Source organism: Aulostomus chinensis, chromosome 3 (assembly GCF_037954235.1).
Source record: "Aulostomus chinensis isolate RoL2024-O1b breed Wild chromosome 3, RoL_Achi_v1.0, whole genome shotgun sequence".
In the NCBI taxonomy this organism is placed as follows: Eukaryota; Metazoa; Chordata; class Actinopteri; order Syngnathiformes; family Aulostomidae; genus Aulostomus; species Aulostomus chinensis.
Genome location: NC_141322.1, coordinates 12,991,541 through 13,063,629, shown reverse-complemented (window position 1 = coordinate 13,063,629; position 72,089 = coordinate 12,991,541). Strand labels below are relative to the sequence as shown.

General features: G+C 42.7%; 2 long non-coding RNA genes and 4 pseudogenes across 2 annotated transcripts; 2 read left to right on the top strand and 4 right to left on the bottom strand.

Annotated features, from left to right (window-relative positions):
- Window positions 1-4,589: 4,589 nt before the first annotated feature.
- Window positions 4,590-6,274, bottom strand: LOC147267738 (uncharacterized). The gene is made up of 3 exons (XR_015112284.1): window positions 5,676-6,274; window positions 4,843-4,912; window positions 4,590-4,753 (listed from the first exon to the last, which is right to left on the bottom strand). It is a non-coding gene; the product is annotated as an uncharacterized LOC147267738 (long non-coding RNA).
- Window positions 6,275-15,205: 8,931 nt separating this feature from the next.
- Window positions 15,206-19,104, top strand: LOC147267737 (TRAF3-interacting protein 1 pseudogene; annotated as a pseudogene).
- Window positions 19,105-24,426: 5,322 nt separating this feature from the next.
- LOC147267736 (TRAF3-interacting protein 1 pseudogene) lies at window positions 24,427-28,247 on the top strand (annotated as a pseudogene).
- Window positions 28,248-36,739: 8,492 nt separating this feature from the next.
- LOC147267735 (uncharacterized) lies at window positions 36,740-37,664 on the bottom strand. Its single transcript, XR_015112282.1, has 3 exons — window positions 37,535-37,664; window positions 36,971-37,092; window positions 36,740-36,873 (listed from the first exon to the last, which is right to left on the bottom strand). It is a non-coding gene; the product is annotated as an uncharacterized LOC147267735 (long non-coding RNA).
- Window positions 37,665-41,960: 4,296 nt separating this feature from the next.
- Window positions 41,961-44,970, bottom strand: LOC147267734 (TRAF3-interacting protein 1 pseudogene; annotated as a pseudogene).
- A 4,759-nt stretch (window positions 44,971-49,729) lies between these two features.
- On the bottom strand, window positions 49,730-53,606 carry LOC147267733 (TRAF3-interacting protein 1 pseudogene; annotated as a pseudogene).
- Between the last annotated feature and the right edge of the window lie 18,483 nt (window positions 53,607-72,089).

The window sequence follows — 72,089 nt, the reverse complement described above, 5'->3', positions numbered from 1 at the left end:
CGAGTAGCGCGTCAAGAAATGAGTCACTTGTATCTAAGGTAATCTCTTTGAGCAAAAAACCCTCACGGGGCTTTTCACGGATGTCCTTATATGGTCATCTACTCTAGTGGGGCAACACACCTTCAAGTAAAGTGATGCTGCCCCTCAGCAGTCTTCTGGAAGATCAGAAGAAGATCGCCCTCAAAGAGACAACTTGAAAAATGATGAACCGAAGTGCTACATAAAGAATTAGCATAGTAAGGGTGTATGATTAGTACTTTTGGTTCGCTATTGTGTTTGCTGACAAAAGGATGATGCTATACCAGACATTTTATAGCATGGGCCGAGGAAGAATTGGTTCAAATTTTTGCTTCAATTCCATTTCACAAAAACAGTATATTTATGTTCGGCCATGATTTTTTATGTCCGGGACATAAAAAATCATGGCCAAATATTGTCCTCGACATATTGATAGCCAAAAAAAAAAAATTCTTTCCTCTAAGACGAGGAGAGAATGATATCGGTACAGTGGATTACCAGCTCCCAAGGCTGGATTTGCTTGCAACTTTTTGACCCAAGACGTATTGATACATGACCGTATACTTCAGTATAGAAGTGAACATAATCTCTTGTAAGATCAGAGTTACAATTTGATGAAGGTAAAATGGTCAAATGTGTCACAATATCTGAAAATCTGTCAAAATAATCACGATAGGTTTTATTTTTTTCAGCCCCACATCAGAGCAACAGCCCTTGAGTAATAAGAATTGAGTGAGGATGTGCCTGTTCTGGAATTATACCTACCAGCCTTAATGTTTGATTTAAATTAACAATGGTTCTGAGGGTCTTTTTAATGTATACTTTCATTCTTCTTCTTCTATTTTTTAAATTTCATACCTTGACACACTGGTGCTTATTTTGAAGCGCAAGCTGGAGATAGGTGAAGAACAAGCGCCATTGCTTGTTTCAAACCGGCGCACATGACTTTCACGCCAAGCGCCCTCGCCCTTTAACTAGCACATGACCATGTGCTCAGTCTGCACCAGCAGGTGCTTAAGTATGTTAATGAGGTGTAGTCTGGTGCAACCATGTGCACCAACACATTGCTGTTTAGGGACACAAGAAAACGTTTGGGCCATAGAGAAGGAGTGGCTGGTCTTTGGTCAGTGGCGTTATGTGTGAAGTGCTAGTTAAAGGACGCATCAATCATACGAGAAGATGCACAGCACTGCAACATGGTTCTATTGATGCCGATAATGTGGAAATATTAGCAGCCGCCACCTCCTCCCAGGCCTGTCCCACCTCCGATGGCTTAGGTGCATGATTGCTAAGACATGCTTGTGTACATTCAGCTGGTGAGTTTCTCCAGATGAGAAGCGCTCACTTTTCCTTAGCTGGAACGCGTCTGTCAGTGAAATAGCGACACGCCAAGTCCTGGTGCAACCTGGGCTTTATAGTGAACGACAGTTGACACTCTGATTGGTTGGAGTAATGTCACATTTGAAATACACCTATGAATAATTAGGGATCTAATGACCACCTCTTTGTTCTGCATGCGGTGGTTTGCACTCTGATTATGTGCCCTCTACATACCAAAATAAAGCTGAACACAACCCCTTAATACACAGTGCACACATAGCACCAACCGCCACCCGCCACCCGCCACCCGCCTGATGCCATAGATCACTTAAATAGGGCCTGCTGTCTCAGAAGGAGCACAAATTCAATCATAAGTGGTATGAGATATTTAGCGTTATAAGTAATATATTACTCTAGTGCTGTTCTGGTCTACTGACCACTCATTTTACAACACATTCACGCGCACATTTGTGACCGATAGCGAAAGCAGGAGACGCGGGGGTTTGTTGTCTCGCTACATGTCAGTGTCAATGTCAATGTCATCTTTGCTAAAAACAAATTGCAACAACACTGGTGATGTCACCTCATGTTACCAACCTTTAAAGCAACGTAGTCACTGTAATATGTTTCACATCATGTCAATAACACACATGGGCTTCATTTTAAGCCTCAGAGGTGTGTGAAGACCTTTATGAAGTGACATCCTTCTGCCCCTTGCATCAGATCTGAGGGTTTATGACTCAAATAGAAGAAAAGCAATAACATTCTCAGACTTGGATGTTCATGGGTCCCTCCATTAATGTCCACTGATCACATATTGAACTCATTCCAGGAAAAAAGTACCCCACACCTTCTCTTACATTGATTGTCAATTAAGACCCACTGTCCAGAGCAGAACTTCACATTACTTGCAGAATGAAAAAAAAAACCCCACCATGTCCATTAAGGCTTCCCTTTAAGCCACAATCCTCTCCCAAGGCTGCAGTGTGGGCTTAATAATAAAGTTAGCGGTTGTCATAATGTACCCCCTGTGGATCACAGTTCATTAACGCTGCTACGGCCTTACAAGAGTGTAGTGGCTGGGAGGTGACACAGTATTGATTACAAATCCACCACACCACACACACACACACACACAGCTACATGCACACACCATCACACCCCACACCTGACCCATGTTAGCCTTGTATATACTGTGGCCGGCTGTGATGATTCAGCACTTTTACTGCAGCAGCAGGGTTGAGTCTAATGCTGAAGAAGAGGAAAGCAGGATGAGGAGGAGGAGGAGGAGGAGGAGGAGGAAGGTGGTGGCAGCAGGCCAACCCATCAGAGTGGAGAATGTGAGGTGGGTGGAAGGGTAAGAGTTGCAGGATGGGGGTCGGTGGTGATGTCATCTGATGCTTGGAGTGATGGATAACCTTAGTGAGAACAGAGGAGCGTGCGTGCGCACACACACACACACACACACACACACACACACACACAAATACTCATTTCTACACAAACATGATGTACAGTACAGGCAAGCACACTCACGCAGAGTGAATGAATATTCAACATGGCAACATGCAAAAACTCTCACTGGAACTCATGTACACTCACAGAACAGCCAAACACACACACACACACACACACACACACACACACACACACACAGTGAAAGAAATGGAGGCATCCACCCACACACAGTCACAGAGTTTTCTCTTGGCATTAAAGCACTTCTTAGACTCTGATGTCTTGTCACTTATCTTAAGCAGTGGGAAGATGTGTGCAGCTGGGGGGGGGGGGGGGGGGGCAGCAAGATGACACACAAGCCAGCTCCATTCTGCTGACTGCTCAAATTTAAGCGTAGGCGAGAAGAGATTAACAATGACTGAATGTACTAACATCCATCCCAACGAAAGCGTGATTCATTTTCACTTTTTCTCCATTTAGATTCGGATTCAAAGTAATCTCAAGTTAACTACTGTGCATCTAACAAAGCCACATCAGGCCTCTGATGTCAGTGATTAATCATATTTGTAGTCTTACTCATCTGTTGTCTTGTACGAAATGATTTTTTTTGGGAAAAAAAAAAAACGACGCAAGGTGCTAATGATACAATCAGTGGGAGCATTTTTAAAAGTGACATTCTAGCAGAGCTACAGTGGATTACATAATCAGGATATTTTTGAAATGAGGGATATAAATTTTAAGGATTTGCTGATATGGCCCTGCAAGGCTGTCTAATGTGTAATCAGAATGCCTGTCAAAGCTGATTTATTCCTCAGTTGTAGATACACTTTGTTGCTTTTAAATCAAGTGAACAAGTAAAGGTTTGCAGCTTCCTGTCTGTCATCAGCCCTAAATCTCTGCTGCTGGCATCTGTCCCTATTTATTTTACTGGAACACTCATCTTGTTCCCTTCACTTGAAATATTAATTTCTTTCTCCATCTTTATTTCAAACTCTTAAAATGTGTGTGTTTCCTTAGAGTGCTACTTTGCTGCAAAGGTAGTTTCCCCCCCCCCCCACCACACACACACACCTTTGTCTTTCTCTGTCACACTCTCTCGATCCCTCATGTGCTTTCATTCTCTCTCACTCCTTTGTCAACCTCCTCTTGCAACAAGAGTGAATGTCTATTTTAAGCGATGTGCCATGCACCAACCACCCCCACCCTGTGCAGGCACAGCACACAGGAGACTGGCACAATTCAAGCATGTTGTGTGTGTGTGTGTACATGCGCACGTGTTTGTGTGTGCCGTACCCTAAACAGCATGACACACACCCTCCAACAAAACTTTCATTAGATCATCAAAAGTGTCAGCAGTTGTCATTTCATTGAAATGCAAAGTAAGATTGTTGTACATAATTGTGCGGTGATCTAGCTTCCTCATGCTACTGAATATTACAGCAAACATCTTTTAAAACTGAAAGGAGTAAATAAAGCTAAGGGCCGGGGCGGCATGGCTCGGAGGCAGAGTGGCCGCCTAGAAACCAAAGGGTTGCTGGTTCCATCCTCACTTCCCCGGGCGACCCTGTTGAAGTATCCTTGAGCAAGATACTGAGCCATTAATTGCTCCCCGTGACCCTGCGACGGAATGGCGACCTGTCCAGGGTGACGCCCAGTGTCAGCTGGGTGAGGCTTCAGCCCCTGTAATCCTGCTGTATGGATGGATGAAGAAAGCTTGAAGGGGTGGACTCAAGCAGGAAAAGGTTATAAGTTTTATAAGTTTCAGTTTAGTTTACATTGTGTGACTTCTGCAAGTCTTTGATCAAACAGGTCCCTCTTTACAGCTGCCATTAAAATTTGGTTTTTTGACCAGACTGTAGCCAGATAGTACCTGACGACATACATTCACTGCATATCTCCAGCGTCCACACTGAGATCTGATTGTGATCCAATCCGGCTCTTTCGGGCTTCTGATGAATGTCTGCAGAGGCATTTCCAGCAGCAGGCTGTTCAGTCACCTCAATGGAGCGCCGCTCAAACAACAACAGAGAATGAAAAAATGCTGCTCACCACTGATGAAGTTGGGCTTTTGTGTGGATTTTCCGCTTGCTTTTTGAGAAAGAGAAGATGATGACTTCAGCTATTGGAATACCAACGAGAAAAGGGGTGAACGCGATGTTATACAGCTGCTTTCACTTTAGCTATAGCAGCAGCATATATGCTCAGGGCCGCCGTCGTCCACAAGAGGATCTGGAGGCAAGAATCCAGTCGAAAATGGTGGAAGCGGGACAGGGACCTTCTCAGACCACAGCTGTTATGAATCTATTTATGAACCTTGTATTCCGTCTCAGTACCAGTGAACCCCCCATCCTTCCCCTCAAACCAACTTAAGGACTTGAGTAGTTCCCTCCATACTGATGACATTTCAGTAACTGTGTGAAATGGAGACGCATTTGACGTTACAATCGGATCACAATCCATCCTCAACTTCTCGGTTGCAGTTGCACCTGGACTATCATGGGATCTACTGCAACCCAACTGCAGTCTGATCACAAAAGAAATGCATTGTTAGGTCAGGTGTAAATGGAGGATATGTTGCTTTCCAGGCTGTCCTCATTAACTCTTTATAGTAATAAAACAAAGTATAAATAGCACCCTTATTAGTCTGTCAGTTTGGGGACATTTACATTCATATTTATATTCACTTGAAGAAATCGTGACCTTATCCACAGCGCTGTGTACTGTATCACTTTCATAGGATGTCAATGTTAAATGGGAATAAAATCAAGTTCAAGAGGTTCATCCTGGGTAACTCTACAAATGGCAATTTTTAATCTATAATCAATCAATAAAAAGTCTTTATTATCATTTTTGAGCTCTGCATGCATTGAAATTAAACTAACCTTTCAACAGAATTCAGGAACGCAGTGGAGGCAGAGGGACTCACTGCACAGGTTGCTGAGGTGGAAATTTACCCAACACCAAAGAACAAACCAAGAATCCAGAAACTAAACTAGAAGAATACATTTTAAAGGAAACAAGTGGTGAACAGAACAGCCAAATAGAATAGACCAAGGGCAGCCATGAGAAACAGAACTAAAATCCAAACTAATTATACAACAAGAAACAGGTTGGAGAACATGAGGTAGGTAGGAGCTGATTGGCTGAAATACAACAAGGACAGGGCTGCGGCTGACCAGGACTGATTAACAAACGAAACACAGGTGAGCACACAAAAAAGGTGGGAAAAGAGACAGACATGGGAAGTAAACACAAAGTAACAGAAGACATCTGAGGGGGAAGTAAATTTCAAGATAAAACAGGGACTTGGTACAAAATAAGGATAAACTACTAGGGAGAAACAAGTAGCAAAACTCAAGACAAAATAAGGAATGTGCAATGACAAAACTCAAGAGTTTAATAATAAAAAAAAAAGAACGAAAGCATCCAAAGGTACTAAAGTCCAAAAGGGGCTCTGACATCACTAACAGGGCATTTTGCCTGAAGAACTGAACAGTTAAGAGCAGGGGTGTCCAAACTGGTCCAGTAAGGGCCGGTGTGGCTGCAGGTTTTCATTCCACCCGAGCAAAAGCAGCACCTGATTCTACTTAAATCAACTAAGCTGTGTCCACACTGCTCACATTTGTTGGATCAAGTGTTGCTTTTGCTGAGTTGGAATGAAAACCTGCAGCCACACCGGCCCTTACTGGACCAGTTTGGACACCCCTGGTTAAGAGGCTAAACATCCACAGTGTTGTTGTTAGTCTTGTCATCTACACAGCAAGCCTTAAAAACAGCATCCACCCCCCAACCTCCCCCCCCCCCTTTTTTTTTTACACATTCTGCTTGCCTAGTGCTGATTGAACAAATTTGTCACATGTCGAGAAATTGATTGGCCATTGATTTTAAAGCTTAATGACAAAAGGTGTTGATGTTCAGGCATACATGGCTTTAAAAGAGTATTTATTCCGTACTTTAGTATGTAATTAACACAAGACAGGTAAGACAGTGATGAATGTAAGTACCCTAATGATTCTGAAGCAACACACTGTTGATGTTACACACACATATTCTACATCATGCACTCTTTCATCTGCAGCCAGTTGATGTGTATGTGAGGAAAGCTAAAGTGTGTAAAATACCTGTGAACACACATCTTCCAAACATGTGAACGTCCTGCTTCATATATTTCTAGTTCGTACCACTGTGTGCTCCCAGCCTCTTTGTCCCCCGTCTCTCAAACATCTCATCTCATTCGGCTCTTTCGCTCTCTCTCTTTCTCTCCTTCTCTGACTGCTAAGTGTGAGATGACTCACGGGACAAGGCGAAGCACCGGGCACACACAGCTCTCAGGTAATGAGAAATGATGTTGGTGTCAACGGTGGAATCGTCCAAATCATCCCTGAGCTGAGTTACATAATTCAAATATCATTCTTTTACTCCCCCTCCTCTTTAATCCGTTATCTCTTCCGTGTCCTCTGGCACTCTCTCCCTCGCTCAAGCTCAGTTCAAATAGATCTGATTTCTATTCTCCTATGTTCCAGTGACATCGCCGCTCTTCTGAGGGGTGTGTGCTGGGATTGGAATGGGGAGCAAGTCCCTCAGCACTGCAAAGCATGCTGGGAAAGGCTAGGCTAAGAAATGGACAAAGGAAGGAAAAAAAAGTGTATTTCTGTATTTTAATGGAGCTTTAGGTTTGTTTTTAAAATACTGCTGTTTGTGTCAGTGCTTAGTTTATTCTTCAGTTTTAGCATTTCTCTGTGTCTTGTTGTCTTTATCCTCTCTGTTTGAGATCTCAACGTGGCAAGTGGTTAAACAGAAAATAGTTTTTCCAATTAAATTTCAATCAAATTTCAAGCAGTGTCACAAAACGAGAAAATATGCATGCATAAGATGTGTTTACATCATCTGATAAAACAGGCTGCATAATGCTGACAGAAGATGGCATTATAGGCAGCGCTACATGTGGCTGAGTCGAGAAAGAGAAGACAATCCGTGAAAAAAAAAAAGACTTCTTGACAAATTACCTCCAGGTTGACAAGTTGTAACTGTTTTCAACAGTTCTGTTCAACGACGGTCAGTCGCGGGAGACATCAGAGTGGAACTGAAAAAGGTTGAAAGTTAAAAATATGTTGGTGGAAACCCGACTAGTGAGTGTAGCGTAGAGACGAGAAGAATTTGTAATTTGAAATAGAATGATCTTTTCCCACAACAGAATGCTCATGATTCCTTTCATCGGATGGGGACGAGTGCTTTCATAGTCAGCCCAGGCAGTGTGTAGATACAACACTCTGAACTCACCCGCATGTAAACGTCTCTCAGCTCTGAGGAGCGGAAATAGAGTTCTCCAGATTGGTTTTTGGAATCTGAGCAGGGAAACTTTCTGGGCTGAGTCTGTATTGGCCAGATTGAGGTGAGATAGAGTGGAGAATGTGAGTGGAGAGATGAAGTTGACCCCAACCTTTTCATTTCTGCCCCCTGCCCCCCTCCCCCGCCCTTCACTCTGTGCTCAGCCCAGAAGGCACTTCCGAGGCAAGGTGGACGAAAATATAACATTTACTGTGGGCAAGGAGTCACTTCAGCTACTATCTCTTTTTATTTTGACGCACTTGTCTTCCTTGTGATTCATTCTTCCCTTGCACTCACTGTCTACATTACGATGTTTGCACTTCCTGTCTCTTTGCACACATACCACCACTTGCTTGGGCACATGAACTTGAATTCTCAGACATTTTTCACTTTCATCCACTCTTCTCTTACTTTCCCCTCCACTCCCTCTTCTCCTCTCCAGCAGTGGTTCAATTCTTGGATGTATTGGCATGTCTCCTTTCATCACCCAACCATTTGTTAGGAGGATCGAGGAGAGTGTACAGACCTGGGAGAGTGTGTGTTGAGGCGTAAAGGACCCTCTCAGCCCTAAGCCAAGCCCTGTCCATCCAACAGGGAGCCCAGACGGCGTGATTCAGCCCTCCTGAAGCCTGGCCAACTCTTAGTCACACACACACATACAGATATGCACAGTCACAGAGGCTCTCTGTGACAAAGTCACAGACATCCTCTCTCTCTCTCGCCCTCACTCTCTCTCCCTCTCTCTCTCTCTCTCTCAAAAGTCACCACAGTGAAGCTACTGGAGAAGAGGTGCAGCTCAGTGGTTCTCAATCCTCAGGGCAAGGTCACCTTCGCCTGGCTAGAAGCATACAGAGGAGATATAGAGACCGAAGAGGGTGCAGGTTAAGTCTAACTTCTAACAAACCTCCCTCAAAACAGATTCAACTCCCCCCAGGGCAAACACATAAATTGATGTATGTGTATGAGGCAACTGGCGTGTTTTTAGACTTGCATGCATGATTTAGTGAGAGTGAGAAGGGTCATAAGCATGAATTTATATGTGGAGTTGGACTTAGTTTTTCTGAGCATTTGTATAATGGTGCCCACTTAAGGGTGTGGCACAAAATGTGTCCAGAATAATAGGAAATCTTATTAAAGTATTATGTTTCCCTATTTGTATGTGTGGGAATTATTTTGTTTTGCAATATGTATTTTTCTTATAGAAATTATTTTCTTGAACGCTTTAGGCAGTAAGAAATAAAATCCAACCAGAAAGCCCGCTATAAACAGGTGCCTGCACTTGCGCGCGTGGGGGCGTGTCGCAGCTTGGTGGACCACTCAGCTGATGAAACAAGGCAACATTTGGATTTTGGTTCATAATGATTTGGGGTTTCATCAAAATTTGCCACAACCTGCCACAACCGCATAATGAGACACAGCTTCTAAAGGTTTGCAATTTTGTATTACAAATGAGTCTTGAATACATTGTTTTACTTTTAAGAGAATCTGATAAAGGCCCAAGGAGTAGTTTGTTGAAGAACAGATCAAATTCATGTGGTTATGTCACACACAACTACAGTGTGCGGCTACCAGTTTTCGTGTGTGTGGACAAAACACATGTGCGGGGAGAATTTTTAAAAAATATTTCTAGAGGGTACCATCAAGGCATTTTGCTAACCTATGCACAAGACCCATGAAATATCCAATATATCAGCAAGCATGACGTGACTGAAATGCTTCATTGGGATATGACCATGTGGAGACAAATTATAATGGTTTCATTTTTCACGGTGAAACATCAGCATTCGCCGACCCACCATGACACGCACTGTAACGTAATTTTAAAAATTTGTGCAATTCTATATCACTTAGGTTTCGTGTATATGATGTAAAAATTGAAAATTCATTACAGAAGCTCGTCACCCTCGCGCACAGGAAAGCAAAGATGAATTGTGTTGACAATTTCCGGTTTTCCTTTGACCGTCTGTTTGTTGAAGTGTGGGGTGAATTTGAGGGAATCAAATGTAAAATCAGACCAGAAACTCTGACACAGCTAACCAAAGTTGTCTCTAGAGACCTGCTAGACATGCTGGGCTGTCCTGCACTAGGAGAACTCAGCAATAGATCAAGTCATTGTGAGCTCTCAAACAGGACACCTCAGTTCACCATTGAGAAATGTGGTGCAATCCAGAGATTATTCTGTTTGCTATAAGGCCATCGCCAGGCCCTTCAAATGGAGGAAGAGGAGCAGAGTAGCACCCCTCTGAAGATATGACCCTCTGAGAGGGGGCCGTCCGGGCTTTCAACCAACCTGTAAAAGCCCAGCAACTCACCTCCAACACAGCTTTCAACGTATAAACAAGTGTTTTCAAAGAAGCTACTGTGCAGCAGCAAAATCAGGATTTGATCACAGTGGTTGTAATGATCTGCTTCAGTTGAAGCAGGTGTACCACTGTGAAGAAGCAAAGGGCACAGTTATACAGACTGATGGTGGATTGGAACCCCACTTCAATTAGACCACTTTCCCTGGATCTCGATGGATGCTGCACAGTTGGGTTTTTGACGGGCTGGGTTTTACTCCGTTGTTATTGTCGTAGGTTAAAAGTCCTCTGTAAGTTTTCATGGTGGGTGGGGGTGCACAGATTGCCTTCACAGATGACATGATGGCATTTTTGGGGTAGTAGCTGGTCATTGGTATCTATGTTGAAGAGTAGGGGCCCAGTACGCTACCTTGTGTTAGGCTGTTCTTTTAGGCTTTCCATTTGCTCTTGTGGTTGTTCGGCTGGACGTAGAAGTGCCTATTTTTGAGGAGGTTTTTGATGACCTGGCACAGATCACCAGTCATTTGCTGTAGTTTCTTGATCATGGACAGGGTCATAGGCAGTGATGAGGTTTATCAAAGCTTCCCAGTTCCCTCAGCCCACTGATAGAGGGACCAAGATGAACTTTGACTGTGCAGCATCTAGGGTGTAGCCCTGTTGTGTGTTCTGCTGCTTAGAAAATACATGAGCTTAGATTGTCCAGGAATACACATATAGATCTAACTACAAACTGATCTGTGCACCTTTTTGTCCACATTTTTGCTCTCCTGACCAGCCGTCAAACCATATACTAGTTTTCACCTAATCTTGTTATATTGTAGTGTTATTTTTTCTTGAATAAAATATCCATTCCCAAACTGGCCATTCTTTATGTGTTGCTTTTCTAGAAGTGTGGTAAAAGTCAGAAATAACAGATAAAGTCAGCTTTTGCAAACAAAGTTTTCTAGATAAAAAAATATATATACTTATAGCAATCCCCCTGTGATTTCCAGACTGGAAGTTGTAGTGTTTTATCCTGATGAGCTTTACAAGGTGGTGGCAGGTTGTCATTTTTATGAAAAGTCATTTTTTTGTGAGCAAAATCAGAGGTTTATAAACAATTATCACAGTCCTTTTTCCTCTCAGCAAGTGTGTGTTTGGGTCATAGCTCCTACCCGCTGTTGTTGAGTTCAGTAAACACACGTCCCTCCTCCTCACCGTGTTGATCTGAAGGAAAACATACAGCAGAAATCAGCTACATGTCTGGTTTTTCTCCCTCCTGCTGCTGAAACACACACACACACACACACACACACACACACATATCCAAAAAATCGAATGAAGAAAAACCCCTTTAATTCATTCCAGCAGCAACATATTGTCATATGATTATTATGATAAAGATGCTGCCCATGGCCAAGCTGGGTTCTTTAGCGAAACTAAGCAAAAAAAAAAAAAGAAAAAAAAAAAGAAATGGATTTTAACATCAAATGAATAAGTAAATTTAAAATAGATACATTTTTTTACTTTTAACAAAAATGTTATCAATTAACAACCAAATTCATCAAGAAATGATGTTTTCCTTGTAGGTAATTTCACCCTGAATTAGAAGAGAACCAAGCAATCAGACCTTAATGGCTTTCAACAAAAGAAACTTTAACCTGAAATGAATACACAAATAAATCATCTCTACACTCTCTACACACACAGGGGTTTGTCACAGGTTGGTAGATCATTCATAAAGGAGCAGACAGTTAGTGTTTATAACAGTTAATGATGTCATGGAGAATCATTTAACTTTGCCAGCCTGCTACAACCACATAGTTTGACATGGCTGAAAAAGCTTTGAATTGGTACATTGCCAGTGGGTCTTGAATACATGTTTTAACTTTGAACAGAATCTGATGAACTCCCCAGGAAGAGTTTGTTGAAGTACTAATAAATAATAAACTTGCTGGGTTGAAGTCGGGGCAGTGGTTAGCACTGTCGCCTCACAGCGAGAAGGTTCCGGTTTCAAGTCCTGGCTCCAGCACAGGATCTTTCTGTGTGAGTCTGCATGTTCTCCCTGTTCCTGTGTGGGTTCTCTCTGGTACTCCAGCTTCCTCCCACAGTCCAAAGACATCAAGAGAGGACGAGGCTGATTGATACTCTAAATTGACTGTAGGTGTGACTGTGAGTGTGAATGGTTGTCTGTCTCTATGTGTTGGTCCTGTGATGGACTGGTGACCTGTCCAGGGTGAACCCTCACTCCCTAAGGCTGCTAAGATAGCCCCCCCCCCCCCCAACTGGATAAGCGGTAGAAAATGGATGGATGGGTTGAAGTCATGGCATCGATGGGCTTTTTTGTAAATCCTGTCATGTAACACATGCCTGCTTTGTGTATGTTGCTGAAACTCACAGGCAGGGAGAAGTTTTTTATTAAATCTGGGGGGCGCCATCAAGTTATTTTGCAAACCTATGCACAGGACCAATGAAATACGCAATATATCAGCAGGCATGTTGTGAGTGAAACTTTTCTCAAGCATTGACCATTTTGAGTTAAGTTGTCATGGTTTCATTAATCCCAGCCCGCCATCAAATATACTGTAAAGTAAAGTATAAAGTTTTACAAATCTCCCTCATTCAGGTCACTCGTATATGGTGAAACAATTAGAGAGAATCAGATGAAGCCCCAAGGAGGAGTTTGTGAAAATACAAGTAAGTAGACCAAGTGCCTGGCCCAATGCATGTTTAAAATTTCATGAAAATACGAGATCTAGTTTGTAGAACTAATAATTTCAACAGGGCTCTTCCTCTCTTCAGTGCTCAGGCACTAACACTGAGATATTTTAACCTCAGAATCAGACACTTAGCTGGAACTACTTCCCTGACTATAATTCAAGCAAAAAAACCCAAAACAAAAACCTTTTTTTGATGATCAGAAATAAACATATGAGCCCATACATTTTTCCCTGGTCTAGATAGTCGTTCTCAACTGCTCAGTTGAAGCTCATTCACAAAATATAAAATAAATATCTCCATGCCTGGAAAAGGTTTTTGAAATTTTCCTGCTTATCAGAGTATATGTGGCGCTGAGAAAAATCTCTTTTGTGTTAATATTGATTCACAGTAATATATATGTTTTTGTTGTTTTGAACTACAAAGCTTAACATGAATTTAAAGTTAAATTTAATATTCACTACTTAGTCTTGAGGCAGATTTCTCGGTCAAATTTCCATGTGTAAATAGATGTTTAAGAGAATGACCCTGTCACTGGTAAAGGTATAGAAAGGAATTTGAATTACATCATGTCTCATTGTAAATATTTAGCCAGCTCCAGTGTTACCGAATTGGTGGCTTTCTTGCTAAATCTGGCGACTTTCCAAATTCTCTTGGGAACTTTTAATGTGAAAAGCGACGAGCAAAAAAATCTGGCAACTTTTTCCCCCTTTCCGTGAAAAGCAGGTATCGCTGCCGTCTTCAGCGAGCAGCAGGTGCTGCCGTTAGCCCCTCCCTGTCTCCAAGCACTCACAGTCGGCCAGTCTCACTGAGTAGTGTCACAGAGCAGCAGCCCCTGCTTTAATCAGAGATGTGCTGGGGGTGGGAGGGGAGATGGTGAATTATGCAAATTGGATGATGACATCACTGAGTGACTTTTAGGACAGCCAATAGCAACTTCCCTTACTGAGGCGCTGGCAACACTGCCCAGCTCCCTCATGCACACACAGAGGGAAGAAGGGTGTTTGTCTTCCTGTCTGGCTCTGGGGAAGACAGACATTTACTCTCTGTAGTACTAAAAGAAGGGAAATGCTGCTTGACTTTGTCCAACACTGTTCTGGATCAGATACCAGAGAAGAAAGTAGACATGATGTTGTTACAAGGTTGAGACATGTTGATGTGATCGGTTTAGGTTTGTTTTGTGTCTGCGAGCTTTTGTGGTTATTAATTAAATAGCAGCGAGTGATTTGAGTAGCAAGTCATCATAAATTTGATGTCCATAGATACATAGATATATTTATGGTAAAACACAGACAGACAATGACCGTACAAAATTATATAATAAAATTATATTTGATAACAGGAGATTAACAGGCTTGTATAATGTTACCTTTTTGATCATGTGTCACTTAGTATATGGCTACTAAGTTATGACAAGTAAGGTTTGTATGAATAACCTTAACCATAACCCTCAGAGAGGGGGCCATCAGGGTGCTCAACCAAACTGCAAAAGCCCTTCACCTCAACACCAAACCAGCTCTCAAGTTGTAAGTGAATGTATACTTTTTTCCTCAAAACCTAATAATAAGCTTCCATTCTACAATAACTTCATCCAGATACTAGTTTAAAAAGTAGAATCAACCATTGTGAACAAGCACTTGCTACTGGCTCTGATGGTTTAGCTAAGATGCTGCCCAAGGATGAACTGAGGTATCGACCGGGGGAGGTTCATCACCTGAATCTGAGCTCACATCTCAGTGCATATCAAACCACTGTGACCAGCACTCAGCCAGAGGGTCGGACTCACTGGCAGAGTGGGACATTACAATGGTTCCTTCTATTTGATGCGTTTCATGGCACAGTATCTGTGTGAAGAAAGGCGACATACGTTACGTGATGATGTCACAAAACATCAAAGTTATCAAGAATCCTGGTTGCCAGCTGAGTCTTGAGATGAAGGATGGATACTGGGGCACCGTTAGTTTAGTATTTTAGTAGGTGCGAAGACTCAAACGGATGTTTCAACACCCGAATGTCTCCGGCCTGCACCAATTTAATAGCTACAATCACTGTGAACTCAGGAATTCATCCCTCATTTCAAGTTCCCTCAGTCCCTCAGCTGAGAAGCGCTGGTTCTGTGTTCTGTGGTTCTGTGGAAGTGTAAACCTTCCCTCTTGGTAATCTCAGTCATCCTGAATATCAACTCAGTCATCATGACTGGTTCATCTCCTCTCCTACAGTCATGGACGGCATTCTGTCATCACCTCAGAGGTTGACTGAGTCCTCAGTGTCAGACTGGAATGACTCCTCTGGTGTATAAGGTGTTGTGTGCATCTCAAGATTTAACCAACAGATCTCCATAACAACCTGCTGACAGGTCCATCAAGTTATTGTTGGTCTGCACCAGTTTTGTCTTTTATCAACTGAGCGTTACCTAAACCGTTACCATGAATGAGGCAGTAATTAAAACGACACAGGACACGCTCGGTGAAGTGATTAAGAAACCGCCTCTCACGGAAAAATTACTAAGCAGGCCTCCATTTCGATATCTACATGATATCTTCAGTGAGGTCATCAAGACCACTGGTTTCATGAAAGGACTGTATGACGAGAACGAAATGAAGTCTGATAATGTAACGGAAAAAGACACAAAGATCGCCTTCCTTCAGAAAGCGATAGATGTGGTGATGCTGGTTAGCGGGGAGCCCCTCACTGCAAAGCCATCACGCATCGTGGCCGGCCTTCAGCCCGAGAGAACAAATGAGATGCTGCAGGCTATTGCCAAGTGCTGCCTCAACAAGCTGTCCAGCGAGGAGGCAGTGAAGCGAGTGCTTGCAGGGGAAAAGTTGGACATGAAGACCAAGGCCAGCACATCCAGGGCAAAGGACAAGGAGAACAGAGAAGGACGTGAACGTCACCTGGATAGACAGGAGAGGAGAAAGTCAGCAGAGGGCACTGGGAATGGAGACCACAAAGACCTCCATCAGCCCAGAGAGCTTGAGAGCCGGCATAGAGACAGGGAGAAGCACCACCGCCATGAAAGGGAGCGCTCTGACAGGGAGAGGGATAGAGAAAGGGATCGAGAGACAGAAAAGGACCAAAGGAGAGACAAAGACAGAGAAAAGACAAGAAAGAGAGATTCTCAACAAGACCGAGAAAGAGACAGGGAAAAGCCAAAAGAAGAAGAGTCAAAGCGACCAAAGGAGGGAGAAGAAAGGAACAAACGTATGGAGAGTGGCAGAAGCAAGGCCAGAGTGTCAGTGGAGCCACAGTCCAAAGCCAACCCTGAAAAGCTTGAAAGCCGACGTGACAGGGAGAAAGAGCAAGATAAAGACAAAGGACGTGTAAATGACAGAGACAGGGAAAAGGATAGAGAGAGGGATCGAGAGACAGAAAAGGGCCAAAGGAGAGACAAAGACCGAGAAAAGACAAGAGAGAGAGACCATGAAAGAGACAGGGAAAAGCGAAAAGAAAAAGAGTCCAATCGACAGAAAGAGAAGGCAGAGAGGAACGGACGAATGGAGAGTGGCAGAAGCAAGGCCAGGGTATCGGAGCCACAGCAAAAAGACAACCCTGAAAAGCCTGAGAGCCAACGCAGAGACAGGGAGAAAGAGCACCACCATGAAAGGGAACCCTCTGACAGGCACCACCGCAGACAACAGGACCACACTGAAGACAAGTGCCGTGACAGGGAACGTGTAAAAGAAAGAGACAGGGAGAAGGATAGACAGAGGGATCGAGAGATAGAAAAGGACCAAAGGAAAGACAAAGACAGAGAAAAGACAAGAGAGACAGACCGTGAAAGACACAGGGAAAAGCGAAAAGAAGAAGAGTCCAAGCGACTGCAAGAAGGAGAAGAAAGGAACGGACAAATGGAGATTGCCAGAAGAAAGTCCAGAGTATCAGAGGAGCCACAGCAAAGTGCCAACTCTGAAGTGTCCAGGAAACCAGCAAAACCTGTCCCAGCATCTGGTACTCCAGCTGGTATACCTCGGCCTTCATCTGCCAGAGGACAACAAAGGAGATCCAAGTTTGCAGGTCATGATGATCCTGACAGTAAGGGAGACGGAGAGGCTCAGGTGGCCCAGGGACCTGTCCCTCAGGAAAATGGAGACGCCGCAGGGTCCACGGTGCCATCTATCAGGGCCTCCAGCACCAGGCGAATGCCTCGGCCCAGCAGCGCTCGCCCAGCACCCCCACGAGTCAAGCCACAGGACACTGCCACCGGTGGGACCCCAGCTGAGAGGCAGTCTAGTGCCAAGCCCTCAAAGGCAGGCATTATGGATGGAAAGCAGCCATCTGAGGTTAAGGAGGATGATGATGAGCAGTTTATTGTGGAAGATGCAGTCTCTTCACCCACAGATGCTCCTGAGAAGCACTTGGAACCTGCTCACAAGCTCAGCAGTGGACAGAAACATGGTGGCTTTGAGAAGAAGGTCCTTGAGACCAAGAATGACCACCAGTCATCACAATCCTCCACCACATCTGAAGACCAGAGCCTGGTGTCTGAGGAAGCCCAGAAGAAAGAGCAGGACCTGTTTATCCAGGAGATGGAGCAGCTCCTCTCATCCATCCAGACGGTGTGCTGCAGCATCCTGCCTCTGCGCGAGATCATGGACCACCTCCAAGAGGATATGGAGGCCATGCAAGCAGAACTGCACACCTGGCAGCGGGAGAACAAGAAATATACAGAGGCCCTTCAGCAGGAGCAAAGAGTGACTGATGAGGCAATGGAGCCTCTTCAGGCAGAACTAGCTGAGCTGGAGCAGCTGATCAAAGAGCAGCAGGACAAGATCTGCGTTACAAAGTGCAACATATTGAAGAATGACGAGAAGATCAATAAGATGCTGACCGGAATGAACTGCTCCAACGAAATATGAGAAAGTGAGAAATGAACCCTGCAAACAAAAACTTCTCTGAAGAAATGCACTGAAGATGTGAGTGAAAGAAGAACATCAACAGGAAAATTGAACTTTCATCTTCTGCTGTGGAGAGACACGGGACAAGGAAAGTTGGACAGTCTATTGGTGGATCGGCACCTGATACACTTGAGATGAGATTTCTGGGATGAGTTCACACCTCCGCCAGGAACCAACATTTAAAATTTTGAAACCCCACCTCCTTCCTGAAGTTACTTCCTGTTTGGGAGGGGGTTATGGAATTATGACAAAATGAATGAACTTCTCCATCGAAATCTGAGAAAGTGAGAAATGAACCCTGCAAAGAAAAACTTCTCTGATGAAATGCACTGAAGATGTGAGTGAAAGAAGAACATAAACATGTCTGGAACAAGGCGGTTCTCTCAAGGGTTTTGTCAGTACAGGAGATGGACTCCTAACTGATCCATACACAACCAAACCAGAACATAAAATAACTCCATACAATGGTTTGGAGTTCTGGTTCTAGCTGGTTTAACCTCCGGCATAAAGTGGCAGTCTTAAGGGTCAAATATGGCCCGCCTCCACTTAAGCTCTGAAATGAAGCAGCTTAATTGTATTTTCAACCCCAAATCTTTTTTGCATTAAGAAACAACTCTTTATTCATCACATGTTGCAGTAAATGTCTTAGTCTTCTCTTTTCACAGTGTAGAAAGACTGAATTTAGTCTGTGAATCCCTTTTGTTTTATTTCAACGTGCCTGTTTTCATCATTGTTGTCTTTAGTGTGGTAGTTTAACATTGTTATTATTACTAAAGGGGGTGCACAGGTGTACAAATACATTTTTAGCAAAGGATTATATCATAGTTTCCTTTATAACTGGCAGAAATGGACTCTTTGACAGGAAACATTCTTTCAAACATTGATATAATCTTACATAGCAATTCAGCTTCAAAAACCTCATTTTTTTAACCATTGATAAAACAATAAAGGTAACAAGAACTGAACAAATTCAATCAAAATAAAGAAATGATTAAAAAAAACAGATGAAGAGCGCATCTACATTTACTTCATTTGCACATGTTGGACAGTGTGAGACTTTGTGCATGGACTTTGCATTTGTATTTTTAACTCACTGTTGGTTTGAAGTCCTTCTTTGAACGGCCATATTTCCCTGCTCACTGAATCATGATGAGCGCCATGTCATTTTGCCATTCTCTGACGATATCACAAAGAAAGTCCATAAAAGGATGCACTTCCTCCGGCAGCTGAAGAAATTAAGGCTGCAGAGGCTTTTTGTGATTGAATTCTACACTACCATCATAGAACCCATCCTCACCCACTCCATCATCACATGGTTCCCTGTTGCAGCGTCCAGAGACACGGCCAAGTTGCTGTGGCTGATTCGCCAAGTGGAGAGCGACTGGCACTCCCCTGTCTTCCCTCAAGTCCCTCCATGTCACCAGGGCTCTGAGAAGGGCAAGGAAAATCTTGGCCGACCCCTTACTGTGTGTTCACACCAAACACGAATTTTCAGTCGGGCGGTGCGAATGAGGCAAATTCACGAGGCGAAATTCCACCATTCGCGCAAGTTGAAAATATTCAACTTTGGCGACAAATTCGCGTCAAGACAGCCAATCAGCGTGGAGAATGTCCCGACGTCACGGCTGACTGTGTCGCAAGATGGAGGAAAAGTTGATTGTGACTATGTGTGGGAACCTGGTTCTATATGACACTATGTGTCAAAATTACAAGAAGCGGTTGAATAAGTTGGTGTCCATTCGTGAAATCCTGTCACCGATCCTAGCTAGCAGGTCGTTAAACTCGTCATCCGAAAATACCGCTGGAAGCGGCAATTATCCAGACGGAGCCCCTGGGGGAGCTCGATTCACCGAGTGGTGAAATTCACCGAGCCGAGCTCGCCTCTAGATGGTGCTGTTAACCCACATACGACGGCGTTTAGTTTTCCGACGTATTTCGGCCTTCCACGGCAGGTAAAACTAAACAGTTCTTTGAATATCCATGGTGAAATGGTGGAAAGAAACGTTGCCGGAAATACTCGCTACTCGGCCAAGTGAGCGACTTCACCTTCCACTGGAAACCAGTGGGGAACCTGTCTCCTCTCATGGTACATACTCTCAAACACTCGCTTCTCACGTGGAAACTAGAACTCCCACAGCTTCAAAAAACACACCACTGTATTCCTGACAAAAATCCCTAAAAATATATGGTACTACGTTCCACTTTTGCCCAACATATGCAGAGCTATTTGATTTTGACCCGCTAAAAATGTCCAAATCCTCCTCTGTCTCCACTCTGACACAGACAGCAGAGAGCAGCGAGGGAGGGGCTCTTAAAGGGCCAGCTCTCAGCTCTGCTCTCAGCTCTGCTCTCAGCTCTGCTCTCATGCTGACGCCTCTATCTCCTAAACTACAAGGCCCAGGAATTTGCCAATTACACCGTTGGATTCGGGCCGCCATTGGCCACCTGGCCGCGGGCGCGAGGAGGCTTTAATTTATTCTTATGTATCTCATCCCTCATGAACTGTTTGTCATATACTGTCATGCTTGTCTTCACCATCTTCTTCTATTGCACTGTATTTTAGTCAAAAACACAAATATGGTCATGTAAATCATGTAATGCTAAGTAAAGTTCCATGATGTTTTGCATAAATATATGGCAATAAAAGAATTCCTTTCCTATCCCTAACTCATATTACTCTCCTGATGAGACCTGCCCCACCAACACTACCTTCAGTTCGTTTTTTTTTTTTCCCCAAATTCCGTTTTGTCCATTTTAATTTTATGAAATTCCATTTTTCACCTTTTACTTATATTTTACCACAAAACTGTGTTTAAATAACATTTATGAATAAAACGCACGCTAATTAAATAGAAATGACCTTACATTCATTGAGGTAACACGATACTGCACTTTTCCTCAATACTTTATTGTTGCATCATCATCATCATCATCATCATCATCATCATCGTTTTCTGCTGGCTCGTGTTAGCGCGATGCTTTTTTTGTCTTTTATATGACTTTTGGGGCTGCATGGTGGTGCAGTGGTCAGCACTGTGACCTCACAGCAGGAAGGTTCCGGGTTTGAGTCCCGGCTCGGGCATGTTTGCATGTTCTCTCTGGTACTCCGGCTTCTTCCTACAGTCCAAAACCATGCAATTGGTGACTAGGCTGATTTGGTTCTCTAAATTGCGACCCGCGACCCTTAATATAGGAATTTGCGGAAGATGACGATGGATGGATGACTTTTGGACAACAGGTGGTCATCACACGTATTTTTCCGCTTCCAGTCAGCAGAGTGTTGAGCACATCACCTGACACAGAGGTCACCGGGGTACTGCTCAGCTCTGTATTTAGGCGTTAGTGTCATATTACGTAGCTTTTTAGCAGACGGGGACAGCGCCATGTTCGCATCTTGTTTGGAAAGGGACGGGGGGGGGGGCAGGGGTTGTGTCACACTGATTAGCGACTCTTGGGAACGATTCCCCAGGTTTATTTTCCTCTGTCTTATGAAAACAGCATTTCCGCGATATTCCGCATTAAAAATTAACTCCGTTTTTATTGCCCCATTCCACGATTCTGTCCGCAATTCCACGATCGCGGAAATTATAGGGCCCTATCAACCTTGGTCTCACGTACATGATGAGGAGACTGAACAGGACCATCAGGATGGGCAGCACCATGATCCAAGATTTTTCCATCTTTAGTATAAAAATATTGCAAATGATACATTAAGAAAAGATGGATTACTTAGCTTTTGTGTATATATTTAGTCCACATTTAGGATCATACGGCATGTAGGAATCAATAGATTATAATATTTTGCAACAATATTATCCCCCCCCCCAAATCATTGTTATAAATCATTTTTACGAATGGCAGAGTTAAAATTTCAAGTGTGACATTCTCAATTTGACAGTAAAAAGAATGATGTGTAGTGAAGAAAGATGTTACTATTTGCCTCTTTTTGAAATTGTTCTTGAAAGACTTGTATGATTTCACTTCTACAATTCTGAGCAAATGGGACTAAACCATTGTTTTTCCAAGGGGGGTGGAATGGTCAGGTTTGATGGGTTAAAAGAAACTACCACTTAAATATTCATCACAGTCCCTGTTTCACCACAGTTGTATTTATTGACAAAACGAAACAAATGATTACTGGTTTCACAAATGATTCGCTACTATTTAATAACCAACACTGCAACATTTTTCACTGTGAATTTACAATAAATAATTGTAACTGTGTACTGTAACTTTACAGCTTCAATGACAACGCAATGACTGTGATATTACAGTACATTACTGGGGAATAACAACCTTTTGCTGTACATCATTACTGTACTGTACTTTTAGAGTGTGTACTGTGACAGGAATGTACAAGTTGACAGTAATTTACCGTAAATTTACAATGTAAACTGTGGAAGTACTATATAGTAATGCAGATAAGGCTCCATTTACTATAAATTTACCATCATTGTACAATTAAGCACCCCCCCCCCCAACAAACAACTTTGAGGTAAAGACAATGTTAGCCCAATGGCATATTTATGAACAATTAAATATTTTTCAACATACAGCAAACGCCAAGAACTTCAAGAATTCAATAAATTCAACTTTCTAGTCATAAATGAATGAGGGTTCATTGTTGTCCGCTTCTTGGTCTCTGAGCCTTTCAGGATTGATGCCCAGGAAGCGATTCGGGAACTTGCTAATAATTTGAACTGTGTCAATGTGATAAACCAGGGTTCCCCAATAGGCGGCCCGCGGGCCATTTGCAGCCCGTGAGAGGACACAGACTGGCCCACACCAACTTGTGAGCAAAAAGGATCTTTTGGGGGGGGAAAAAAAAATTGTAAATCTGGCAACTTTCCAAGCAGACTGCAAGAACCAAATATTCATTTTGAGTAAATGGTTGGTTCTCAACTTTTGTTTCCAGAGTGCAATTTGTCTTTGTGTGACCCTCACAAACAGTATTCCTGAATCCCAGGGCACAACTAAAAATAATGTTAGAATGCACTATAAGTGCAGTTTCAACGTTGGTATCTGCACTGTCACTGGAGTGGGGGTGCGGTGGCGCCCCCCACCCTGCCACCGCGTGCCCCGCGGGTGCTGTGGCCCTCGGGTGCTGTGGCCCTCAGCTTGGTGCCCAGGTCAGAATTTGGCCCTTGGTGAAATCTAATTGGGGAACCCTGCGATAAACGTTCATTTGAAAGTAAACATTATTATCATATTAAAATGATAAAACAAGGGTGGAAGTGCTGCAAACAGAGTCATGCATGCTGCTCACCTTCTCCATTCAGCCCAAAGAGAAGAGGGAAACGGCGCCTTCAGTTCAAAAAAAGTGTCAATGTCGCTTATGTCATGTGACTTTCCAGGGCATATTTCTATACAATATTTCACTGTGATAATACTGTTGAATGCTGTGAAATCCTTTCATTTTGTTGCTGTGATATTACAGACCTTGTTGTGATATAACAGGGGGGTTTTGATAACAGGATCTTACTGTAAATAAGAGTTAAAAGCTGTAAAATCCAAGGATACTGTAGTTTCCACAGGTATTCATTGGGATATTACAGGGGAACTTAATTACAAGTTTTGTGAAATGCTGGTAATTTCTCACAGTAAATCACATCAACGTGTCTCAACCTTCTAACAACATCATGGCTACTTTCTTCTGTGGTATCTGATCCAGAACAGTGAGAGTAAATGTCTGTCTTCCCCAGAGCCAGACAGGAAGGACAGGACACTCTTCTCCCCTCTGCACTGCAAATTTGAAAACACAAATTTAACACCCTCCGAATTGAAATTAACACATAAAAAACAGTGTTAACATTTTTGAAAGTGTTAACATTGTGACAGTGTTACCAAACAAACTCTTTCAGTGTAAAAAATTTACACCACAATAGATGACAAGAACACTAGATTAGTGTTCAAAGTTCACTAGTGACACCAGCAGAGTTGTCTATTCAACGCTGCACCTGTGTACAAGTAACATTTTGTGGTGTTAAATGTACATTTAACTAGTGTTTACGATACTACCGATAAGGTGCACATTGTCCACTGGGATTAACACTATGTCGAGTTAAAAATGTACAGTCTGTCAGTGTTAGTCTAACCATCCACCACCGTAAGACACCTGACTATCAAAGAGCTTGAAGTAATTCAAATCATGAGGTGAAAAATCTGAAACATGATGAATACTGTCAACGTGAAATGCAAAGGAGGTGCTCTAAAAAGGAGGTCTCCATTTCAGATACCAAAAAAATAAACTTTACTTCTAATAGAGGTAGAAACTATCTTATTGCCAGCTGAGTCTTGAGATGAAGGATGGATACTGGAGCACCGTTAGTTTAGTAGGTGCGAAGACTCAGACGATGTCTGTCTCCGGACTGCACCACTTTAATAGCTACAATCACTGTGAACTCAGGAATTCATCCCTCATTTCAAGTTCCCTCAGTCCCTCAGCTGAGAAGCGCTGGTTCTGTGTTCTGTGGTTCTGTGGAAGTGTAAACCTTCCCTCTTGGTAATCTCAGTCATCCTGAATATCAACTCAGTCATCATGACTGGTTCATCTCCTCTCCTACCGTCATGGACGGCATTCTGTCATCACCTCAGAGGTTGACTGACTCCTCAGTGTCAGACTGGAATGACTCCTCTGGTGTATAAGGTGTTGTGTGCATCTCAAGATTTAACCAACAGATCTCCATAACAACCTGCTGACAGGTCCATCAAGTTATTGTTGGTCTGCACCAATTTTGTCTTTTATCAACTGAGCGTTACCTAAACCGTTGCCATGAATGAGGCAGTAATTAAAACGACACAGGACACGCTGGGTAAAGTGATTAAGAAACCGCCTCTCACGGAAAAATTACTAAGCAGGCCTCCATTTCGATATCTTCATGACATCTTCAGTGAGGTCATCAAGACCACTGCTTTCATGAAAGGACTGTATGACGAGAACGAAATGAAGTCTGATAATGTAACGGAAAAAGACACAAAGATCGCCTTCCTTCAGAAAGCGATAGATGTGGTGATGCTGGTTAGCGGCGAGCCCCTCACTGCAAAGCCATCACGCATCGTGGCCGGCCTTCAGCCCGAGAGAACAAATGAGATGCTGCAGGCTATTGCCAAGTGCTGCCTCAACAAGCTGTCCAGCGAGGAGGCAGTGAAGCGAGTGCTTGCAGGGGAAAAGTTGGACATGAAGACCAAGGCCAGCACATCCAGGGCAAAGGACAAGGAGAACAGAGAAGGACGTGAACGTCACCTGGAAAGACAGGAGAGGAGAAAGTCGGCAGAGGCCACTGGGAATGGAGACCACAAAGACCTCCATCAGCCCAGAGAGCTCGAGAGCCGGCATAGAGACAGGGAGAAAGAGCACCGCCATGAAAGGGAGCGCTCTGACAAGCACCACCGCCATGAAAGGGAGCGCTCTGACAGGGAGAAGGATAGAGAAAGGGATCGAGAGACAGAAAAGGACCAAAGGAGAGACAAAGACAGAGAAAAGACAAGAAAGAGAGATTCTCAACAAGACCGAGAAAGAGACAGGGAAAAGCCAAAAGAAGAAGAGTCAAAGCGACTAAAGGAGGGGGAAGGGAGGAATGGACGTATTGAGAGTGGCAGAAGCAAGGCCAGAGTGTCAGTGGAGCCACAGTCCAAAGCCAACCCTGAAAAGCTTGAAAGCCGACGTGACAGGGAGAAAGAGCAAGATAAAGACAAGGGACGTGTTAATGACAGAGACAGGGAGAAGGATAGAGAGAGGGATCGAGAGACAGAAAAGGACCAAAGGAGAGACAAAGACCGAGAAAAGACAAGAGAGAGAGACCATGAAAGAGACAGGGAAAAGCGAAAAGAAGAAGAGTCCAATCGACAGAAGGAGAAGAAAGAGAGGAACGGACGAATGGAGAGTGGTAGAAGCAAGGCCAGGGTATCGGAGCCACAGCAAAAAGACAACCCTGAAAAGCCTGAGAGCCAACGCAGAGACAGGGAGAAAGAGCACCACCATGAAAGGGAACCCTCTGACAGGCACCACCGCAGACAAAAGGACCCCACTGAAGACAAGTGCCGTGACAGGGAACGTGTAAAAGACAGAGACAGGGAGAAGGATAGAGAGAGGGATCGAGAGATGGGAAAGGACCAAAGGAGAGACAAAGATAGAGAAAAGACAAGAGAGAGAGACCGTGAAAGACACAGGGAAAAGCGAAAAGAAGAGTCCAAGCGACTGAAAGAAGGAGAAGAAAGGAACGGACAAATGGAGATTGCCAGAAGAAAGGCCAGAGTATCAGAGGAGCCACAGCAAAGTGCCAACCCTGAAGTGTCCAGGAATCCAGCAAAACCTGTGCCAGCATCTGGTACTCCAGCTGGTATACCTCGGCCTTCATCTGCCAAAGGACAACAAAGGAGATCCAAGTTTGCATGTCATGATAATCCTGACAGTAAGGGAGACAGAGAGGCTCAGGTGGCCCAGGGACCTGTCCCTCAGGAAAATGGAGACGCCGCAGGGTCCACGGTGCCATCTATCAGGGCCTCCAGCACCAGGCGAATGCCTCGGCCCAGCAGCGCTCGCCAAGAACCCCCACGAGTCAAGCCACAGGACACTGCCACCGGTGGGACCCCAGCTGAGAGGCAGTCTAGTGCCAAGCCCTCAAAGGCAGGCATTATGGATGGAAAGCAGCCATCTGAGGTTAAGGAGGATGATGATGAGCAGTTTATTGTGGAAGATGCAGTCTCTTCACCCACAGATGCTCCTGAGAAGCACTTGGAACCTGCTCACAAGCTCAGCAGTGGACCGAAACATGGTGGCTTTGAGAAGAAGGTCCTTGAGACCAAGAATGACCACCAGTCATCACAATCCTCCACCACATCTGAAGACCAGAGCCTGGTGTCTGAGGAAGCCCAGAAGAAAGAGCAGGACCTGTTTATCCAGGAGATGGAGCAGCTCCTCTCATCCATCCAGACGGTGTGCTGCAGCATCCTGCCTCTGCGCGAGATCATGGACCACCTCCAAGAGGATATGGAGGCCATGCAAGCAGAACTGCACACCTGGCAGCGGGAGAACAAGAAATATACAGAGGCCCTTCAGCAGGAGCAAAGAGTGACTGATGAGGCAATGGAGCCTCTTCAGGCAGAACTAGCTGAGCTGGAGCAGCTGATCAAAGAGCAGCAGGACAAGATCTGCGTTACAAAGTGCAACATATTGAAGAATGACGAGAAGATCAATAAGATGCTGACCGGAATGAACTGCTCCAACGAAATCTGAGAAAGTGAGAAATGAACCCTGCAAACAAAAACTTCTCTGAAGAAATGCACTGAAGATGTGAGTGAAAGAAGAACATCAACAGGAAAATTGAACTTTCATCTTCTGCTGTGGAGAGACACGGGACAAGGAAAGTTGGACAGTCTATTGGTGGATCGGCACCTGATAAACTTGAGATGAGATTTCTGGGATGAGTTCACACCTCCGCCAGGAACCAACATTTAAAATTTTGAAACCCCACCTCCTTCCTGAAGTTACTTCCTGTTTGGGAGGGGGTTATGGAATTATGACCGGAATGAACTTCTCCATCGAAATCTGAGAAAGTGAGAAATGAACCCTGCAAACAAAAACTTCTCTGAAGAAATGCACTGAAGATGTGAGTGAAAGAAGAACATCAACATGTCAGGAACAAGGCGGTTCTCTCAAGGGTTTTGTCAGTACAGGAGATGGACTCCTAACTGATCCATACACAAGCAAACCAGAACATAAAATAACTCCATACGATGGTTTGGAGTTCTGGTTCTAGCTGGTTTAACCCTTGTGTGGTCTTAACTTCCGGCATAAAGTGGCAGTCTTAAGGGTCAAATATGGCCCGCCTCCACTTAAGCTCTGAAATGAAGCAGCTTAATTGTATTTTCAACCCCAAATCTTTTTTGCATTAAGAAACAACTCTTTATTCATCACATGTTGCAGTAAATGTCTTAGTCTTCTCTTTTCACAGTGTAGAAAGACTGAATTTAGTCTGTGAATCCCATTTGTTTTATTTCAACGTGCCTGTTTTCATCATTGTTGTCTTTAGTGTGGTAGTTTAACATTGTTATTATTACCAAAGGGGGTGCACAGGTGTACAAATACATTTTTAGCAAAGGATTATATCATAGTTTCCTTTATAACTGGCAGAAATGGACACTTTGACAGGAAACATTCTTTCAAACAGTGATATAATTTTACATAGCAATTCAGCTTCAAAAACCTCATTTTTTGAACCATTGATAAAACAATAAAGGTAACAAGAACTGAACAAATTCAATCAAAATAAAGAAATGATTAAAAAAAAACAGATGAAGAGCACATCTACATTTACTTCATTTGCACATGTTGGACAGTGTGAGACTGTGTGCATGGACTTTGCATTTGTATTTTTAACTCACTGTTGGTTTGAAGTCCTTCTTTGAACGGCCATATTTCCCTGCTCACTGAATCATGATGAGCGCCATGTTATTTTGCCATTCTCTGACGATATCACAAAGAAAGTCCATAAAAGGATGCACTTCCTCGGGCAGCTGAAGAAATTAAGGCTGCAGAGGCTTTTTGTGATTGAATTCTACACTACCATCATAGAACCCATCCTCACCCACTCCATCATCACATGGTTCCCTGTTGCAGCGTCCAGAGACACGGCCAAGTTGCTGTGGCTGATTCGCCAAGTGGAGAGAGCGATTGGCACTCCCCTGTCTTCCCTCAAGTCCCTCCATGTCACCAGGGCTCTGAGAAGGGCAAGGAAAATCTTGGCCGACCCCTTACTGTGTGTTCACACCAAACACGAATTTTCAGTCGGGCGGTGCGAATGAGGCAAATTCACGAGGCGAAATTCCGCCATTCGCGCAAGTTGAAAATATTCAACTTTGGCGACAAATTCGCGTCAAGACAGCCAATCAGCGTTGAGAATGTCCCGACGTCACGGCTGACTGTGTCGCAAGATGGAGGAAAAGTTGATTGTGACTATGTGTGGGAACCTGGTTCTATATGACACTACGTGTCAAAATTACAAGAAGCGGTTGAATAAGTTGGTGTCCATTCGTGAAATCCTGTCACCGATCCTAGCTAGCAGGTCGTTAAACTCGTCATCCGAAAATACCGCTGGAAGCGGCAATTATCCAGACGGAGCCCCTGGGGGAGCTCGATTCACCGAGTGGTGAAATTCACCGAGCCGAGCTCGCCTCTAGATGGTGCTGTTAACCCACATACAACGGCGTTTACTTTCCCGACGTATTTCGGCCTTCCACGGCAGGTAAAACTAAATAGTTCTTTGAATATCCATGGTGAAATGGTGGAAAGAAACGTTGCCGGAAATACTCGCTCCTCGGCAAAGTGAGCGACTTCACCTTCCACTGGAAACCAGTGGGGAACCTGTCTCCTCTCATGGTACATACTCTCAAACACTCGCTTCTCACATGGAAACTAAAACTCCCACAGCTTCAAAAAACACACCACTGTATTCCTCACAAAAATCCCTAAAAAAATATGGTACTACGTTCCACTTTTGCCCAACATATGCAGAGCTATTTGATTTTGACCCACTAAAAATGTCAAAATCCTCCTCTCTCTCCACTCTGACACAGACAGCAGAGAGCAGCGAGGGAGGGGCTCTTAAAGGGCCAGCTCTCAGCTCTGCTCTCAGCTCTGCTCTCAGCTCTGCTCTCATGCTGACGCCTCTATCTCCTAAACTAGAAGGCCCAGGAATTTGCCAATTACATCGTTGGATTCGGGCCGCCATTGGCCACCTGGCCGCGGGCGCGAGGAGGCTTTAATTTATTCTTATGTATCTCATCCCTCATGAACTGTTTGTCTTATACTGTCATGCTTGTCTTCACCATCTTCTTCTATTGCACTGTATTTTAGTCAAAAAACACAAATATGGTCATGTAAATCATGTAATGCTAAGTAAAGTTCCATGATGTTTTGCATAAATATATGGCAATAAAAGAATTCCTTTCCTATCCCTAACTTATATTACTCTCCTGATGAGACCTGCCCCACCAACACTACCTTCAGTTCGTTTTTTTTTTTTCCCCAAATTCCGTTTTGTCCATTTTAATTTTATGAAATTCCATTTTCCACCTTTTACTTATATTTTACCACAAAACTGTGTTTAAATAACATTTATGAATAAAACGCACGCTAATTAAATAGAAATGACCTTACATTCATTGAGGTAACACGATACTGCACTTTTCCTCAATACTTTATTGCTGCATCATCATCATCATCATCATCATTATCATCATCATCATTATCATCATCGTTTTCTGCTGGCTCGTGTTAGCGCGATGCTTTTTTTGTCTTTTATATGACTTTTGGGGCTGCATGGTGATGCAGTGGTCAGCACTGTGACCTCACAGCAGGAAGGTTCTGGCTTCGAGTCCCGGCTCGGGCATGTTTGCATGTTCTCTCTGGTACTCCGGCTTCTTCCTACAGTCCAAAACCATGCAATTGGTGACGAGGCTGATTGATACTCTAAATTGAGAATGAATGTGTGTGTGAATGGTTGTCTGTCTCTATGTGTTGGCCCTGTGATGGACTGCCGACCTGACCAGGGTGAACCCCGCCTCTCGCCCTTAGATGCTGGGATAGGCTCCAGCCCCCCCCCCGACCCTTAATGTATGAATCAGCGGAAGATGACGATGGATGGATGACTTTTGGACAACAGGTGGTCATCACACGTATTTTTCCGCTTCCAGTCAGCAGAGTGTTGAGCACATCACCTGACACAGAGGTCACCGGGGTACTGCTCAGCTCTGTATTTAGGCGTTAGTGTCATATTACGTAGCTTTTTAGCAGACGGGGACAGCGCCATGTTAGCATCTTGTTTGGAAAGGGACGGGGGGGGGGGGCAGGGGTTGTGTCACACTGATTAGCGACTCTTGGGAACGATTCCCCAGGTTTATTTTCCTCTGTCTGATGAAAACAGCATTTCCGCGATATTCCGCATGAAAAATTAACTCCGTTTTTATTGCCCCATTCCACGATTCTGTCCGCGATTCCACGATCGTGGAAATTATAGGGCCCTATCAACCTTGGTCTCACGTACATGATGAGGAGACTGAACAGGACCATCAGGATGGGCAGCACCATGATCCAAGATTTTTCCATCTTTAGTATAAAAATAATGCAAATGATACATTAAGAAAAGATGGATTACTTAGCTTTTGTGTATATATTTAGTCCACATTTAGGATCATATGGCATGTAGGAATCAATAGATTATTATATTTTGCAACAATATTATCCCCCCCCCCAAATCATTGTTATAAATCATTTTTACGAATGGCAGAGTTAAAATTTCAAGTGTGACATTCTCAATTTGACAGTAAAAAGAATGATGTGTAGTGAAGAAAGATGTTACTATTTGCCTCTTTTTGAAATTGTTCTTGAAAGACTTGTATGATTTCACTTCTACAATTCTGAGCAAATGGGACTAAACCATTGTTTTTCCAAGGGGGGTGGAATGGTAAGGTTTGATGGGTTAAAAGAAACTACCACTTAAATATTCATCACAGTCCCTGTTTCACCACAGTTGTATTTATTGAAAAAACTAAACAAATGATTACTGGTTTCACAAATGATTCGCTACTATTTAATAACCAACACTGCAGCATTTTTCACTGTGAATTTACAATAAATAATTGGATAAATTTTGCATGACTTTCACAGTAAGGATTACAGCAATGTACTGTGAAATATACTCACAGCTATTTACTGTAATTTCATGTCTGTGATATTACAATGTATTGTTGTAAAAACACAACTGTGTACTGTAACTTTACAGCTTCAATGACAACGCAATGACTGTGATATTACAGTACATTACTGGGGAATAACAACCTTTTGCTGTCCATCATTACTGTACTGTACTTTTAGAGTGTGTACTGTGACAGGAATGTACAAGTTGACAGTAATTTACCGTAAATTTACAATGTATACTGTGGAAGTACTATATAGTAATGCAGATAAGGCTCCATTTACTATAAATTTACCATCATTGTACAATTAAGCACCCCCCCCCCCCCACAAACAACTTTGAGGTAAAGACAATGTTAGCCCAATGGCATATTTATGAACAATTAAATATTTTTCAACATACAGCAAACGCCAAGAACTTCAAGAATTCAATAAATTCAACTTTCTAGTCATAAATGAATGAGGGTTCATTGTTGTCCGCTTCTTGGTCTCTGAGCCTTTCAGGATTGATGCCCAGGAAGCGATTCGGGAACTTGCTAATAATTTGAACTGTGTCAATGTGATAAACCAGGGTTCCCCAATAGGCGGCCCGCGGGCCATTTGCGGCCCGTGAGAGGACACAGACTGGCCCACACCAACTTGTGAGCAAAAACTTAATTACAAGTTTTGTGAAATGCTGGTAATTTCTCACAGTAAATCACATCAACGTGTCTCAACCTTCTAACAACATCATGGCTACTTTCTTCTGTGGTATCTGATCCAGAACAGTGAGAGTAAATGTCTGTCTTCCCCAGAGCCAGACAGGAAGGACAGGACACTCTTCTCCCCTCTGCACTGCAAATTTGAAAACACAAATTTAACACCCTCCGAATTGAAATTAACACTTAAAAAACAGTGTTAAATGAACACTTTTGAAAGTGTTAACATTATGACAGTGTTACCAAACAAACTCTTTCAGTATAAAAAATTTACACCACAATAGATGACAAGAACACTAGATTAGTGTTCAAAGTTCACTAGTGACACCAGCAGAGTTGTCTATTCAACGCTGCACCTGTGTACAAGTAACATTTTGTGGTGTTAAATGTACATTTAACTAGTGTTTACGATACTACCGATAAGGTGCACATTGTCCACTGGGATTAACACTATTTCGAGTTAAAAATGTACAATCTTTCAGTGTTAGTCTAACCATCCACCACCCATGTATAATAATCACACCAAAAAGTATTGCAATGAAAAATATTTTCTTTTTCTTTTTACAGGGGCTACACATTAAATTTGTTGAGGTGCAGGGCATTCCTAAAACCCTGTGCAACACTGCCCAAAACACGAGGTAGCTCGTAAGCGTTGCTTACCTATACAATGCAGCTTTCTGGCACAAAATAAAAAAAGCGTCTGTACCGTAAGACACCTGACTATCAAAGAGCTTGAAGTATCTCAAATCTTGAGGTGTAAAAGCTGAAACATTATGAATACTGTCAACGTGAAATGCAAAGGAGGTGCTCTTAAAAGGAGGTCTCCATTTCAGATACCAAAAAAATAAACTTCATTTCTAATAAAGGTAGAAACTATCTTATTGAAGACTGGCATCTCATTGACAACATCTGTGCAAACAACAAGACCTGGCTGATATTCAGTGTCATGATGTTTGACCCAGGTTGTAACATTTATTTCACTTGATGTATCAATATGAAAATACTCTGAAACCAAATCCCCATTTTCAACATCAGTCAGAATTTTCGATTCGACAGGGCCAGACTCAATACCTTTGGCGGACAGGGATTCCCAATGATAGGCAACAGCTATTAGGTGTTTCTTTGCTAGGGACTTGGTTATGTTCTTGAAGTTTTTTTATGCTAGAGTTAAAAAAAATGTGTGTTTTGCTTCATACCTCATACTACTAACATGTACTAAAGGACCAATTTGACGAATGCATTCAGGATAATGGATCATGTAGTGATGTTTTGGGATCAAAGTATTTTCAGGATACAACACTGTAAATTACCTGTGGTGCTCTTCAATGGGACATTTTAGAAATACAGTCATTCCCTCTGTAACACATGGGGAAAATACAATGTTCACAATATGCAACAAGAGTAGGGCTGGGTGATTAATCAAATTTTAATCGTCATCGCGATATCAAAATGTGTGAGTAACGCATCGCAAAAGTTGTGTTCACAATGAGAAGTTCATTTTCACATGCTGCAAAAATGAAACAATCGCATGCGATGTTGTTAAATTAGCCGCGCGTTCGGCCCATGACATTAATTGGTGGTGTAGTGTCAGCTACATACGGCGTGTGTGGTGATAGCCGACACCAGCAAGCTAGTGGAGCCGAGGGCAGGCGCGTTACACCGATGATGACGCAGAGAAAACTAGGAGCGCGAGGAAAATGAGGTGGACCTGGTGGTGAGAAAAAATAGCTCCTCACTCATTGGAGCTATTTTGTGTTCAAATGAGACAACGTCGTACAAGTCCAGGTACGGTGTAAAACACGCCAAGGCGCAATACAGCCGACAACACCTTGAGCAACCCTCCATTTCTGTGAGTTTAGCGAACGCGACTCCGCAGCCACTGGTTCGCCCTCCAAGAGGCTCTTTAGCTCGTCAGGGAATGTGATTACATGTCAGCGCTCCAGCTTGAAACCTAGCAAAATGAACATGTTGGTGTTCCTGTGTGACAACTTGAAATAAAAGAAGTGTTAAAGGAGTCTTGATGAATAAATCTCCCTTTCTCTTGATTTAGTGGTGCTACATTACTCACTTAAGTTTTCTCCATCGTAGAACTGTAATTGCCACCTGTTTAGCAAGATGATGGCATTGGCAGCTCTTGGTCTGTATAATGGGAAAAATGTTGAATTTGCCAGTTGCCATGTTTACTTTATTTCATTGATGTTTTCTCCCAGATATCTTTTAGTCTTGTAAATTGTTTGAATTTGCCAACAGTCAGGTTAGAGCCCTGTGCAATTGCAATATGTTAAAAATAAAAGCACAAGTTGGATACGACTAACTGTTCAGTTTCTTTATTCAAAGGGCATAGGCTATCAAATGTTTGTGGTCTGTTAGCTGTAAATATTAAAACAGAAAGATATGCTTTAATGTACTGTAGCTAATAGGTCCCCTTTGATATTTCATATATGCATACACACATTTATCGCAGGTCATATCGTCATCGCAATACTGAACAGTGTGATCGCACATCGCATGTTTTCCTGATATCGCCCAGCCCTAAACAAGAGTAACAACAAATGCCAGTGTGTGTCACCCTCTGGAACAACATCTCCAGAGATTAGTGGGAGATTCCGAATAAGCCATAATGTTTGACTGGCATTGAGCCCAGTGCCGCTGCCACTGCAAAACAGCCCCAAACAAGAATTTTCCCTTGGATTCTCATCAAGGTAAGCATAATGCTGCTCATTGGTTAGTTTGGTTCCCAAAATCACACGTGGATCATTCTCGCTCAACACTGTTTGAGCTGTTGCCTTATTGTGAGACACATTCAGCAGTAATGGTAAGCAGTGAAAGACTCAACAGAACCAAGAATTGAGTTCAGACCTCAATTGTCCCGTTACTTGTGCAATGGTGCCAAACGCAGGTTGTTCAGCAAATGACACTTTCATTCCATTGTTCTCGAATGCCTTTACATCTTCTACAAATGGAGTAAGTATTTGGTCCATACCGCATTTTTTTGCATCTTGTGAATGAAACAAAAATGATCAGGGATGAGTTTAGACATGGTGTTAAATTGCGCCGTGTAAAATACAGACATCCTAGCTTATGAATATATCGTTTTGACCCTCGCGGACTTCATGTTTCAACGTCATCATAATAAACTTGAATTTGCAATGCATTTTTTGATTTTGAATACAATGCATGATTTCTATAGTTTTTCCCATCACAGAAATCCTGGTATAAGCTACGAACAGCAGCAGATTTCTTCATATGACAACACACTTCTTCAGTCTTGAAAACGACCGCTCATGTTTTTAACTGGGGTATGTAAATGAAAGTGTCCTTAACTGGTACCTGCTCACACACTCCAGATATTTTGGTTGTCTTTGAATCCCATCTCACTCCTAAGTGAATTTCTAGTTCTTCAACAACACCCCCTTTCTCACTAAAATACTTTGTCCATTGAGAATGTGTGTTTAGGTCACTCAAAGGTTGGAAAGTATTGTTGAAGACTTCTTCCACTGCACCTCTTCTGGGATTTTCAGCAGGCACTGCATGCAACGCTTGTTCTTTAAGGTTTGCATGAACTTCATTGACATACTCCTCCATGCTTTCCACAACAGATAATACAGCATTGTTGGCAACACCACTGCCCTGTAGCTTAGCAATGATTGAAGCACACATATCTCTTGCTTGGTCATTTGACATCCCGGATGTTGACGGTTGATTTATCAAATCAAGGTCCATGTCAGAGGTATCGTGTTGTGAGCTCTGTCCACCCAAGTCTGACTGATGTGTTTGCATACTGTCAGTATTGTTAACGCAGGGACAAGCACTATGATAACCATTTAAATGCTTCCTAAAACCAGCAAAACTTTTAAACTGCAATAAACATCCTTCTTGAGCACAAGCAACAGCAAACTTTTTGCCTGGATATAACCCATGACGAAAACGTAAGGTGCTGAATTAGTGCACCATGCACATACAAATATGACACCTGTACATGGTTCAACAGCTCTGCTTTCAGCTTCTTATTCAGGAACCTGGCTTTACGCCATTTGACTTCCTTTAACCTATGCAACAAAAAAAAACAACAAAAAAAAAAGACAACCACCTTGAAGTGCTGAGTATGTGCACCAAGTGCATTGTGTAATTACATACAAATATTGCCTGTACTCTGTCAAGGAACTTTGCTCTCAACTCCTTCACCTTTGGACTCTTCAGTGGTATCGACATCAATACCATAGACAGTTGTCTGAAGGAATGTGTACATGTTGCTGAGAGCATTATCATAACTAACACTGAAAACGAAGTGCACTTGAAAAAAGTTCAAAGGCTGCCAATGACATGGCTCCCTGACAGGGGATGAGCTTCTTTTCAATTGCAATGTAATAAGCACTGATTGCCTGTTTGGAGGTTCCAGAAGCAAGAAGACATGGCTGGAGATGTCCCTCCTGGTTCTCAGCGTGTTCTTGAAGGCTTCTGCATGACTGTGGGAAAAAATTATGAGTCAGGTTGTATTTGTAACATTGTCTGATTATGTGCCACATTTTCCACTTAAATCCCAAAATGTAGCCCTGTACTTACCTTGTGAAACACAACTAGATAGTCCATGGCTTGAGCTGCACTGATCTGTGTTTTCTTTTTATTAGGCTGAGGTGGTAGGATATGCAGGAGCAGTAGGAAAGATGCCATGTCACTGCCCCACTCTGTAAGAAGAGTAAATGACCCACAGGACCATCCTATTTCATCAAGTGTTTAGTTTAAGTCACATCTAAAAACCAGGTATAGCTTGGTTTGTTTAAGTTGGCTTAATGAGCTACTTAAGGATAGTTAGTGTATTAACTACAATAGATGGTGCCTGGCATGCCCTTAATTTTGAGCAGTATGGAGGAGTACCACCAAGGAAACTAAGGAATGAACTGCTGTGGACAGGGTCTTGCCAGCAGTGCATGCTTAGCCTCGGCCAATACTCGTTTCTGCCTCTCCAAACTGGTGGGCGCTGACCAACACCCACTATAGGCCATGCACTGACTATGGAGATGTTCAGTACCTCATACAAAACACACTTAAGATAATCCAAATTATCCACTCAAGTACTGCACAGAACAGTTGCGCATAGAACAGTACATTTGGCATTGAATTGAATACCTGGGCGATCCTCAGAAGATTCATCATTGTTCTGATTCTTTGGCAAACTCTGGAGCACAGGCGTGGTTGTAAGGCTCTCTGATCACCTTTCCTTTAAAGGATGTATGCCACTTCTCAAGCAGTTTGGCAGCTATTTCAGGTCCACAGAGGAGGCTGAAATCTGCAGAGAAATGGAAGAACATGTGTGGTGAAATTCACATTTCTGGCAATCACAAGCTTCTAGCTGTGGATCCGATTTGTAATCAGTCATGCATGAAACTCCGCATCTATTTTCAAGAATCCAGAGAGAAAGGGAATGGACTGCAACAAACAGCCAAAAACCTATGTGAGACTTGGTGCTAGAGGACATGACTCTGAGCAAGCAATCACTTCAAGTGTTAAATTCTTTGTTACAACCAGCTCGTTTTAAGGGAAAAGGGGATGCAACCTAAAATGAACCAAGATTTTAAAGGCTTCAAAAGAAGTATTTAATTAATAAAAGTTGCTTGTTTGGACAACGAAAGTGAGGTAGATAACTAATGGAGTGCTGCAAGATAAACAAACGAGAACAAAGGGAGACTCTAACCTAGAGTTATCATATAAATAACTAGTAAAAAAAAAAGGTAAATCACACAACCAAAACTACAGCATCCAAACCTAGTGTGTCCAATAATACAAAACTAGTGCCTCACAAGATCACAAAAGTTTCAGAAACAAAGTAGTCTATTAGAACAAGTAGGCACAGGAGCATGGCTGGCTACAGCTTGCTACAGAGCGTTGGTCTGTCAGCTTCTTATTAGGCAGCCTGCCGGTGATTGCCTTATCGTCCGTCCAATCAGGGGCCGTCCGCACAGGTGTCTGGGGTCAGCGGTATGGTCCCTGAGAGCGATCACACACACACCTATCCGCATGCACACTCGCAACACTCACTCAAAAGGGGGAGAACCTCCAAACGGCTGCGGCCAAAACATTCTTCATTTTATAAGTTTAAAATTGGAAGCAAGATCATTTAATGGATAGAAACATCTGAAAAATGCCCTGCTATTAATTCCATGTAAAACTAAGAAACCTTAAATTTACCATTTTTCTGACTGTTCTTGATGACAAAACAAATTCCTTCCAATGTGGTTCATTCGCAAACACTCCTTCATCCTTCATCTCAGTGCCGGACTCGTCTTCCATTACTGGTTAGTCACATACCAATCCGGACATTTTCCTTCAGAAATGAATTCTTCATAATTAGAAGTTTTTAATTTGATATATTTCTTGCGGTTCTGATGCTGCACCTTAATTATCATTTTGCCATCTAACAACATGCGCCTGTGGAGAAAGAGAGACGGACATCGGGCGACAAAAAGACATTTCAGACATCCTACAATGCTGGTAAATATTGAGCATAACCTGAGGAACAATAAAAAGCTTTCACTTCACTCAATTGCTCTCGGATGGACTAAAATATACTTTTTGTGACTGAAGCTGGTAGGTATGCAGATCTCTGTTTCTGCCTGACAGGTCAGGAACTTGATATACTGCTCTTCACACTTCTTACAATGACTGCGGTATCTTTGTATCCTGTCAAACAAATGTACAGAAGAGTATTAGGACCACTAAAGGAAAAAATAATAATTCGTAGAAAAAAAATCAGAATTCTGAGATTAAAGGCAGAAGTCTGACTTTTTTCAGAAACGGAATAAAATATATATCTATATATATATATAGATATAGATATAGATATAGATATAGATATATATAGAGATATATATATATATATATTTTTTTTTTTTTTTTACAGTCCCACAGTCAGACACTCAGAGCACTAAAAATAGATTAGCCAATTCCCCAAAATAAACCCTTGTCCAGAATAAACCCAGGCAGAATATAGGACTCCTTGACAACATAAACACATTCCTGAGATACTTTTACACACTGTGCAGTGATATGTTAAATTATATGCCAAAATAAGCACATTTTAAATTAACAATAACACGGCAAGCTTTAATAGCATCACACTCAGGTACCAGACTCCCCTTCTCACACCTCATGCCAGTGAAAGAAAATGGCGGCCTTCCAATTTATCTCCGAATTACCTGCCCAAGTTCCCGGATGTTGAAAACAACACTGACCGGTGTTGAATACCGTAAACTCTGTAACGTTACACCCATAATAATAAGTTTTGGCTGCATCCATATTGGCTGCGTCCATATTGGCAACCTACGTCCTCCTGCAACGACCTACTGCTACAGCCTACTGCTACAACCTAAACATGGCGGCACCATTCAGACACCCAAGAAGATTGGTGGTAAAGCACGACCTCTGCTGGCAGAGCACAGATACCGCAAATACGTAGACAGCACAAAGGAAAACCCCCACCAGCTGGCCTTGCTGTCGTACTGCACTCCACCCTGAACACACCTTTCACTCCCTCTCTATTATTAAGCACATTAACGCACCTGTAAGTCATTAACAATGACTATAAATGTTTGTGTTGCATAAGAATGGGAGACTGTTGGGGGCGCAAACTTGGCTTGCGCATCCACAAGTTTTTAGGGGATGAAGAAGAGGTTGACGGTGCGTTGTGGGCCATAGGTAGCTCCGCAGGATGCACCTGAACCAACCTACAATGTGGGCATGTTTAGGCTGGAATTTAGGTTGCAAAGTTGGTCCCTACTTGCACCAGTTGTGGTTTCGGAACCTACAACAGACTGACTTGACAATTCGGACACAGCATTTGTCACCGGTGCAGAGTTCATTCAACTAAAATTAACACCAGAACCTCAACACTTCATTCTAAACTGGCTCAACACAAGAATTTTGACACAAGTAGATTTGCTGTGTGCATGAGGGAGCTGGGACCACAGAGAATAGCTAGTTAGCTTAGCACAGGTTAGCTATGGCGCAGAAGTTAGCATACCTCAGTTTCCTAAACCTCTGAGTCCCCTTTTTCTTTTTTGAAATTTGAACATCTACAGTTCAGGATTTGTGTTTTTAAAGAAGTTGTTCCTCTCATCCTGTCTATTAAAGGCAGCACTAGATATTATTAAAATTTGCCAGGACCAGATAATAAATATAATAATAACCACAATAAGAAACATAACACAATTTAATATTTTTGATTTTAAAAATTGATATAGTGGAAGATGATGGATTTCAAAGTCGTTGCTTTATCAGTGAACACATGAAAAAAAGCAACCCAGTTCTCATGTCAAAACATGAAAAGGCTACGTTTGTCCACAGTGCAAAACGTATCAGTTCTACCATAAAGGCCAAAAAATAGTGACATGTGTACGTTTTTTTCTCTATTCTTTTCTATTGGAACACTGGTAGGACATGTGACTCTTTCATGCGGGCCTCTCAAAGCAAAAAACATGGCGGCCGCTCCTGTCATTTTCGGAGGAAAGTGCCTTATTCCAAGATAGTTTTGATTTAAAAAAGCATTCTGATGACATTTCTAGCGAGAAATATACGTCTTATTTTCATAATCTTCGCTCAGTTCTTGTGCATAATCTTTGGTTTGTTCGTTATTACGATGAATCCGTCACCTCTCGGAAGAGAGTCGTTACAGTGTCACGTTTTCTGCTGTTACTATGGTGGTTGCTAAGGACGCCATTACGGACGAGCGTCATTCCAAGATAGGTTTGATTTAAAAAAGCATTTTAAGGACATTTCTCAAAATAACATGGTGCTCATCATGATTCAGTGAGCAGGGAAATATGGCCGTTCAAAGAAGGACTTCAAACCAACACTGCGTTGTGTGAGTTAAAAATACAAATGCAAAGTCCATGCACACAGTCTCACACTGTCCAACATGTGCAAATGAAGTAAATGTAGATGCGCTCTTCATCTGTTTTTTTTAATCATTTCTTTATTTTGATTGAATTTGTTCAGTTCTTGTTACCTTTATTGTTTTATCACTGGTTAAAAAAATGAGGTTTTTGAAGCTGAATTGCGATGTAAGATTATATCAATGTTTGAAAGAATGTTTCCTGTCAAAGTGTCCATTTCTGCCAGTTATAAAGGAAACTATGATATAATCCTTTGCTAAAAATGTATTTGTACACCTGTGCACCCCCTTTAGTAATAATAACAATGTTAAACTACCACACTAAAGACAACAATGATGAAAACAGGCACGTTGAAATAAAACAAATGGGATTCACAGACTAAATCCAGTCTTTCTACACTGTGAAAAGAGAAGACTAAGACATTTACTGCAACATGTGATGAATAAAGAGTTGTTTCTTAATGCAAAAAAGATTTGGGGTTGAAAATACAATTAAGCTGCTTCATTTCAGAGCTTAAGTGGAGGCAGGCCATATTTGACCCTTAAGACTGCCACTTTATGCCGGAAGTTAAGACCACACAAGGGTTAAACCAGCTAGAACCAGAACTCCAAACCATCGTGTGGAGTTATTTTATGTTCTGGTTTGAACATTGTTCTGGTTTGTGTATGGATCAGTTAGGAGTCCATCTCCTGTACTGACAAAACCCTTGAGAGAACCGCCTTGTTCCAGACATGTTTATGTTCTTCTTTCACTCACATCTTCAGTGCATTTCATCAGAGAAGTTTTTCTTTGCAGGGTTCATTTCTCACTTTCTCAGATTTCGATGGAGAAGTTCATTCCGGTCATAATTCCATAACCCCCTCCCAAACAGGAAGTAACTTCAGGAAGGAGGTGGGGTTTCAAAATTTTAAATGTTGGTTTCTGGCGGAGGTGTGAACTCATCCCAGAAATCTCATCTCAAGTTATCAGGTGCCGATCCACCAATAGACTGTCCAACTTTCCTTGTCCCGTGTCTCTCCACAGCAGAAGATGAATGTTCAATTTTCCTGTTGATGTTCTTCTTTCACTCACATCTTCAGTGCATTTCTTCAGAGAAGTTTTTGTTTGCAGGGTTCATTTCTCACTTTCTCAGATTTCGATGGAGCAGTTCATTCCGGTCAGCATCTTATTGATCGTCTCGTCATTCTTCAATATGTTGCACTTTGTAACGCAGATCTTGTCCTGCTGCTCTTTGATCAGCTGCTCCAGCTCAGCTAGTTCTGCCTGAAGAGGCTCCATTGCCTCATCAGTCACTCTTTGCTCCTGCTGAAGGGCCTCTGTATATTTCTTGTTCTCCCGCTGCCAGGCGTGCAGTTCTGCTTGCATGGCCTCCATATCCTCTTGGAGGTGGTCCATGATCTCGCGCAGAGGCAGGATGCTGCAGCACACCGTCTGGATGGATGAGAGGAGCTGCTCCATCTCCTGGATAAACAGGTCCTGCTCTTTCTTCTGGGCTTCCTCAGACACCAGGCTCTGGTCTTCAGATGTGGTGGAGGATTGTGATGACTGGTGGTCATTCTTGGTCTCAAGGACCTTCTTCTCAAAGCCACCATGTTTCTGTCCACTGCTGAGCTTGTGAGCAGGTTCCAAGTGCTTCTCAGGAGCATCTGTGGGTGAAGAGACTGCATCTTCCACAATAAACTGCTCATCATCATCCTCCTTAACCTCAGATGGCTGCTTTCCATCCATAATGCCTGCCTTTGAGGGCTTGGCACTAGACTGCCTCTCAGCTGGGGTCCCACCGGTGGCAGTGTCCTGTGGCTTGACTCGTGGGGGTGCTGGGCGAGCGCTGCTGGGCCGAGGCATTCGCCTGGTGCTGGAGGCCCTGATAGATGGCACCGTGGACCCTGCGGCGTCTCCATTTTCCTGAGGGACAGGTCCCTGGGCCACCTGAGCCTCTCCGTCTCCCTTACTGTCAGGATTATCATGACATGCAAACTTGGATCTCCTTTGTTGTCCTTTGGCAGATGAAGGCCGAGGTATACCAGCTGGAGTACCAGATGCTGGCACAGGTTTTGCTGGATTCCTGGACACTTCAGGGTTGGCACTTTGCTGTGGCTCCTCTGATACTCTGGACTTTCTTCTGGCAATCTCCATTTGTCCGTTCCTTTCTTCTCCTTCTTGCAGTCGCTTGGACTCTTCTTCTTTTCGCTTTTCCCTGTGTCTTTCACGGTCTGTCTCTCTTGTCTTTTCTCTGTCTTTGTCTCTCCTTTGATCCTTTTCTATCTCTCGATCCCTCTGTCTATCCTTCTCCCTGTCTCTTTCTTTTACACGTTCCCTGTCACGGCACTTGTCTTCAGTGTGGTCCTGTTGTCTGCGGTGGTGCCTGTCAGAGGGTTCCCTTTCATGGTGGTGTTCTTTCTCCCTGTCTCTGCGTTGGCTCTCAGGCTTTTCAGGGTTGTCTTTTTGCTGTGGCTCCGATACCCTGGCCTTGCTTCTGCCACTCTCCATTCGTCCGTTCCTCTCTGCCTTCTCTTTCTGTCGATTGGACTCTTTTTCTTTTCGCTTTTCCCTGTCTCTTTCATGGTCTCTCTCTCTTGTCTTTTCTCGGTCTTTGTCTCTCCTTTGGTCCTTTTCTGTCTCTCGATCCCTCTCTCTATCCTTCTCCCTGTCTCTGTCATTTACACGTCCTTTGTCTTTATCTTGCTCTTTCTCCCTGTCACGTCGGCTTTCAAGCTTTTCAGGGTTGGCTTTCGACTGTGGCTCCACTGACACTCTGGCCTTGCTTCTGCCACTCTCCATACGTTTGTTCCTTTCTTCTCCCTCCTTTGGTCGCTTTGACTCTTCTTCTTTTCGCTTTTCCCTGTCTATTTCTCGGTCTTGTTGAGAATCTCTCTTTCTTGTCTTTTCTCTGTCTTTGTCTCTCCTTTGGTCCTTTTCTGTCTCTCGATCCCTTTCTCTATCCCTCTCCCTGTCAGAGCGCTCCCTTTCATGGCGGTGGTGCTTCTCCCTGTCTCTATGCCGGCTCTCAAGCTCTCTGGGCTGATGGAGGTCTTTGTGGTCTCCATTCCCAGTGGCCTCTGCCGACTTTCTCCTCTCCTGTCTATCCAGGTGACGTTCACGTCCTTCTCTGTTCTCCTTGTCCTTTGCCCTGGATGTGCTGGCCTTGGTCTTCATGTCCAACTTTTCCCCTGCAAGCACTCGCTTCACTGCCTCCTCACTGGACAGCTTGTTGAGGCAGCACTTGGCAATAGCCTGCAGCATCTCATTTGTTCTCTCGGGCTGAAGGCCGGCCACGATGCGTGATGGCTTTGCAGTGAGGGGCTCGCCGCTAACCAGCATCACCACATCTATCGCTTTCTGAAGGAAGGCGATCTTTGTGTCTTTTTCCGTTACATTATCAGACTTCATTTCGTTCTCGTCATACAGTCCTTTCATGAAACCAGTGGTCTTGATGACCTCACTGAAGATATCATGTAGATATCGAAATGGAGGCCTGCTCAGTAATTTTTCCGTGAGAGGCGGTTTCTTAATCACTTCACCCAGCGTGTCCTGTGTCGTTTTAATTACTGCCTCATTCATGCTAACGGTTTAGGTAACGCTCAGTTGATAAAAGACAAAACTGGTGCAGACCAACAATAACTTGATGGACCTGTCAGCAGGTTGTTATGGAGATCTGTTGGTTAAATCTTGAGATGCACACAACACCTTATACACCAGAGCAGTCATTCCAGTCTGACACTGAGGACTCAGTCAACCTCTGAGGTGATGACAGAATGCCGTCCATGACTGTAGGAGAGGAGATGAACCAGTCATGATGACTGAGTTGATATTCAGGATGACTGAGATTACCAAGAGGGAAGGTTTACACTTCCACAGAACCACAGAACACAGAACCAGCGCTTCTCAGCTGAGGGACTGAGGGAACTTGAAATGAGGGATGAATTCCTGAGTTCACAGTGATTGTAGCGATTAAATTGGTGCAGGCTGGAGACATTCGGGTGTTGAAACATCCGTCTGAGTCTTCGCACCTACTAAAATACTAAACTAACGGTGCTCCAGAATCCATCCTTCATCTCAAGACTCAGCTGGCAATAAGATAGAAAATCCTTTTTGCTCACAAGTTGGTGTGGGCCAGTCTGCGTCCTCTCACGGGCCGCAAATGGCCCGCGGGCCGCCTATTGGGGAACCCTGGTTTATCACATTGACACAGTTCAAATTATTAGCAAGTTCCCGAATCGCTTCCTGGGCATCAATCCTGAAAGGCTCAGAGACCAAGAAGCGGACAACAATGAACCCTCATTCATTTATGACTAGAAAGTTGAATTTATTGAATTCTTGAAGTTCTTGGCGTTTGCTGTATGTTGAAAAATATTTAATTGTTCATAAATATGCCATTGGGCTAACATTGTCTTTACCTCAAAGTTGTTTGTTGGGGGGAGGTGCTTAATTGTACAATGATGGTAAATTTATAGTAAATGGAGCCTTATCTGCATTACTATATAGTACTTCCACAGTATACATTGTAAATTTACGGTAAATTACTGTCAACTTGTACATTCCTGTCACAGTACACACTCTAAAAGTACAGTACAGTAATGATGTACAGCAAAAGGTTGTTATTCCCCAGTAATGTACTGTAATATCACAGTCATTGCGTTGTCATTGAAGCTGTAAAGTTACAGTACACAGTTGTGTTTTTACAACAATACATTGTAATATCACAGATATGAAATTAAAGTAAATAGCTGTGAGTATATTTCACAGTACATTGCTGTAATCCTTACTGTGAAAGTCATGCAAAACTTATCCAATTATTTATTGTAAATTCACAGTGAAAAATGTTGCAGTGTTGGTTATTAAATAGTAGCGACTCATTTGTGAAACCAGTAATCATTTGTTTCGTTTTGTCAATAAATACAACTGTGGTGAAACAGGGACTGTGATGAATATTTAAGTGGTAGTTTCTTTTAACCCATCAAACCTTACCATTCCACCCCCCTTGGAAAAACAATGGTTTAGTCCCATTGGCTCGGAATTGTAGAAGTGAAATCATACAAGTCTTTCAAGAACAATTTCAAAAAGAGGCAAATAGTAACATCTTTCTTCACTACACATCATTCTTTTTACTGTCAAATTGAGAATGTCACACTTGAAATTTTAACTCTGCCATTCGTAAAAATGATTTATAACAATGATTTGGGGGGGGGATAATATTGTTGCAAAATATTATAATCTATTGATTCCTACATGCCATATGATCCTAAATGTGGACTAAATATATACACAAAAGCTAAGTAATCCATCTTTTCTTAATGTATCTGTCGAGCAGCGCGGCTTCATCCGTGTCGAACTCGGGAGAAATTAACTGACGGAGGCAGTGATGCTCATCAGCCCTTCTTGGCATATTTATTTTTCAGTACAATTCTCTCCTTGAGCATGAGGAGGGTTAATCTCAGAGAGAACTTTGAACTCGCCCCCTGAACGGGCATCGCTCACAAACCATGCGCCACCTTGTGGCTACTTAACGAAACAGCACCATCAAAATACAACTGCTGAGTACACTCAAAAGAATCTCTTTTAACAGTATCATTTGCAATATTTTTGTACTAAAGATGGAAAAATCTTGGATCATGGTGCTGCCCATCCTGATGGTCCTGTTCAGTCTCCTCATCATGTACGTGAGACCAAGGTTGATAGGGCCCTATAATTTCCGCGATCGTGGAATCGCGGACAGAATCGTGGAATGGGGCAATAAAAACGGAGTTAATTTTTAATGTGGAATATCGCGGAAATGCTGTTTTCATAAGACAGAGGAAAATAAACCTGGGGAATCGTTCCCGGGGGTCGCTAATCAGTGTGACACAACCCCTGCCCCCCCCCCCCTTTCCAAAAAAAATGCTAACATGGCGCTGTCCCCGTCTGCTAAAAAGCTACGTAATACGACGCTAACGCCTAAATACAGAGCTGAGCAGTACCCCGGTGACTTCTGTGTCAGGTGATGTGCTCAACACTCTGCTGACTGGAAGCGGAAAAATACGTGTGATGACCACCTGTTTTCCAAAAGTCATCCATCCATCGTCATCTTCCGCTGATTCATACATTAAGGGTCGCGGGGGGGGGGGGGGCTGGAGCCTATCCCAGCATCTAAGGGCGAGAGGCGGGGTTCACCCTGGTCAGGTCGGCAGTCCATCGCAGGGCCAACACATAGAGACAGACAACCATTCACACTCACAGTCATTCTCAATTTAGAGTATCAATCAGCCTCGTCACCAATTGCATGGTTTTGGACTGTAGGAAGAAGCCGGAGTACCAGAGAGAACATGCAAACATGCCCGAGCCGGGACTCGAAGCCGGAACCTTCCTGCTGTGAGGTCACAGTGCTGACCACTGCACCACCATGCAGCCCCAAAAGTCATATAAAAGACAAAAAAAGCATCGCGCTAACACGAGCCAGCAGAAAACGATGATGATAATGATGATGATGATGATGATGATGATGATGCAGCAATAAAGTATTGAGGAAAAGTGCAGTATCGTGTTACCTCAATGAATGTAAGGTCATTTCTATTTAATTAGCGTGCGTTTTATTCATAAATGTTATTTAAACACAGTTTTGTGGTAAAATATAAGTAAAAGGTGAAAAATGGAATTTCATAAAATTAAAATGGACAGAACGGAATTTGGGGGAAAAAAAAACGAACTGAAGGTAGTGTTGGTGGGGCAGGTCTCATCAGGAGAGTAATATAAGTTAGGGATAGGAAAGGAATTCTTTTATTGCCATATATTTATGCAAAACATCATGGAACTTTACTTAGCATTACATGATTTACATGACCATATTTGTGTTTTTGACTAAAATACAGTGCAATAGAACAAGATGGTGAAGACAAGCATGACAGTATAAGACAAACAATTCATGAGGGATGAGATACATAAGAATAAATTAAAGCCTCCTCGCGCCCGCGGCCAGGTTGCCAATGGCGGCCCGAATCCAACGGTGTAATTGGCAAATTCCTGGGCCTTGTAGTTTAGGAGATAGAGGCGTCAGCATGAGAGCAGAGCTGAGAGCAGAGCTGAGAGCTGGCCCTTTAAGAGCCCCTCCCTCGCTGCTCTCTGCTGTCTGTGTCAGAGTGGAGAGAGAGGAGGATTTGGACATTTTTAGTGGGTCAAAATCAAATAGCTCTGCATATGTTGGGCAAAAGTGGAACATAGTACCATATTTTTTTCGGGATTTTTGTCAGGAATACAGTGGTGTGTTTTTTGAAGCTGTGGGAGTTGTAGTTTCCATGTGAGAAGCGAGTGTTTGAGAGTATGTACCATGAGAGGAGACAGGTTCCCCACTGGTTTCCAGTGGAAGGTGAAGTCGCTCACTTGGCCGAGTAGCGAGTATTTCCGGCAACGTTTCTTTCCACCATTTCACCATGGATATTCAAAGAACTGTTTAGTTTTACCTGCCGTGGAAGGCCGAAATACGTCGGGAAAGCAAACGCCGTCGTATGTGGGTTAACAGCACCATCTAGAGGCGAGCTCGACTCGGTGAATTTCACCACTCGGTGAATCTAGCTCCCCCAGGGGCTCCGTCTGGATAATTGCCGCTTCCAGCGGTATTTTCGGATGACGAGTTTAACGACCTGCTTGCTAGGATCGGTGACAGGATTTCACGAATGGACACCAACTTATTCAACCGCTTCTTGTAATTTTGACACGTAGTGTCATATAGAACCAGGTTCCCACACATAGTCACAATCAACTTGTCCTCCATCTTGCGACCCAGTCAGCCGTGACGTCTGGACATTCTCAACGCTGATTGGCTGTCTTGACGCGAATTTGTGGCCAAAGTTGAATATTTTCAACTTGCGCGAATGGCGGAATTTCGCCTCGTGAATTTGCCTCATTCGCACCACCCAACTGAAAATTCAAGTTTGGTGTGAACACACAGTAAGGGGTCGGCCAAGATTTTCCTTGCCCTCCTCAGAGCCCTGGTGACATGGAGGGACTTGAGGGAAGACAGGGGAGTGCCAGTCGCTCTCTCCACTTGGCGAATCAGCCACAGCAACTTGGCCGTGTCTCTGGACGCTGCAACAGGGAACCATGTGATGATGGAGTGGGTGAGGATGGGTTCTATGATGGTAGTGTAGAATTCAATCACAAAAAGCCTCTGCAGCCTTAATTTCTTCAGCTGCCGGAGGAAGTGCATCCTTTTATGGACTTTCTTTGTGATATCGTCAGAGAATGGCAAAATAACATGGCGCTCATCATGATTCAGTGAGCAGGGAAATATGGCCGTTCAAAGAAGGACTTCAAACCAACAGTGAGTTAAAAATACAAATGCAAAGTCCATGCACACAGTCTCACACTGTCCAACATGTGCAAATGAAGTAAATGTAGATGCGCTCTTCATCTGGTTTTTTTTAATCATTTTTTTTTATTTTGATTGAATTTGTTCAGTCCTTGTTACCTTTATTGTTTTATCAATGGTTCAAAAAATGAGGTTTTTGAAGCTGAATTGCTATGTAAGATTATATCACTGTTTGAAAGAATGTTTCCTGTCAAAGTGTCCATTTCTGCCAGTTATAAAGGAAACTATGATATAATCCTTTGCTAAAAATGTATTTGTACACCTGTGCACCCCCTTTGGTAATAATAACAATGTTAAACTACCACACTAAAGACAACAATGATGAAAACAGGCACATTGAAATAAAACAAATGGGATTCACAGACTAAATTCAGTCTTTCTACACTGTGAAAAGAGAAGACTAAGACATTTACTGCAACATGTGATGAATAAAGAGTTGTTTCTTAATGCAAAAAAGATTTGGGGTTGAAAATACAATTAAGCTGCTTCATTTCAGAGCTTAAGTGGAGGCGGGCCATATTTGACCCTTAAGACTGCCACTTTATGCCGGAAGTTAAGACCACACAAGGGTTAAACCAGCTAGAACCAGAACTCCAAACCATCGTATGGAGTTATTTTATGTTCTGGTTTGGTTGTGTATGGCTCAGTTAGGAGTCCATCTCCTGTACTGACAAAACCCTTGAGAGAACCGCCTTGTTCCTGACATGTTGATGTTCTTCTTTCACTCACATCTTCAGTGCATTTCTTCAAAGAAGTTTTTGTTTGCAGGGTTCATTTCTCACTTTCTCAGATTTCGATGGAGAAGTTCATTCCGGTCATAATTCCATAACCCCCTCCCAAACAGGAAGTAACTTCAGGAAGGAGGTGGGGTTTCAAAATTTTAAATGTTGGTTTCTGGCGGAGGTGTGAACTCATCCCAGAAATCTCATCTCAAGTTATCAGGTGCCGATCCACCAATAGACTGTCCAACTTTCCTTGTCCCGTGTCTCTCCACAGCAGAAGATGAATGTTCAATTTTCCTGTTGATGTTCTTCTTTCACTCACATCTTCAGTGCATTTCTTCAGAGAAGTTTTTGTTTGCAGGGTTCATTTCTCACTTTCTCAGATTTCGTTGGAGCAGTTCATTCCGGTCAGCATCTTATTGATCTTCTCGTCATTCTTCAATATGTTGCACTTTGTAACGCAGATCTTGTCCTGCTGCTCTTTGATCAGCTGCTCCAGCTCAGCTAGTTCTGCCTGAAGAGGCTCCATTGCCTCATCAGTCACTCTTTGCTCCTGCTGAAGGGCCTCTGTATATTTCTTGTTCTCCCGCTGCCAGGCGTGCAGTTCTTCTTGCATGGCCTCCATATCCTCTTGGAGGTGGTCCATGATCTCGCGCAGAGGCAGGATGCTGCAGCACACTGTCTGGATGGATGAGAGGAGCTGCTCCATCTCCTGGATAAACAGGTCCTGCTCTTTCTTCTGGGCTTCCTCAGACACCAGGCTCTGGTCTTCAGATGTGGTGGAGGATTGTGATGACTGGTGGTCATTCTTGGTCTCAAGGACCTTCTTCTCAAAGCCACCATGTTTCGGTCCACTGCTGAGCTTGTGAGCAGGTTCCAAGTGCTTCTCAGGAGCATCTGTGGGTGAAGAGACTGCATCTTCCACAATAAACTGCTCATCATCATCCTCCTTAACCTCAGATGGCTGCTTTCCATCCATAATGCCTGCCTTTGAGGGCTTGGCACTAGACTGCCTCTCAGCTGGGGTCCCACCGGTGGCAGTGTCCTGTGGCTTGACTCGTGGGGGTGCTGGGCGAGCGCTGCTGGGCCGAGGCATTCGCCTGGTGCTGGAGGCCCTGATAGATGGCACCGTGGACCCTGCGGCGTCTCCATTTTCCTGAGGGACAGGTCCCTGGGCCACCTGAGCCTCTCTGTCTCCCTTACTGTCAGGATCATGACCTGCAAACTTGGATCTCCTTTGTTGTCCTCTGGAAGATGAAGGCCGAGGTATACCAGCTGGAGTACCAGATGCTGGCACAGGTTTTGCTGGTTTCCTGGACACTTCAGGGTTGGCACTTTGCTGTGGCTCCTCTGATACTCTTGCCTTTCTTCTGGCAATCTCCATTTGTCCGTTCCTTTCTTCTCCTTCTTTCAGTCGCTTGGACTCTTCTTCTTTTCGCTTTTCCCTGTGTCTTTCACGGTCTGTCTCTCTTGTCTTTTCTCTATCTTTGTCTCTCCTTTGGTCCTTTTCTATCTCTCGATCCCTCTGTCTATCCTTCTCCCTGTCTCTTTCTTTTACACGTTCCCTGTCACGGCACTTGTCTTCAGTGTGGTCCTGTTGTCTGCGGTGGTGCCTGTCAGAGGGTTCCCTTTCATGGTGGTGCTCTTTCTCCCTGTCTCTGCGTTGGCTCTCAGGCTTTTCAGGGTTGTCTTTTTGCTGTGGCTCCGATACCCTGGCCTTGCTTCTGCCACTCTCCATTCGTCCGTTCCTCTCTTCCTTCTCTTTCTGTCGATTGGACTCTTTTTCTTTTCGCTTTTCCCTGTCTCTTTCATGGTCTCTCTCTCTTGTCTTTTCTCGGTCTTTGTCTCTCCTTTGGTCCTTTTCTGTCTCTCGATCCCTCTCTCTATCCTTCTCCCTGTCTCTGTCATTTACACGTCCTTTGTCTTTATCTTGCTCTTTCTCCCTGTCACGTCGGCTTTCAAGCTTTTCAGGGTTGGCTTTGGACTGTGGCTCCACTGACACTCTGGCCTTGCTTCTGCCACTCTCCATACGTTTGTTCCTTTCTTCTCCCTCCTTTGGTCGCTTTGACTCTTCTTCTTTTCTCTTTTCACTGTCTCTTTCTCGGTCTTGTTGAGAATCTCTCTTTCTTGTCTTTTCTCTGTCTTTGTCTCTCCTTTGGTCCTTTTCTGTCTCTCGATCCCTTTCTCTATCCTTCTCCCTGTCAGAGCGCTCCCTTTCATGGCGGTGGTGCTTCTCCCTGTCTCTATGCCGGCTCTCAAGCTCTCTGGGCTGATGGAGGTCTTTGTGGTCTCCATTCCCAGTGGCCTCTGCCGACTTTCTCCTCTCCTGTCTATCCAGGTGACGTTCACGTCCTTCTCTGTTCTCCTTGTCCTTTGCCCTGGATGTGCTGGCCTTGGTCTTCATGTCCAACTTTTCCCCTGCAAGCACTCGCTTCACTGCCTCCTCGCTGGACAGCTTGTTGAGGCAGCACTTGGCAATAGCCTGCAGCATCTCATTTGTTCTCTCGGGCTGAAGGCCGGCCACGATGCGTGATGGTTTTGCAGTGAGGGGCTCCCCGCTAACCAGCATCACCACATCTATCGCTTTCTGAAGGAAGGCGATCTTTGTGTCTTTTTCCGTTACATTATCAGACTGCATTTCGTTCTCGTCATACAGTCCTTTCATGAAACCAGTGGTCTTGATGACCTCACTGAAGATATCATGTAGATATCGAAATGGAGGCCTGCTTAGTAATTTTTCCGTGAGAGGCGGTTTCTTAATCACTTCACCCAGCGTGTCCTGTGTCGTTTTAATTACTGCCTCATTCATGGTAACGGTTTAGGTAACGCTCAGTTGATAAAAGACAAAACTGGTGCAGACCAACAATAACTTGATGGACCTGTCAGCAGGTTGTTATGGAGATCTGTTGGTTAAATCTTGAGATGCACACAACACCTTATACACCAGAGGAGTCATTCCAGTCTGACACTGAGGACTCAGTCAACCTCTGAGGTGATGACTGAATGCCGTCCATGACTGTAGGAGAGGAGATGAACCAGTCATGATGACTGAGTTGATATTCAGGATGACTGAGATTACCAAGAGGGAAGGTTTACACTTCCACAGAACCACAGAACACAGAACCAGCGCTTCTCAGCTGAGGGACTGAGGGAACTTGAAATGAGGGATGAATTCCTGAGTTCACAGTGATTGTAGCTATTAAATTGGTGCAGTCCGGAGACATTCGGGTGTTGAAACATCCGTCTGAGTCTTCGCACCTACTAAAATACTAAACTAACGGTGCTCCAGAATCCATCCTTCATCTCAAGACTCAGCTGGCAACCAGGATTCTATATAACTTTGATGTTTTGTGACATCATCACGTAACGTATGTCGCCTTTCTTCACACAGATACTGTGCCATGAAACGCATCAAATAGAAGGAACCATTGTAATGTCCCACTCTGCCAGTGAGTCCGACCCTCTGGCTGAGTGCTGGTCACAGTGGTTTGATATGCACTGAGATGTGAGCTCAGATTCAGGTGATGAACCTCCCCTGGTCAATACCTCAGTTCATCCTTGGGCAGCATCTTAGCTAAACCATCAGAGCCAGTAGCAAGTGCTTGTTCACAATGGTTGATTCTACTTTTTAAACTAGTATCTGGATGAAGTTATTGTAGAATGGAAGCTCATTATTGGCTATTGGGGGGAAAAAAATATTTTGAAGCCTGTCATCGTGACAGCCCTGCACTTATTTTCTTTACGATAGTAAATTAACGTCAGTATTAGTTTCTTCAATATCAGATTGTGTTATATTAACGTTTTAAAGTACATACCTTCATAAAGTATACAGTACTCATTTACCATTGTGATTTCCTTTTTCAGCCTTCCTTATGTAAGTGATGGCCAGGTTGTTAAGATCCCACTTCTTCAAAAATATTGGAGGAAATGCAGCATTAATGAAAACGACTGATTGGGGCTTGTGTTTAAATTTGACCTACTATTTCTCCTTCAACAATGCAGCGCATTCATGTAATTAAATGACAGCCACTTTAAATGAATCTTGACAGTAAAATGTTGTATGTGCACTGAAAGATAATAATAATAAAAAAACCTAGAGAGTTAAAAGCAGACTTCCAAGATCTTTCTTGAAATTTGTTCTAATAGTTTGGGGACTTTTCTCAAGGCATTACAAATAATATTTTGAAACCAATGTTGTTTTAAATAACTTAACCTTTTGGCCCTTTTGCCAACTTAACCTTTAACCCCCTTATAACCTTTTGTTGTTGCTTGCTCACTTGTGACTTATCTCAATGAATATATAATATCCAAATAATTAAATCTTTTTAGAAAGTTCATATTTAGATTTACATAGGAGTTAATATTTCTGATGTTTACTTTCAAACTTGTGAAGCTCAGAATGTACCACAATCATGAGTTCATCGACAGTTGCCATGGTAACATCACACTACACCATTCAGAGATGTTGCTGATACACGTAGGATCGTGGGTAGTGTAGTAATCCCCAGTCATGTAGACAATAAAACACTTATTTTCTTCTCAAAACATAGTTGAGAAGAAAACTTGTATCCTCTACAGGAGCACACACAACCTGCTCCCTCATGCGGTGAGTCTCACATGATTATGACATACGGCTCATGATGAAGTCTTCAATGATCAATAATAATCACTCCTGGAACCTCGCTGTTGAGCTCAATAAGCAGAATACCTTTCAAAAGAAAACAGAAATTATTTAATAGCTTGAAACAGAAAAAAAATTAGAATGTAGAGCAATAAATCAATTTTCTGGATGCGATGTGACAAATCCATCCATCCATTTTCTTCTGCCTAGCCTGTTGTTGGTCATGGGGGGGCTGGAGCCTATCACAGCAGCCTTTGGGTGAGAGGTGGGGTTCACCCTGGACAGGTCTCCAGTCCATCTCAGGGCCAATACATAGAGACAGACAACCATTCACACTCACAGTCACACCTACGGTCAATTTAGAGCGGTCATTCCCAAACTGTGGTCCGCGGAAAATTGCAAAATTAAATAAAAAATGATAGTTTTTTTACAGACATTTCTCAGGGAATTCCCATTAACATTAAGAATATTTATATTGATATTTCAATTCAACAAAAATTAAATTATGTATTTTAGTTTAGAAAACGGATGTGTGATGGCGAGCGTGTGGTGGCGCCAAGTCTCTGCAGTGACGCTCGAGCAGGCTCCCGAGTGTGTTAGCTAGAACCAGAACCACATCAACATGGATCGGTGGCTAAAAAGAAAAGAGGCCGTTGCCAATGATAATGAAGAAGAAGAAGCTAGTGACTCCGAGGAGGATACAGACCAGATTCCTCATAAACCGGTAGATAAAAAGAAAAAGAAGGCTAACATTAAAAGAAAGTACGACAAAAGCTACTTTGCTTACGGATTTACCTACACCGGCACAGAGCAAGAGCCATTGCCCGTTTGTGTGTGTTGCTACGTACAGCTGGCTAACGAAAGCATGAAGCCAGCCAACCTTCGCAGGCATCTGGAAACCAAGCATAAAGAATTGCTATCAAAGCCTCTTGTTTTTTTCCAAAACAAGCTGAAGGAATATCGCGCAGGCAAGAAAACCATCGAAAATACGTCTACAGGTGGTGCTACTGCAAACGTAATTCTATCAGTAGAATAGGCCTACACAGTAATTTGAAATGAGACACACAGATATGTTAACTCAGTTTAACGTGCTCTCACGGCCTGGTCTGAATGAAGGACTAGTCCAGAACACCAAGGATCAGTATCACAACATACCAGCAGGTGGCACTGGGGGGCTATAATCTATGCAGCATACATTACAGACTGTATTTAGACATTTTTATTATATGGTATCCGCGAAAATTCTTGATGAAAAAAGGTGGTCCACATACCCAGAAAGTTTGAAAACCCCTGATTTAGAGTATCAATCAGCCTCATCCCCTCTTGATGTCTTTGGACTGTGGGAGGAAGCTGGAGTACCAGAGAGAACCCACACAGGAACAGGGAGAACATGGAGACTCCACACAGGAAGATCATGTGATGGAGCCGGGACTGGAACCTGGAACCTTCTTGCTGTGAGGCGACAGTGCTGACCACTGCACCACCGTGCAGCCCATGTGTGGCAAACCCCCTTATGAAAAACCTAGTTTTAAGTGTTCCTGTGGAGAGGTGTAAAATACCAGAAATAAAAGTAATATACCATAATTGGGACTGACCACATGTACTGTATCTATAAAATCTGCAGCACTATTGTATTTCCCTGCGCTCTTCACTGTTTCAGTAACATCATTAAAGTTTGACTTCTTCACTCTTTTCCCCCCTTCAGCTAACAACACATAGAATCCTGCTGTTGAGGGATAAATGCACACTTGCAGTTCCAAAAGTATCTTCAACCAATACACCAAGTTCAGCAGCATGAAATTCTCTCTTCAGTGCTCCATTACTTTGCAGATATGCGTTTAATGCAAATCAGATCATTTGAAGTCAGGTTCATTTCAATTGGATTAAATATACTGTTAACTTTAAAAAAAATTATATATAAAGGTGATGCAAACTTTTTGATTATCCCCCTCAAGGGTCAGGCCTTGCTGCTTCCAGGTGGTGATGTAGCAATGCAGCAGCAGGCTACATAGACTTTCTCTTTCTGGAAATGTTGCCACCCTCTACCTCCTGCTTCAAAAGTCACCTCCTGAGGCACTCAGTGGGTAGAAACAATGAAAGCCTGACCCGTCACACCGTTCTCAGTGGTTCGTCCACATCAAGGCCCGGAGGCGGTGAAAGCGGCTCACGCTGGTAACCTTGACTTGATGTCGGCATTTTTGACATATCACCGGATAGAATATTATCTAATGAGAATTGGGGACAAGAAATTAGAAAAGTGTGTATTCACTAAATATTCAGGGAATTATATTATCAACAAAGTGAGTGTTCCAGATGTATTTAAAGCCCTGCATGGACCGAAGAAGACAAGGTAGAGGGAGGGTGAAGAAGAGAGGGGAGGAAATAGAGGAAGAGAGAGGGAGGGGGCGTGTGACAAGCGACATAACGTCCTCTGAGATGCATTTGGACAGAGTGAGCATCTGTCAAAACAAGGCAGGCTCAACGGCCGCCTCACTAATGGCTATGGACGTGAGCAACAGAGGGGGAGGAGAGATGGGATAGTGGCACTTGAACATTCAAAGAGACACACAAGAACGCTGTTGCACGCGTGCACACACACACACACACACGCACGCACGCACAATTTACGAACACACACACACACGATTCACGCATCCACTCACAAACACAACAGCTGAAACTCGTTTGGTTTGCAGCAAACCCCACCAATCACTGGATTCCAAATTTCAACAAAACTACGCAGTAATAGCTATTGAACTACTTTCATATTTGTATGTGTGTGTGTGTGTGTGTGTGTGTGTGTTTTCATGCACTTGAGTATTTCAGTGTCTGTGCAAGAGCAGTGTGCATCATGTTCACCTTCCCGTAGTGTTTTTGGTTGTCAGATACTTTCCACCATCTCTCATTGTGATGAATTGGACATTGTGTCAATCACTCATCTAAATTGTTTTTTTTTCTTATTCTTTGGTTTTCAAGGCAATTTGGTCCCTCTCTCTCTCTCTCTCTCTCTCTCTCTCTCTCTCTCTCTCTCTCTCTCTTCCTCGCTCGCTCTCTGCAAGCAAAAAAACCTGGAGCAATCATCCTTGGGTTTAAATCACACAGTTGGCAGAAAACGTGACTTCTTGTGGCAGTTAGAACAATTACATTCCCTGCACAAACATGATCATAATTTTGACAACATACCAAATGACCCTAAATCAAATAGACTCCCTCCAAGTGACATCCCTCTGTGTGTTTGATGAGAGATGTAAGAGATTAAATACCAGGGAGAAGACAAAAATCTCAGACTGCTCCTGCATATCTGCCTCCAGCTGAGTGGAGTAAGTGACAAGGTTACCCAGATGTGAGCTGCGGTTCAGAACACGTGACCATCAGGCGTGCACCCCAAACTACCTTTACACAGTAATTAAGCCTTTCAACCTGATTATCTATCTCCTAAATTGATGTTTTTATATGTTGTTTTAGTATTTGCTCTCCTCTAATTTTGTGTCTATGCTGTCTTTTATCGTGTAAATGTCTGTTTATTATGAGATAATTTAGTTTTTATTTATTTAAAGGAAGCAATTGGATTAACATTCTGCAATTATAAAACAAAGAATATAATTCTGTGTGGGTCACAAAGTGCTATATTGAATGTAAAGCTGACTACAAATCTTGGATTACAATGGCAATGCACAAAAAGGAAGAAAATATTTATTCAAACATTCAATTTTATATTAAAATTGCAAACTTAATTATGAGATTAACAAGAAAAAACACAACAATGGTAATGACACATGACTCCGGGGACTTTCACTCCCCAAACATTTATATTGGAAATAAACTAGTTTCAGGTCAAAGGACTCAAAGTGAACACCCAAACATGTGTACACCTAATAAAGAAGCTGTCACAACTCACTGTCTGTGGTGCTGGTGAAGTTATTTTAGAGAATTTGCCTTAAGTACAAGTATAAAGTACCATATTAGATAAACACAAATAACTGATCTCAACCTTTTCAATCACAGCAACAGCATCAGAAAACCCATCGTTGGATTGAAAGTAATGCCAAATGTCATAGAATCCACTTTGCTGTATGACACGTGTAAATACGTTCTAAGCATTTAACTTGGCGTATTTTTGATTGATTTTGTTGTTCTTCAAAATGAACAACATTTATGAGGACAGGGCGATTGATGAAAGCTTGATTGCATAAAAAGCCTTTTGCATATATTTTCCATGTATCAGCAAGAGAAAGGGAGGAGAAAGAGGGGGGGGGGGCAGATGATTGATTCTGGTTTGACACGATGCAGATGTTGTACACAGCACGTGTTCCCTCACAATGATCAATAGAATCCAGTTTAAAAACAAACATAACATGAATCCAAAGTAACATTAAAATGTGACACAATAGAAAACAAGGAAAACCAATTGGACACCCCGTTTAGGAACTGGATGGGTCTGTACAGAACGTTAACCTCCTGCGACCTTGTTGTCATGGAGCAATGGTTTAGTTGAGTTCTCTCTTAACTGACCACTGCTGCAACGCCCTCGAAACTGTTCAACCGCACATCTTTTACTTTGGATCCCACCTTCCCCGTTTCCAATTCTTCGCTTTCATTTTTTTGCTATTTGCCTTTTCTACGTTTGAGAACTTGTCTTTCTCTCTGTTAAAAAAAAGCAAAATCAAAAACGTTCATATGACAGTGCGTTTCGATCCAAAGGAAATGCAAAAGAAACTGTTGCAGCCGTTTTCTGTTTACTGGTTTAAAAAGGAAAAGCGGTTCAAACAAAGTGATTGATATTTTCAATTATTGGATGACAACAACTTCAGAGGAGCTTTATACCCACACCCTGGATGGAGCAAGTATCACATCACCCACTTTTGTTAACTGCCATAGGAAATCAAGGAAGAGGTTGACGACTTTTCTTCTTCAGTTTATTTGATCCGACTTCTTTTTGCAACCGCAGAGGATGTGCTTTTGCTGAAAAATCAGAACAATTTGATTATAATGAAACATCTTTCTTTTGAATCTCGTGTTAGATTCGGTTTTACCTGATAAAGACTTGGAGGAATAATGTCTTATCGGGTCACCTTTAAAATGTCTTCTCGTGTCAGTGAGTTTTTCAAGCAATTATGTGCAGAGCTCGTAGAGCGCAGCAACATTCAGAGGCTCACTGGTTCTATTCATCGAGAGTCAGGCTACAGTGACCGTAAGAGGTACTCAGACAAGGTTTGGTACAAGGACCCACTCACAGTCAGGACTGGGTGGCCCACGCGGTGTGACCCATTGTCCCTGTGTAAGAATAATTACCCCTCCAATCAAACATAGACGGTATCTGAGTGAACAGGTATTAAAAGGACTCTCCTAACAGCATGATTTCAGACTTTTTACTTGGTGATCTATTCATGTACATTTCCGTCCTATCAGATGGAGGACAGGCAAAACACATTGTTAGCTAACATTATTAATATCACTGTCTGGTACGATGTGTCAGGATTAGCGTAGCTGAGTTTATACCTGGTAACAGAGATGGGGACTTGCACTTTCGACTTGCATTCGAGTCGTAAACACAGTGACTTCAGACTCAAACATCCTAAAGGTTTGAGACTCATTTTGCAATAGTATTTTTTTTCTTTGGTGCAGTTATTCTGTATGTTATTTTTACAAGTAAAATTATAATTAGTATAAAAGGATAAAAAAAAATTCATGGTTCATAATGTGGATGTATGTCACAAAAGATTATTTGTTAAAATTTAAGGAAAAAATCAGTGTTGCTATTTGGGGGAGAGGGGGTGATGATGCTTTTGATTCTTTAGACTTGACTTTGGCTTAAGCTCAAAGACTAGTGAGCATTTCTGCATGGCAGTGCCTCTGAAGCCCCCAAATTGCAACCTTGTATCTTGTTTGTGAATAAAAATGAACCAGTTATAATGACAACCTGTGTTTTGAGGGGCGCAACATGCTGTAACCAATTCTTTGAAACTAACAGCTGGGGGCACGGTGACCAGAGTCTTGTCATTGCAATGATGTTGCCAGGCAACCTGCAAAGACAAAGACTCAGCGAGGAAAAAATCTTCAAGCGTCTAGTTTATATATAATCTGTTTGAGAGTGGGGGGGCTGCATAGCTCAGAGGTAGAGTGGCTGTCTAGCAACCAAAGGGTCGCTGGTTTGATCCTCACTTCCACCAGTGACCATGTCAAAGTATCCTTGAGCAAGGCACTGAGCCCCTAATTGCTCCTGATGGCCCGTCGACCTGTCCAGGATGTACCCCACCTCTTGCCCAATGTCTTTTGGGACAGGCTCCAGCAACCCCCCCCCCCCCCAACACACACACACACACACGCACACACACACACACACACACACACACACATACACACACACAACCCTTAACGGATAAGCAGGATAGAAAATGGATAGATGGATGTTTGACAGTGGCTGTAATCTGTGGTGCTGTAATGCGTGTGTAGAGTTCCTTCTCTTTTCGGAGCCCTAATTCACACGGTCAACAACAAACGCTGCCTTGTATGTTTTGGAACTTTGGATTTACAGTGAAATCTGCCCCTCTTTTTTCTTATGAGGAATACAAAAAAAAGTTTTCGTACATCCTGCAACCGTCATATTTCCACACGTCTGTTACGTTGACATAGATGTGACACAATAAATCCACTAGAGGACAGTTCAGAGTCTCAACACTGCTTACACTGCTTTCCAACTAACATTCAATTCCTATCCAATCTCCTCTCAACTGTGTTGTTGCAGATATCTGTCCCTGTGCCTGGCTGAGGTAGCCTCTCCTAAAATAGCCGTTTTTCCAGTGTTTTCTTCATGTCTCGCCAGCCAGCACTTGTAATCCTCCTTCCAGTCTGTGTTTTTTTAGCTTTTGAAATATGCACAAATACAGGCAAAAAGAATGGATGGATCCAAATGTAGCCTGAATAAACGTTCAGTCAAACTGCAAATTATTTTCCACCAAGTCGGCTATTTTGAAGCTATCAGAGGAATAAAAACAAAATCTGTAATTACAATTTTTTTGTTTGTTTGATACAAACAGCATTTCCAGGTCATGGAGTGTTCGTTTGCTGAGTTGTACACAAGTATGTCTGATGCTTTCAAACGCTAAACATGTTGCTGTTATTGTGTGAAGTCTTTTCTGTCTCATAATCCTGTGAAAATGCTAGATTTGCTGTGATAATTACATTCAAGTGGCTCTAAAAGAAAACTTAAAATTAGATGGATGATGACCAAACAAACACATTAAATTACTAACCTACTAAAACATTGACCTGGTCAGATCTGAATAAGATTACTTTGATTTGATTGACAAGCCTTGTTGTAAGACTCTTGAAGTTAATCACACCCCCCCCCCCCCTTTTTACTGTCTGTCTCACACTCACGTACACATACTGTATGCACATGTGGACACACACACACACACACACACACACACACACACACACACACACACACACACAAAGAGCATTGCATAGTGTGTTTTTGTTGGGATTTTGACAAACAACAACGGTGACCTTTAAGGAAGGCGAGGCAGCAAGGCTGTGATCACAGGGAATGGAAACGGAGCCAGAGTGAAATGTCAACCGTCCCTGTGGTCTTAGCACTGACGCAAAACTGCCAGCAAGGAGAGAGAAGGGGAGGGAGAGAGAGAGAGAGAGAGAGAGAGAGAGAGACAGAGAGCAAGAGAGAGAGAGAGCAAGAGAGAGAGAGAGAGCAAGAGAGAGAGCAAGAGAGAGAGAGAGCAAGAGAGAGAGAGAGAGAGTCTCTGTGTGTGGTAATTTTGCAGGCGATTGTTTTGTGTTATTATGTAGATATTTGTGTCTAGCAATGTGTAAATTTGCATATTTTTATGCATGTAAGACTGGAATGTATCTGCACGGGTTCTGTAAAGTTACTCTGAAGTGTTTTAGCTTGGACTACTGAACATTTAACCATTGCAGCTGAACCCCTCTGGTATTCTTATTCACTCTGGTGGTGAGAATCTAAACAGAAATCAGGTGAACTTACAGTGGACGCCTCATCAGGTGTTCCCTGACATTTAACAGCCTCTGGTGTCACATGAGAGCCAGGAAGGTGTCACGCCCGTCTTGTTGGAGTCACTGTGGTCACACAACTGATCTCTGAACTGATATTAGAGACCTGAGGAAGAGAGGTGCCTCTCTCCGGGGATATGAGTGAGAATCGCTGCTGAGGTGTTAAACTTCATGACCAACTCAAAATCTGCCTTCACCAAAGTGGGTTTTCTTGTTACCATTTAAGTTGCAACACATTTTTTTTTTGATTGAAGATTTTTAAACTTAAAATACGATAAAGTTCCTTCAAGTTGGAAGCCGTAACCTTTGTCCTGAGTAGGATTTAGAGATTTAGACCTAGACAAAGACATGTGCCTGTAGTATTTTACTGTATATGATCTAATCTATGCCAAACCGGCTGAAAGGTAATGTCCTTCAACTATGATACTTTAATCAAAATAATAAACTATGTTCTCATTGATGTAGTACTTCTTTGTACTCGTGTACGTGGTTATAGGAAAGGCCAAACCTTACTGTTGTGAATAGGGATTCAGCAATAAAAGAATTCACTTTTAAAATATCAAAGCCAAACAGCATTTTTTCCCTCAAGAATGTTTTCAAAAGCAGAAAGACACATTTTTAAATCCGTCTATTCAAGCTTCACCGACTTCTAAAAAACGGCCCCCAAATCAATACGATGGACTCTGGTGTTTTGCAAGGAGGGAGCTGAGGAGAGGGAGACTAATTTTGGGCTTTTTCATGTGATGTTCTTCAAACAGAGACAGAAATTGCAACAAGCAGTATTCCACTGGCCAAGCCTTCGTTGCATATTTCAAAAGCTTTGGGGTAGAGACAACAGGAAGGACTTCCTGTTATTTTTTCATCCTCTTCTGTCGTGCTCGGCTAATCATCAGCTCTGAATATAGATTGTGGTAACGGTGATTGTTATGCAAATATGATACTGTAGTTGCATTATGAGGGAGCTTGGCAGGTATCTGGAGAACCACAGCAGTGCCCCTAATTCAGGTTCCACTTGATGCACACCTTGGACTCTGGGGTCTCCAGTTTGGTAGCAGAGGGAGACGCAGCATGTGTGGATCGGGCACAGTTTGAAGTAAGGAGCCCATCTGTTGGAGCAGTATGGATACAGCTGACAGAGAAGCAGGAGGAGGGTGTCGCCTTAACACCAAGAGCTGTAACTAAGCTACAGAAACAATTGCATGCTCTGCTTTACTCTGTGGGAGGTAAACATTTAATCAAAGAAAATTAGATTGTATTCTTGGCTTGTGTATGTTGGTCCTATGGGCCAGTAATAAGATTGTGTCATATAGTACTGTATCATATTATATTATGGGGCATCATATCAGATTATATCATGTCATATCATGTTACAGTATCGGAATGCATTAAATTGCATTATATTCTGTTTTGGTTTTTTTGTTGTTGTTTTTTTTTTTGCTTTTTCCAGTTATAACCTATTTAGGGCTCTAAAATCTATTTACATTTTCTTTTTTGTTTTCTCTACATATTTTTTCCTGGCCCAGTCTGTTGTATGATGGCAAAACCTACACAAGTTATTCTCTCATGGACAAAGCCCTCATTGGCCCCTTCAGCATATTCCTAGTGGGAATATTACACTGCTGTGATATCCCATCTGTGTAAAAGTGCATGGAGACTAAATGGAGGCAGAGTTTGAGTCTGATCCACCAGGTAGAAACAGTTCAGAATCAACGGCTGCTTGAATACGACCATGGGAGTGGAGTTTACATGTTGCCCATCTGTTGCGGAATGCTGGAACAGAGTAAATTTACACGCCCTTTTGTTATCCTAGCCAGTGTTTTTTTTCACTCTGTTTAAATTAGCAATGTGTTATAACAGCAGAGTAACATTTTTTTTGGCAGATTTGGAAAGTTTGTGTAAAAGTGTCTACCGATTTCACTCCTGGCCTTAGCATTCATCTCACTTGCCCACTCTCCATACAAATAAAAATGTTTGACGTGCACTGCAACTTCAACAGTCAAAACCTTGAAGACTTTCGGTTAAATTGTGATTTCCATTGTGCACTGAGTATTCAGCAGCAGGTTTGGGTTTCGTTCTTCTCTTTTTCTCCTTTTAGCAAAATTCTCCTTATTCAAAAGTTAGGATACCATGAAAAATTAAGTTAAATCTGTAAGTTTAAGTTTAAAAAATACAGCATAATATTGCTGTAAACCCAGGAGAGGTGAGAAGAGTCGAGGATGTTTTGATGTAAAAATCTCAAAATCCTCAGTATGTGCTGTAATCTGGTGCATTGAAGGGAAGAAAATGTCCTTAAATTTAGAGGGATTTTCATACACACACACACACACACACACACACACACACACACACACACACTTGTTCAAGTTTTTTTAGACACAAGATTCAAGAACGGGGGAAGTGTAATCCAAAGACAGCTGACCAGAAAGTGAAGGCAGATGAAGATGGTGGAAAGTGCTAAACAACTGTGTGAGGCTGTGCATTCACGTGTGTTTACGACTGTGTTTGTGTGTGTGTGTGTGTGTGTGTGTGTGGGTGTGGGTGTGTGTGGGACAGAGAGAGACAGAGGGAGAGTGAGAGAGAGAGAGAGTGAGGGAGCTCCTGGGCTGTATTGATATTGTGCGATGTGATTGACAGGGGAGAAGTCTATTAGGTGAGATTGTTAACAGAGTTGAGCCTGTTATCTGCTCCAGGCAGCCGTGAAAGGGGACAGTTGATTCATGAGGAAGCTATTGAGAATTTCAAAGGTATTGTATGACTGATTTGGGCCCGGGCCCGCGTCACATTGAGCCAGCATGCCAGGCTTGTTCTCAAATCCACGCTGATCAATGCGCTTTTACATTCCCCCTCCTCTGCTCTGTCTGTTTCTCTGCTGCTCTCTTTCGGAATTTGTTTCTCTGTTCTCACATGTCTTCAACCATTTAAGCCTCTCTTTGTTTCTACTTTGCTAACTATGCATTTTCCTGTCTGTGACACAAAGTGTGTCTTTTTCTGTGTACTGCATTTTTTGAATACGCCAGAAACTTTGCTTATAGTGAACACAACTTAATCCACATAATTAGGCAGAAAACTAATCAAGCTATACTTTTATACAGGCGAGGCCAAAAGCAAATAAAGTTAGCTGATTTGCTTACTCTGTACTTCCCATCCTTGTTTTAGCTGAATGAATATTTTATATCCCTTTTGTTTATGTTGCTTGTGAACGTTGAACAGCCGTCTTCATCCCATGAATTTCTTTGAATACAAAATACAGTAAAAAGTATTCTCATGGCTAAAAAGGATCCACTGTAAGACCTTTGACTGCAGGGGCTGCAATCTCTTAGTCCAAGTGAATATGGAAATAAAAGGCAAGAGCTGTGTGTGTCTGTGTGTGTCTGTGTGGTTTTATCTAAGTGCATGAGTGCACAATGAACTCTTTCTGACCTTGGTTTTGATTCACCAAACATCGCCACAGGGTTGCAGTGAATTCATATGCATGTGTGTGTGTGTGTGTGTGTGAATGTGTGTGTGTGAATGTGTGTGTGGCAGTGAGCAAGGTTATCCATTGGCTAATGCAAACGTAATATGACATACGGCCCCATATCCTCGCCAAAGCAGCTCAACACAAAACGCAACAGAAAGACAGACACACACACACACTTGACGCTGAACTCTCGCGCATGTACCAAACATGCAACATGAAGGAGAGTGTGTATTCTCCGAGCAGAGGGCAAGACTCCTGAGGCTGTCTGCTGAGCTCGTTGGGCCCGGCTGTAAGAGATGTGATTAACCAGTTCTGAGAGGTGAGGAAGCAGCAAAGAAAGCCACCAGGAACTCATCCAATGGGAACATTTCCCCCAAAAGAATTTCTACTTTGCTGATCCAGGAGGGTTTTTTTTTTTTTTTGAACAGCTGCAGGTGTAGGGATGTCAGTGCATGTGTTATGGAAAATGTAGATAGTAGCCCACCTAAGTAAAAATCCAATTTCAGACATAGTGATTGCTTTTAAAAGAAAAATGGCTTATATGGACATTTTCACAAAGCAGAGATCCAGTGACACAAGTGCAGCACTGTATATGGAGCCGGAGACAAATTTATCCACAGAAAAATGGTATATTTGACGTGAGTACACGAATCAGTTAAGTCAACACTGGACAGCAGTCGGTGAAAACCTTCAGGCAGGGTGATTTACTGTCTGTTCTCTGACTTCTTACCTCTGTTCATTCTTCTTCTCTTGAAATCAAAATGACACAAATATCAAACGACTCTATCATCTATGTAAATGTCATCACTCCTGGCTGTCCTCTTTACTGTAATAAAAATTACAAATCCAATCTGAGCCAAACAAGTTTATTAAGGAATCCTTATTATGTAGTCTGGGTTGAAAGGCCCATCAGCTTGTACTGTAGATGTATCGCAGTATTGTTTTAAAATATAACGTTTGAAGTCACTTGGGAAAGGTCACAGTTATAAATGCTGTTTGAAGTTAAAGAAGGATGAATTTCCATGCGGCTGGTTAAAAAGCACACAACCACCTTATTTGGACTGTTGCTTATCAGTTTTTGACTTTTCTGACTGCTACAAAGTGACCTGTGATACATTCTGTATGAAATGTCTGTGTTTGGCATGTCTTGTGTAATTTGGTTACCGCACTGCTCTAATACTTCTGCCTTGCATCCATTTTTTGTTAATGTTTCTCCTCCAGTCAGCTCCCTGACGTTGTCTCCTGTTTGTTGTTGTGCCATTAGTTCATGTGTATCTTAGTTCTTTTCCAGGTCTTCAATCCGAGGTCCTGCTTTTTTTTCTTTTTTTTTTAGTTGAATAAAGAACGTATTTCCTTGGTAACCTGCCTGTGGCTGCTGTTTCCTGCACTTGGGTCCACCTTTACCCTCCATGTTAAGAAGAAAGAAACAGCATTTCAGCACTCGCCGTAAAAATATCCTCATATTTCAATGAAAGTGTCACGTGTCAGGAATGAACACGACACATAAATGACAAATGTCTGACAGTAATGTTACTGACTGCAGTAGCAGAGCCGATAAAAGAAGTCCTGTACACTCTTGCTTACCTATACAATAAAAAAGCACACTTAGACTTGTAGTTGTTCTTCCTTCTATCAGTCAATAACCATGAATGTGGACACTGAATAAAAGCAGAAAAATTAAGTCTGACAACATGATGATATGATGGATGATTTGTGTCAACAGAACTTTGCATCATAGATATTCTCTGTAAAATGACATTGACTTTAAGTCAAAGAATTCCAAGACCAAAATCTTTTTGCTTTAAAGTTGCAGGTTCATGAGTGGATACAGATTCTGCTTTTTTGTTCTTTATCTGCTTGTTGGCACCAAAAATGATGATAAGAGTAAAGCCACATCAGTCCAAGCAAAATCTTGTGGTGTTTATCAGCAGCACATGGTCACGCAGTGTTTGGAAAATGTATAACTTGACATCTATTACACACCTAGTATTCTTTTAGGAAGACAAATATACAGACTCGAGCCTTGGACAGGCCTAAAACCTGAGCTCCAACCCAGCTCTGGTCTATGTTTTCTCACCGTAACCCTCCAAAGTCTGTGTCTTTTCTGGCTTGACACAGACAGGGTTTACTTAACGCTCTCTCTGAAGCACTCGTCTGTGAGCATATGCCGTTCAGGCACTTTTATTTTTTCCCCACCTAAGTTACTCATAGAGTAAAGCATGTTTTTGCCAAGGTTTTCAAACCTCAATCTCTTTTGATGCAGATATTTTTAGCCACCAAGCTCTCCTTCCTAACTTCCATTTGTCCGTTAGAGTTGTAAATCATTAGAAGACTGCGTATAGAGTACCGCAGTATTTACAGTATTTGCCAAAATCATGATTTTGCTTCCCCAAACATAAACAGGCTATATTCTTTTGAGTAGGCCAACCCTGTCAACTCCACATAAATATATCCCAGAGCTTGTTTTAACACCCTAGGCCCTACAGTTGCGAAAACTACTGTTCTAGGGCCATGAAATCTGATCAAGGTCACCTGCCATGATGAAGACAAGGTGCTTCTTTATTATAAACCACTTTAAAAAAATGCTACTCGAACTTCTGGATGTAGCATTGATACATGAAACAACTTTTGCAAACAGAAATGTAAAAATGCAGACCGGTAGAGTATCTAGTCGCTGAAATGGTCAGACAATTGTGTTTTAAATTTTGCATTTGAATAAGGATATGAATCCATTTCTTCATCAAATAAAGCAATGCTCACCACAAACATACATGATACACATTTAGCGACTGAAATAGTTCTCTAAAAGTGAGTTTTAGTGTTAGACAGAAAAGACTTTAAGGTTCAAGTCCTTCGAAGGCAAACTGGCCCCATCACACTGGTGTTGTTGATTTCCACATGTGCAGCTACAATAGTGATGGATTTGATCTGAAGCAGCTGAGTCATCCCTCATCAATCAAGACCTAATATAGAACAGACTCTGACACGCTGCTGCATGTGTACATTTGTGCCCACATTCATGCTTTTCCCTTGCACACACATGCAAAGACAAATAAACTAGTGTTGCTATCGCCATTGACAGGGTGGAGTTTGGGTAGATTCAACCCCGCTGACCAAAAAGGAAAGCATTTGCGACTCAAAGCTGGTCAGAAGATCTGGTGATGTGACCTCACATACCCATCGGGACGCGCCGGTCATTTCACACAGGTTTGAGATTCAACTTTTAAAATCTGAATGCGAGCTGCATCGCTACTTTCATGGTGAGGCCACAATAACCGAGTAGAAAGCCATCCAGGAGCAGCTTACAGTGCTGCCAAGCATCAATAAACCCCCCAGCCCTCATGATGAACATTAGCCAGTACACGGCCCTCCTGCTGGCCACTAACTAAAGACTCGTCCCGAGTCCTGCCTTACATCCAGTCTTGTTAGTTTTCTACTTTTTTTGCAGCAACTTGTTACACTGCATCTATCTCTTTTTTTGTTTACATCTATCTCCTCATGACATCACGTGAGAGACGTAGCATGAGACTGCACAAGAATCTTAACAAGATCCTGTGTGCGCCATTGTTTAATCTTTTAGTGTTTGCATACTTGAAAACAGGAAAGCACATCTGTGAGGATTCACCAGAAACATGTGATACAACCAGATTTCAAAACTGGTCAGGGTTAGGGTAGTTTGACCTTTGTTTGACCCTAATGTAATCCCTAATTCCAACCCCAACCCTCAAGCATCAATCTGCACTTGTGTTGGCAATCATTTTGGCCCCACAAATGATGTCAGACCCTAAAACTAAAGTGAACTCCTGCTTTTTGGACCGCACAAATACAGTTAAACAGGGCACACAGACTCCTGCCAGCTTCAGCTGTCTTGAAGGGATATGGCGCTAACTAGCCTTAGCGGTGAGTGTGTTGAGTTCCCCTTTAGTTGTGGTGGTGAGCACTGAGTGGTGAGATAATCCTGGACCCTGCTGAGTGGAGCAGGCGTCAGACACACTGGGAGAAGTGGATTACTCCAACTGGTGGAGATATCCACAATGTAAGGGGTCCTGGATGGAGAACTCTGGCCCAAATACAAAGGAAGACAAAATGAGAAAGGTGAGGAGGAGTCCAGTTTTGAGACAGTGAGCGGGGACTGAAAGATGAACATCTGGATAAAAGAATAACAGATACAGCGAGAACAACGAAGAAAAAAAAGTACATATGTCATTATGTTTTCATGCAGCTCATGCCAGCGTTTTTCTGCTTCTAATCACCCTGGTGTTATAACTCAGATAGAAATCGCAAAGCCATTTAGGTAAACTGACCCCACTTGCAGTAGTTTAGAAGTCGGATGGTTTACCAGAGTGAGCCAGTATTGTTCCAATAGTTCCCATTAATCACAATATTCATATCATCTCAGTTCAATAACATCAGGCTAACTGATTCAGTTTGGTCTGCAATGTGATAGAGTTCAACATTTAATGCCTATTGACTGGTCTTAATGACGAAAGAGTTCATACATCACAATTTCAAATTTTTCTCTAACTTTCACATTCATTGACATTCCCTTTTACCTCACACTCACAAAGTCCCACAGAGAAACATTAGCCCTGTGAAAGGCAGCTACACATTCATATGCATCTCTTGAACTCCAGTGACCTCAGCTGAGCAGTGTTTAGCCTCCATCCAGAAGACCATGAGTCATGGGCTAGTTAGCGTTGGTGCTAACTACCGTTGTCTTAAAACTTAGCTGTAAGTATTGCAGGAAAGACTGATCAGCAATGTGCTCCACTTGATATGTATAGTTTATTTATATCATTTTCCAACATCCTGATTATGTTTTATAAGGCTGCTGACAAAAATCCTGGTCAAAGCTCCATCTGATTAGATTTAAAACAGCAGGTGACAATGGACTCATTTCTTCTCCATCCTTTATACATCATTGATTTTCCTCACACTAATTAAAGCATAGCCACGACTATTTAACCAGGCAAACAAGAACAGGCAAATCCCTTCATCTTAGCACTGGGACACTTTGGCCATGAGTATTCTCAGCCTACAAACTCAGAAAGGGAGAAGGTATGTGTGTGTGTGTGTGTGTGTGTGTGTGTGTGTGTGTGTGTGTGTGTGTGTGTGAGAGAGAGAGAGAGAGAGAGAAAGAGAGAGACTAAGGAATAGAGAAACAAGTAAAAAAAACTCATCACAATCCAAACTGCAGTTAAAAAGCAAAAAGGCATGTAAAAAATACCAGAAATAAACAGCAACCAGATTTGTATATTTGTCCCATTTGTTTTTTACTTTTAGGCTGTAAATTGTTAAACTGAAGCCAAGAGAGTTTGAATTAATTCTCATTACCACAGTAAAGTAATCAGCGGAGGAAAAATATAGCCTGTAAACTTACTAAATTTTTTTAAAGCTTAATATTTAAAGGGATTAAACAAACTAGAAGTTCTTAAGAGGTGCTAGCAGACCTTTTTATTTTACACTTGGTCTAAGCTAGTTTAGCTTTTCTCTCTGCAGAGGTGAGGGAGTGTTTCATTAGGCCCATTTTTCCATTAAATTTTGTTTATTTGTGTATTTGCACTGTTTTAATGCATAACTCTTTTCATTGTTACTAAAAACGCATTCATAATTTATACC